Below are 72089 nucleotides of genomic sequence, written 5' to 3'. Positions count from 1 at the left end.
GAGTTGAGGATCAACCCAAAAGACAAAGTGTAGAGACAGAGAAAGTTTCAAAACACTAAAATTGGACTTAAATGGGAATGAGAGTGAAAAACCGAATGAATCACCCCTAAACCTAAATTTTTCAACAGGTTTACTTTTAAGCACAAAATCTTTTAATTTTAAGGGTTCAGGATTCAAAAGGTCTAACTCATAATGGACTGTTTTCGGGATGGGCAAACATGCAATTTCCAACTGTGGCTCTTTAAAAGTGTTATATTTTGAAGCAAAATAGTCCAAGAGGACTTGGGAAGCACACAGTTCCAATCCTAGATTAGGAATTTTCAGAAAAATTGGTTTTACAATATGAGTACAAACCAAATCTAGGTTGGGTGGAAGGCCATCAGATTGTGACTTAGGTAGAAGAATAGGCATATCATTATCAATCAAATCAAAATCTTCTAACTCATCTACACATGTCACATCATGCTCACAATCATCAATCAAATTGCCAAGATCACAATTAGAATTATCAACATCATCAACAGATTTATTCTCGTGTATCGGCACATCAGGGGAAACATCACATGGAATACTAGAAGAAATATCATGCATTGAGGTCGGGGCAGAGAAGCCTAATGTATTTGAACCCAAAGGTTCCATAACATTTTCAGTATAGACATGTTCTTCTAACATAACATCATAATCATCATCATCATCATGATAGGAATTTTGCAAACTAGGATAATTTTCAATCCTAAGGTCGGAGCTATTACAAGAATAAAACTCTAATTCATGAGGGTGACTCATATCATGTGGTGTTGTTCCTGTTTCCCTAACAGATTCCCATTGATGGGTTTTCTCTGCAATCTCGGCTAAAAAATTCCATGCATCATCCACAAATTTATCAATAAACTCACCATTACACATAGACTCAACCATGGTTCGAGATTTAAAGTCTAGTCCCTCATAGAGGATGACGACAAGTCTCCACTTCTCGATTCCATGGTGCGGACATTCACTCAACAAATCATTAAAACGTTCAAAATAGTGAAAAACAGTTTCCTCATCCAATTGGAAAAAACAATTGATACTTTGACGAATAGCGATGGTCCTATGGTGTGGAAATTTTTTTTGGAAAAATTGATTAGTGAGTTGTTCCCAAGTGGTGATTGATTGTGGTCTCAAACCGTAAAACCATGTTTTGGCCCTTTCCTTTAAAGAAAATGTAAACAAACGCAATTTCAGAGAGTCTTCGGACAAATGATCAGGTTTCATAGTCCGACAAATTTGTTCAAACTCCCTCACATGAGTATAGGGGTTCTCAGAATCGAACCCTCGAAATATAGGAAGTATTTGTATCATGCTTGCATTTATTTTAAAAGGGTTATTGGTTTGAGGTAATACAATACATGATAATGGAATTTGTATTGATGGATACATGTATTCATGGAGAGCATGAGGTTGGTCCATTTTGAAATGACACAAAGCCCACTATTTGGTTTTTAAAGGGTTTGGATTTTTGGGAAAATTTTGGTTTTGGTGGGAGAAAAATAAAATTTTGGTTTAAAATGGGAGCAAAGGATTTTTTTTTTTTTTTTTTTTTTTTTTTTTAAAAGAAAATAAAATTTGGTTTTTAAAATTGGGAGCAAGCCCACTGTTGGTCCTCTAATGGAATGGAAGGAAGGCTGCGGCCGACGAAACACTAAGTTTTAATTTTGAAAGTTTAATTTGGCCCAGTTGGTTAAGGCCCGACGTTTGTTTTAAAACTTTGGTTTCGAGGTCCACTTACAAGTCCACAATCATTTATAAGCTCAGCTGGGTTTAAACCCAGAATACAAAATACAAGTCCAATGGAAGAATTTAAACAAGCCCACACAAAATAAATACAAGCCCACAAATTAAACAACAAGCCCAAAAATAATTAATTACAAACCCAAAATAAAAAGGTAAAAAGCCCAAAAAATTGGGTTAATTATTACAAGCCCACAATTAAAGAAATTTGGAAGCCCACAGGTTGGGTTCTCTCAAATGGAATGGGTTTTAGGCTTACCTTTTTAGCACAGCCCAGCTGCTCTGATATTGTTGCAAAAACCCAGTTGGGTTTTGGTTCTTTTCCTTGGTGGCGTCCCAGCAGAGGAAAAACAGGTTCAGAATCAGCAGGTCCAACAGCAAATGAAATGAAGCAGATGCAGATGCAAATGCTATGCAGTGAAATGCAAAAATAGCTAAGAAAAACACAGATAAAACACAGCACCAATCCCCGGCAGCGGCGCCAAAAACTTGATAGTCCCCGGCAGCGGCGCCAAAAACTTGTTAGGCCTTGAAAGGGTGTAAAAATGAAGCGCAATGAAAACGGGGGCCTACAGTAATACCGCAAGTGCACGGTCGTCGGTTGTAGCTCGTGCAGGTACGGGTCGATCCACAGAGATCGGGTGTGTTTTGGAGTGTTTAGCTAATTGGGTTCCTAAATTGCTATTGGGCTATGAAGCCTTTTGGTTTAAATTGGGCTTGAGTACTAATGGGTTTGAATGCCCTTTGAATGAATTGAGCTTAGTGGGTTTGTTAACAATAAAATGAACTGAGCTTGGGCTCAGTTATCTTTGAAGTGTAAATGGGCTTTGGCCTTACAGGGAACTGAACTTGGGCTCAACAGTTCACTTGTTAATTGGGCTCAGTGTCTTTTGTTGTGAACTGGGCTTTGGATTCAGTCAAGGTTCTGGGCCTTTGGGATGAAATGTATTGGGCTTGGCTATTGAACTAGGCCTTTGGGCTTCACTGATTTGAACTTGGGCTCAGTTTTTTGAAGTGAGCTTTGGGATCACTTGGCTTTGGAAGGCTGCAGGAGAATAAGTGGCAGGGTAGCAGCAGCCTGGCAGAAACAACAGCAGCAGCAGCTTGGCAGCAGCCTTGGCAGCAACAACAGCAGCAGCAGCACAAGTGCAGCACAGCAGCAGCAGCAGCAACTTGGCAGAGGCAACACAGAGGGCAACAGCAACAGCAGCTGAAGAGCAAAAACAACAGCAACAGCAGCTGAAGAGCAAAAGCAACAGCAGCTGCAGAGAGAGGCAGCAACACAAGGCAAACAAGAGAAAGCAGCAGGGGAAGCAAATAGTATAAAGCAGCAGTGCAATAAGGCAACAAGAGAACAAGTAGCAAAAAGAGATAGCAGACTAAAAATTAAACATCAAAAGAAAGATGACAATACAAACCAAGGCCTAAGGCCAAGGGCAGGGATGTGGTGAAGCTAACAGAGCAAATGAAGGGAACTAGGATCACTAATTCCACCACTAACCTACACCATGTATTCAATGACTACAATCTTGTTCTTGTGATGACATGGGTTAAGATGTGGTCTGCCCAATGTCTAAGAAGTTTCTCCACTAGAGAAATCATCCCCAATAAGACATTGCTCCAAAGCACTAGTTATCTGACTAAGTATAACTAGTCTAAGGCTCAACATGGTCTGGTTTAGCATGATTGGTGGCTATATCCACAAAGAGATATTCTAACTACAGTGGATACATAGCATCCACTGTGAGAGAAATTTGCAGACTTGCCAAGGTGATTATCTCCTAAACATTTTTAACATTCAAGAATGCATATTCACATCACACAGGATAGCAAGTTAAGGCTTCCTTAAGACCCTAGCAATTGAAACTAACACATGATATTAACAGGACATAGTGATCATGAACATAAATGAAATTTGAGCTGAAATTGAAAATTAACAGGACATGAAAGTCCTGGATGCAGGCTAATCCAAACATACCCTCTCACACACACCCATTCTCTATTTATAGCTCACAAACACAATTCCCCTAAATTATACAATTAGGGTTTATAGAAAAATCCCCAAATTCCAACAGTAAAATTAACTCACCTAATCTTCAAATTGACGTCGACCCATCCTTTCTCTGACTCTCCTGTATCACCTCCATGTATCAATTGCTTCTCTAGGTTACCTAGTTCATCAATTTTTCACGCCTAGGGTTTCAGGCAGAGAAGCGTGAAAAAATGAGGAAATAGGAAACTAGAGGGCTAGGGGGAGATGGGTTTTGGTTGTTGGGGCATAGGGTGATGATGGTGGAGGTGTGGTGGTGGAAGTGTAGCTGAAGAAGGTGTTGGTACGGTTGGTGGTGGTCGTGGAGTTTCTGCAGAGGGTGGTGATGGAGGAGAGGGCGACTGAGTTTGGGGGAAGGGGGGTGTTTGGTTAGGTGGATGGGTTCGGTCGCTAGGGTGTGAGGCGGGCGTATCGAGTTTGATGTTCTGCGACGCTGAGTCACTGGATGCGAAGCTGGTAGGTAGATCGGACGGTGATGTGAAGTGAAGCTTGTAGAGACCGTCAGATTTTTTGATACAACGAAGTTAACGGCTCTAGATGGGGTTAGGTGTTGTAGTGTAAGGCAGAGATATCAAACGTTGATGAACAGCAAGGGAGTGACCGTTGGATTCAACCACCATCTAATCTGAAGGCTTGGAATTTCAGCGCTGTGGTGCTCGGCAGAGACTTCAGATTTTGATGCTCTATGAAGGAGCGACCGTCGGATGCTCCTGAGAACCGATCTGATGGCTGAGAAAGGAGGCGCTTTTGTGTGTAGAAAATGAGGTTGTGCGCACCATTCTTCGCGGCTTCCTTGCGTAATTTCTCCCGGCTTTTCACTACTTTTCTGCTCGTTTCGCTCCGCGACTCATCCGAACTTTATTTATTACCTAAAAATGCAAAATTAATTAATAAAAATATTTATTCTTGAAAACAATGAAAATACAGAATATGGGATAAAATGTAGAATTAATGCATAAAAGATGAGTTAAATGCCAACAAAAAGGGATAAATATATACAATATTTGGCACTCATCATATAAGTCTAAAGTTGACAAGGGGATAACACAACTTATCGAGGCTTCTGAAGATTATCGTGAGGAATTGAGACGACGGAATCAAAGAGATAATACCAATGGTCCTTTGAGGAGGAATATGAAGGAAAAGCCATGCATCATGCATCATCTGTATGCGTGACTATTGATGATTTGGGAAGAGAATGAGAGAATGGATTTGAGGATGTGTCCAAACCATATGCAATGGAAAGGACTTGCATACCAGAATGGAATCACCAGAGCATATTGATAACGAACACAAGAAAATAGTCCCAGGGTTGAGGAAGAATTTTCAGGAGGATGTAATTACATTTACTGCTCATCAGATGAAGATTCAACATAATAATCTTCATATAACAAAAATCAATATCACATACTATCAATCTATGAGGATCGTAAATAAATTCGTTACTTGAGGGAAAATTAAAACATAATTTTCTATAAAAATTTACTATTTTAAGTCTAAAACATATCGTGAGGAATTATTAAACTATTATTTAAGTTTAATCAAATTTATTATTATTTGGATTAAAATGTCTATGTCTACAAGTTTTCATGGGTTGAATTAGGCCTCATAGTGTGTGGTAATTATTAAGCCATTATAATTAAAAATTACTCCATCACATGACGTGCCGTACGACACAGGTTATTTCTAGTTACATATATACAAATTCTCAATCATTTTCTTTCATGAGAAAAGGTTAAGTTTCACATATTTTAATAATTTTTCGAATGGTGTAATTACTACACACTAATCATCAATTTATTTCCAAACTAGTTTTAGTATAATTTTTATTTTCTTACATTTCTAAATTTATTACCAATCATACTTTTCTCATTTACATTTTCATCAACATAATTATTTGGTCTTCACTCATTGCGTTTAATTTTATCCTTGAGTGTATTGTAAATTTACGTGATCCCTTCATTAGTTCTTTTAAAAGTGAAAACATGAAGATAATATCCTGGAATATCCAAGGATTTAAGTCTTGGCGGGCATGCCATAACTTCCCGGTGCGCCATGATGATGCTACGATCCGGGCCTTTAAACTAGGAAAATGCACGTCCATTTTGTAACACCCCGAGTTTTTAGCATGGCGCATGCTAAAAGATGCGCCATGGCCCGAGATGAAGCTTCATCCAAAGCTTCTGTTGCGTAGGAGAAGGAACATTGACCCTTGTCCAGTGCGTTGACAGTGAACAACCAACATGGCTGGACATCGGGTTGGCAATGAACAACCAACATGACTGGAGATCGGATTGCCAGCAGCCAACCAACATGGCTACACATCGGGTTGGCATAGGACAACCAACATGGCTGCACATCGGGTTGGCAGCGGACATCCGTCATGGCCGGGTATATGGCAACGACCATGAATAGTAAAAGTGGGAGTTGATGAATGATTTTCCGTCCCCCAATCAAAGTGGTAAAAATGTCAAGTTAATATATATAGAGAATGGTACTTGGTTGAAGGTGCATATACGGACCATGCACCAAGTGGGATAACCTGATGGTTGGATATTGGAGTGGCCTATGGGCCAAAGCCGGAAGTACAACCATCACGACCTTTCATGGGACCTGGCTCAGGAAATGTTCAACCGTCATGGACGGACATTGAAACTGGCATGTGAGCCAGAACTGAATATACAGCCATTACGGCCGTACATCTCAGTTGGCCAGAATGGTAAGGTGTAGCCATCATGGCCTGGGGAGTTGATGAATGATTTTTTCTCCCCCAATTTGAATTGTAAAAATGTCAAATTAACATATATAGGGAGGGGTAGTTGGTTGATGGTGCATACGCGGACTATGCAACAAGTAAGCTTCATAGCTTGGTCGGAAGAGTATAAATGATGTCTAAGGATCATTTATAGTTGCGTAGCCTCGCGAAGAGTGCATTTGATGCTTAGGTATCATTATTCCATATTGCGGACCAAACGTTCATCACTTGGATGCATTTTGACGGAACAACCTATACGTACTAGGCCATTACCTTTATTGCTTGGCCACGTCCTCGCAAACAAGTTGGTTTAAGTTTCTGTCCCTTCGAGGATGAACTACGGTCTGTGCTTGATCCCTTTAGATTAGGGAAGGGTACGTAGGCAGCCGCAATGAGTTGCAGCTGTCGGTCCAGCACTTTGTCGCTCATATCATCTATTTGGGAGATGATTGCGGCACATTGGACTCTCATATCATCTATGGATGCTCATACTTGATGCGATGCAAGAGATTATTGTGGCCAAACTTGATGAGAAAAGTTGCATTCCATTCACTGTATGCTCATACTTCCTATTAATGTGTTCGACATATGCTAAAAACCCGAGTGTCGTAATTTAGCTAAATAGACTCCTCTTGAGCTAAATTACGACACTCGGGTTTTTAGACCATGTCGAATACCTTGATAGGAAGTATGAGCCGTTTCCCATGTCTTGATCTTTGGGATGCTCAACATGTCTTGATCTTTGGGCCGTTTCCCATCAAAATGGACTCCTCTTGAGCTAAATTACGACACTCGTGTTTTTAGCCTATGTCGAACACCTTTATAGGAAGTATGAGCATCCAGTGAATGGAATGCAACTTCCTAATTAAATTTGGTCACAATCATCTCTTGCAACGCATCAAGTATGAGAAGCCATAGATGATATGAGAGTCCAATGTGCCGCAATCATCTCCCAAATAGATGATATGAGCGACAAAGTGCTGGACCGACAATGCTGCAACTCATTGCGGCTGCCTACGTACCCTTCCCTACTCTAAAGGGATCAAGCATAGACCGCAGTTCATCCTCGAAGGGACATAAACTTAAACCAACTTGTTTGCGAGGACGTGGCCAAGCAATAAAGGTAATGGCCTAGTCCGTATAGGCCGTTCCGTCAAAATGCATCCAAGTGATGCACGTTTGGTCCGCAATATGGCATAACGATGCCTAAGAATCAAATGCCCTCTTCGCGAGGCTACACAACTATTAATGAGCTTTAGGCATCATTTATACTCTTCCGGCTAAGCTGTGAAGATTACTTGGTGCATAGTCCGCATATGAACCATCAACCAACTACCCCTCCCTATATATGTTAATTTGACATTTTTACAACTCAAATTGGGGGATAAAAAATCATTCATCAACTCCGCAGACCATGATGGATGCATCTTACCATTCTGGCCAACTGCGATGTACGACCTTAATGGCTGTACATTCAGTTTTGGCTCACATGCCAGTTTCAATGTCCGGCCATGACGGCTGAACATTTCCTGAGCCGAGTCCCGTGATGGGCTTTGATGGATGTACTTCCGGCTTTGGCCCATAGGCCATTCCAATGTCCAGCCATTAGGTTATCTTACTTGGTGCATGGTCCGTATATGCACCTTCAACCAAGTACCCCTCCCTATATATGTTAACTTTACATTTTAAAAACTTTGATTAGGGGAGGAAAAATCATTCACCAAGTCCCACTTTTACTATTCATGGTCGTTGCCATATATTTTTCCAAATACCCGGCCATGATGGCTGTTCACTGCCAATGCAAACTCTGATGTTCATCCATGATGGTTGTTCGCTGCCAATCTGATGTCCAGCCATGATGGATGTCCGCTGCCAACCCGATGTCCATCCATGATGGCTGTCAACCTGATGTCCAGCAATGATGGTTGTCCGCTTCCAACCCGATGTGCAACCATGATGGATGTACATTGTCAACGCATTGGCCAAGGGCCAATGTTCCTTTTCTTACAAAACAGAAGCTTTGGATGAAGCTTCGTCTCGGGCCATGGAGCATATTTTAGCATGCGCCATGCTAAAAATACAGGGTGTTACACGTCAGCAACTAGAAATCATCTATGTAACCTAATCAGAACCCAAAATCCAGACATAATTTTTCCCTGTGAAACAAAAATAAGTCAAAATGAACCATCCTAAACCAATTTCAATACCCAAATTCCGCTTTCATTGAACCAGAGGGCCTCTCTGGAGGTCTTGTTATCCTTTGAAAAAATGGATTTACTTGTGATGTGGTAGGAAATAGTAACAACATGTTTAATCTGCTAGGTCAAAATGACTCTAGAAAGTCTGAATTCTTGCTCACTAGTGTGTATAGGTATTCCATCTACTCAATAAAAGAAAGAAAAGGATCAATGGGCCCATATTCCACAAATTAGTAGGGAGACCAACCCCCTTGAATTCTTTAAGGTGACTTAAACTTTCACCCCTTGGTGCTTCATCATCCACTGATGGTTGGGTTAATAGGGTAGTTTTAGACTGTGGTCCGGAGGATATTAGATTCATTAGTAAGGATTATATTTGGACTAGCAACAATATATGTATTGGGTCTAGAAATTCTTGAATACATATGGGCTTATAAAATGGATATTGGAATATGAACTTTCCTAAACCTAAGCTTATGCGTCTAACTGAGGTGGGAAGTGATCATTGTCCTATAATGCTTGTTACTGATGCCACTACACCCAACTGCGGGAAGTCTTTTAAATATTTTCTCACTTGGTTAAATGATAGTACTTGTGCTACTGTTATTGCTAATGCATGGAAATATAGTGTAAATGGATTTCAGTTTCTCAGAATGGTTCAATCTACAAGAAAATAATTATCAGTATGGAACAGGAAACACTTTAGCAATGTCAACCAAAAAGTTGATGACCTTCAGTAATAGTTGAACATGTTTCAACAAAAAATCCCTGACACCAATACAGAGAATCAGATCATCACAATCAAGAATGAGTGAATAAGTGGTACAAAGCTAAGAGTGACTTTTATCAACAAAAATCCAGGGATCACTTCATCAAGGATATGGATAGCAACAACAAATACTTTCATATCAAAACCAACAGGGAAGAGAACCAAGTTTAACATTGATTTCATTCAAGACTATCACAATAATTGGTAGCACACTAGAGATCAAATTTCCCAGCGTCTTACTTTTCATTTCAAAAATATAAGAAGTACTATCAATCCAGTTCTGGACGAAGGTCTGTATAATTTGCTTCTTGATATCATCACTGCAGTGGATATTATCATTCCCACAAGAATACCATCTCATCAAGAAATTCATGACACCCTCAATAGCATGGAAAACCGGACTGCACCAAGTCCAAAAAGCTTCCAAGCTGGATTCTATAAAAGTCAATGGAGCATTTTAAGATAAGATATATGCATGGTTACCAGATTTTTTTGAATCCAGGCACATCATCAGATTTTTTTGAATCCAGGCACATCATCAAGCAAAATGAAGTATCTTAATTTTATCAAAAAATCGCACAAGTAGTAGTTGGGGTTTAATGTAAGATACAAGAAGCTAATTGAATTGATTGTCATGCCTCCCATAATCTTCCAAAAAACATCCTCATATTCATGCATTTTTCATGACCACGGTTCCATTTGTGAATTTATGTTTTCATCAAAAGAATTTAACCCAAACTCTACACTAATCATTCAATCGTAAACTTATGGATACAAACTGATAGTCGTTCTTACTTTTTTCCAGTGTAGCATACTCAAAATATTTGATTAGGCGAAAGAAAAAAGAATAAAAGGGAAGACGCTTGTGCATGGTTGACTATTAATACCATGATGGTTAAGATGGTGGAGAAAACTGTTAGCTCTAATGTCCATGCAACTGCATAATGCATTTATATTTTGTGATAATTTTTTTTTATCACAAACATAAGGTGATTGTTAAAAGGTATGAGAGAGTTTAATACGTGGCAAGTATTTGTGGTATACAAATATGTTGTTAGTTTTAGGAAGTGACTAAATACAACTCACAATTAAGTTAAATACAACTCAAATTAAAAGTCTAAATGTTTATAAACCTTATTTACATGAGTGAAGGAAACTCACGTCTTCCTTCATCCTTGCTAATATTTTTTCTTTTAAATTGACATTAATGGATGAATTAAAACATCTTAAAATCACAAAATTTCGATCATCCAAAATAATTATTATCCCCTCGTAAGTGTTCTTTTAGACATACCTTATTATTTATGGATATGCCACCCCGTCATTCATGATTTCAATCCGAATGATCTTCATATCAAGATAATTTTCTAGGGTTTTTCTATAAATCAATTTAATTTCATTGAATAATCCTACGATAATGATAAAAATAATTATTTTTGTTTCATTCGAGCTTTACATGTTTTATGCCAACCAAACTTTAGATACACAAATATTAATGGAACCTTAAAAACCAACGGGATCGATAAAAGAAGAACGAGCGATTGGGGATATAAAAAACAATTGGGAAATATATGAAAAGGACAAAAACGGGATCCAAATATCAAATCAGGGTCACCCCTTATCTAAGTATTTTACCTAATCTTTCCCTCACCAATCAGGTTTAATGTTTAATTATAATTAGGAAAAATCTTAAGTATTTGTTAAATAATTAGTGTGTATATTTATTTGTATTTGAGTGGGTGAGGTGAGAGTAGAATGAGGAAAAAATTATTTTAAATGGAACTTTTTTTGGTGAAAATGGAGGATGATTGTGAAGAGAGAATTGCTGCTAAGAGGTTGAAAATTTGATTTTTTTTCTTCTTTGAATCCACCATTTTTGCAGCTGAAAAAGCTCGGTGCCGGCATGGATGTGGTATGATTACAATGCCGGAAGCAGACATACCGGCATGGTATTCATACCATGTCTAGGCCGGCACCTATCATTTACCCCATTTTGAAATTCAAGCCGGCATAGTACTCAACCAAAAAACAATGCCGATACGCTATGCAAGGGGTCTGGGGGGGGGGGGGGGGGGGTCCGTGGGGGCTGCTGTGTTTGAACTGACAGTTCAGGTCGCGGGGGTCTAGGGGGAGCGCCCTCTAGAAGAGTGCGAGACAACGTCTCGTAGAATTATTTTTTTGGTTTTGAAATTCAAAACCTATTCCGTTTTGATTTTTTTTCTGGTTTTAACCAGTCTTCCGACATAATTAATTAATTATCGAGCATGACGGTACTGCTACCGGCAAAGTATGTTGCTTAAATTTGTCTGCCGGCACATGATGTAAAGTATCTAGGAAACATAAAAAAAATTTCACTTGACTACCGGCATTGATGGATTTCTATCAAGCATGCCGGAATTTAGTTACGGCATTGAATGTTAGTTACCAAGCATGACGGCACCGTTTTCCGTCATGGCTTTTATCAATTCCGGCATGGTCTTCATCACTTCCGGTGATGTAAAAAAAATCCGACATGGTCTTCATCACTACCGGCATGGTCTTCATCACTTCCGGCATGTCTTCATCACTATTGGCATGGTCTTCATCACTTCCGGCATGGTCTTCATCACTTCTGAATGTAAAAAAAAGAAGAAATCGTTTTCAAAGTGAGGAGCCGGTAGAGAAGGAGAAGAGAATTTGAAAGGGAGTGGGGAAAATTTAGAATTTGAAAAGGAACGGGGAATATTTGGGTTTTAAAACCCTAACCTCAAAGAGATTAATAAGAAGTGAAGATGGAAATGAGGGATATGATTTTGTTTTTTGATTTTAAGTTTTTAGATTTTTATTTTGAGGAAAGAGTATTTTTGTATTTTTGTCCCCAGAAAACACTCCTTAGCAAACACTATTGATTGGGGGAAGTAATTTATATCCCCAGATTGTTTTCTATATACCCAATCGCGCGTTCTACAAGACTCCGAAGTATACATTGCCGGACAATTGTATTTTATTTTGTTTTTGATTTTTTTGATATCCATGTATGTGAAACACAAGGATTGATAAAACCCTAAATTTTAAGAAAGAAGAAAAACAAGGATGGTGATTAAGAGGAGTTTTACTTACCCACGTAAATTAGGTGAATAAACATTTAGGTTTTTTACTTTGGGTTGTATTTAATTAAAGTAGGGATTACATTTAGTCACTACCTAGTTTTAAGTAAGATTTTCCGTGTAGGTGTCTGATTTCGACGTAAAGAAGCTAATCAAAAGTTTAGCTGTCTACCGGCCATGTTTGATTTTGTGATGCCATTAACCTGGCATCACAATCAAATGGATAAAATCATTGGATCTTGATTCAAATCATAAACAGTAAATAGAAAGCAATGTATAAGCATATAAATAAAGGATTCACACAGAAATTAACGTGGTTCGGCTAAGCTTATATCCACGAGTAAATGAATGATGGGTTTTATTAATCATTGGTGTTACAAAGTTCACGAGCTTCATTGACAAGAAGGAAAGAAAATCAGTAAGGGAAATGAGTTAACGAAGGTATTGTCGGAGAGTAGATAGAGAACGAAGGCTCTTCAACCTTCAAACTCTTACTTCTCTTTTTGCGGCCCAAAAAGTCCTTCCCCCTCTCTCCACCTTATCCTTCTTTTTATAAGGAAAATATCTTCCGACATATCTTAGTTTTGAAGGATTCTTAGAGTTGATGTAGTGTGTCGCATTGATTTATTATTATCTTGCTTCAGCTTCTAATCACCGTCCACATGTCAAGATAATTTATGGTATATATAATTTGCCCCCTTTCTTGGGGGTTGTTGGTGAACAATCTGGAAGAAAAATCTTCCTCTGTGGTTTGTCTCGTTGCTTTGGCTTTACCTTGTTTCATTGTCCAAAAGCCTTTGCTTTCTTGTTGAAGAACTTCGGTGAAGAATATACTACGACAAAGTATTAATACTTGTCCCTATTCTTTACCGAAGTTCTGGGACATCCTGAAACAAAAAGATTCATGCGTACCTTGATTTGCTTTTCATCGGGATATGATTAATAGCATTTGGTTTTCTGATTGCCCCATGCAATCTTCGAGTTAAAAGCACTTTGTAGCGCTGTTTGAGCATCAGATTTGGGTATGCCTTTACAACAGTAGGTATACAATTGTCCAACGCAGTTGTCGTTTGGGTAGCAGTGGCAGGTGCACATCGGTGCCTCCTTCTCACAGCTTGGGTATTTGCAGCGGCAACAACAAGTTATATATCACAGCGCCAACGGCTTTTATGCAGCAGCGTCGTTTCTTCAACCGCTCAGTGGCATCGGTAGCGGGCATGCAGCACCTTGTTCGTAGGTATATGGGAGCAGCAGGAAACAGATCACAGCACTAGATAGAAACAATGTTCCATTTTTATTGTACCAATAGGCGACAACATCGGCTGGTGCGGAATAAATAGCAAGCAACAATCTGTATAACTGCAAGCATCGGCGTGACATCATGTCACTTGGAGGGAGGCATCATCAGCACTCTATAGCATTTAGTGAGTAGCAAGTAATGAATTTCCGTTGGCTTTGGTTCAAGTTGTGAGCATAAAAACGAAAGCAATTATCTGTTCGATTCATGGGTTAAAGTCTGATCACAAGGATCAAATTCCAGTGACGCTGCTGCAAATACTTTGAAGTTCAGTTCGATGATGCAATTAATCCGATGACCCGAAGCCAGACAAACGATGTGAATCCGATGAGATTGCGAGTAAACCGAAGACTGCTCTGATCCTTCATTCTGACGATGATTCCATATAGAAGTATAGAAAGGGAGGACCAATTATCGGAAGTATTGAGTTTGATGCATAAAGACCAAATTTTGGTGCGGTGAATAACATAAGTTTGATAATCAAAGTATACGAAGTATCCAAAGTTTGATATGCTGACCTGTTGGCATAATCACTTTAGCAGCCAGGTTCGCAACACTTCTTTCGTCCTTCGCAAAATAATAACATCTCTTCTACTATTGGTATGCATCAATGTAGAATGATACTATCCTCGATCCACGCATCGGACTTTGGCTTAGCTAGTTTGTCATTGAAAAAAATCACTTCCACCTTGTTTGTCATTGCATCTGTTGTTGTTTCCTTCAAATGCCCCTTGTGGAGAAGCTTTTGCGCTCTTCGTGGAGGAATTTGGTTTGATCTTCTTCGGTATCAAAGTAGGCGGAGGTTTTTGAGTGATCTTCATCACCCAAGTCGAAGGTACTTCATAGCGTCAGTTGAAGCAGCAACATTATTCACAAAATTGGTTAAAAAGACCGAAATCAACAATTACTGGGTGAAAAGGACATTTAGATTTTGATAATGTTTAAATGAACAAAAATGTAAAAATAGTCTGGATGTAAACAGTTTCATCCTACCCATTTTCAAATACTTTTTTTATGTTTAATTTACATCAGGATGCATCCAGTTTCATCCTTACTATTTTTTAAGTTTAAGTTAAGATAAATCCAGTTTCATCCTTGCTATTTTTTTAGTGTCAATTTCACCCATACTAATTTTAAAAATATTTGGACAAAACCCATTTTCCGTACAATATTTGGATTTTAACGGTGGCGTCATCGTCATTTGAGACTTCCCCAATATAATCATTATTTCATGGTCCATCGATCTGCCTGGCCTCGTTAAGGTTGTCGAGTGTATTCATGGCAGCACCTTCTCTTCTGCATGGCAACATCAGTGGCATACGCGCCAAAGCAAAAACATGTCAGCAGTGATAGAATCTGTCGATTTGCGTGATTTCGTCTTTGGTATATGAATTGTTCAGTTGTAAACCCTTTCGTCTTGTTTCAAGCTTTCCCCATGCTCTACTCCGGGTTGAAAGAACTCCATAGTATTCATTGGGCAGCAGCAACGTTCATCAGCAATGTGCGTAACAACGACAAGCGTCATCTTCGTGCTTCGGACCATCTTCGTGACATCAACTTGTATATAGCTTTGGGTAGGCAGCATCGTCACCATGAGATTTTCCGCAATACTTCAGCCTTGTTTTATGACCTGCAAGGGGTTCGTTGCTGCCCCAGCTTCACTGCTTATGTCGTCGTTGTAGCTTTGCTCCCCTGCACGCACACATGTGCAACATTCACTTGAATTGTTATCGTCATTACTTAACTGCAGTCTCTATGTAATTCTCATGGCCCGTGGAACCTGTATAAAAGTGGGAAAATAAAGGACTGGCTTAGCCTCTGTCGCAGGGATTAGCACCGTCGTCGGCTTTACACCTTCATATCTAGGCTTTGCATCTTTATGACGAGGCTTTGCATCATCGTCGGCCATGCTCCTTCGTCACAAACACTGCATCATCGTCATCTTGTTTGTACTTAGGACTTTGTACCGTTGGCATCAGAATTGTGTCATGTTGGTCCTTTGTACTTTGTAAGTATTGGTTGATAGTCCTACTTGAGCATCGCATCTGGATCGAAGCTTTATCTTCGTAGCTCCTTTGTTGTGATGTTGGTGCGGTCTCTAACCTTGAACTGGTCTGCATCTGCCTCCTCTGTTGTACTGTCGGTGCAATTCCAATGGGTAGGCAGCAAGACATAGCGCTAGGTAGCAGTAATACAGGTTGGTGATTCCAGCAGATTATCGTGACGTGGGCAGCATCGACAATTGACGACTCCAACATGCAGTAATAGCTATATCCATCGCTTGGAGGCAGCAACTCAACCGCAGTATCGACAGTGTGGTATAAAGTAAGAAGCATCAACACGACAACACCTCTTTCTTCGCGACACCGAGGCAACTTCATGCATCGTAGAAGCAACTAGAATGTCCCTGAAATAATAAAGCTTCCACGTACCTTGGGTTGATCTTCGTCGATATCAATTTTTAGTACCTCTCATCATTGCCATAAGGGATTGGAGCTACTACATGACTGCTGCAACAGTAAATGGCCGATGACAACCACCGTTGGAAACACCCATATAAAAGGCCTTCTTAACAGTCGGCCGATTATCGTCATCGTTAGGCTTGACATCATCGCCATAGGACTCGGTGTCGTCGTCTTCGCTTTGCACCATCGTTGGTCTTTTGTTGTGATGACATTGTCTCGCCGCAGGTACATAGCGGCAGCATGAGTGCTTTGCCGGTTCGTAGCATCAGCAGTACGGTAGCAGGTAAGCCTCAGCATCAATGAATCTCCGGGGATTTATTGAGGTTGCCCCAGTTGTTGAAGTGGAAATTCTTCCTTTTCTGTGTAATCTTAATTAGTATAAGAGTCATCAATGTATGAATTTACTGAAATTTTTAAATAAGCAGTAAGATGTATTCATATGTAAGTAAATCCATCAGTGCATAGGCAAGATGAGTGTTTGAACCTGTCATCCCGTTGGCTAATTCCGAGCTAAAAAATTACCGAATAGTGGGGGTCTGAAAATCTCCCAGAGACGTGGTGTAAAATCGAATGTTTTGCAAATACCCGTTCCGGTGAGCTGCCAAGGGCATGTCATGTTGGGAATCTCTTTCTCATAGAATTCTTCCCCATGGTCATACATTCATAGACATTTACAGGGGAGTCCAGAGAGATTGCGTGCAAGTGCTTTCCCCGATATGATGGTTTGAGACGGGTGATGCTTTCCCCGATTCTCCGTTGTATGCATTAGTATCCAAAATTGTATGCAATTTATGGGGATGTATGCGTTATTCAGAATGCATAAAATGTGTGCATCATTTAGAATGTATGAAATTTAGTGAATTTGCAAAATGTATGAAATGAAACTACGGAGTATTATGAAAAATTTACATATATGCATTATAAAAATTATATGCAAGTATTGTCTAAATGTAAGGAGTAACAGTATTTGCAAACTCTTTAGTTGTGTGTGGTATGTGTATGCCCCTTTTGGTTTCGGAAGCTGGTTTCCGAAGCACGAAAGTAACTTCCCCTGCATCTGTTGGCATGGCCACTGTCATTGCTTCTCGCTCCGTTCTACTGTTAACGCTTTAACCATCACTGAGCTGGAGTCAATGCTACCGTTGTAGCCACGACTGCTTCGATCGTTTTCGCTGGAAGTCTTCCAATCACAGGTTGGAAGCTAATCACGATATCCTTATCTTTATACTTGTTGTAGATGCATTGCATCTACGGTGCTGGGGAAGTTGATAAGCTACTTCATATGTCTGGCTCTTCGTAGCCCGGTGGTAACGAGGGGTAATGTTTGAATAGAGCTGACTATCATTTGCTTGTCTGGAATATGCGATGATTACTGCCTCTACATCTGTGGATTCTGAACCTTGGTCTGTCAATGAACGTTGGATGTCGGTTCTTCTTCAGGCTACTTTGTCTCTGCCTAATTGCAAGTCTTCATATGCTCGTCACTGCGTACATGGAAGAGCTGGAACATCCTCGTCTGAGTTGTAGAGCTTGGACATCCATACCTGGGATGGGATCTTGTATATCCTCACTTGAATTGCTACTGATGTGACCTTCGGTCTGGGCTGGTTCTGCTTATGTCAGGTTGAGCTGCTGAAACGTAGGTTGTATCCGGAGGTAAGCTCTCGTCATTGTTGTTTAGGGAAGGTATTAAGCGAGCGAAGATGGAGACCGAAGGCTCTTCAACCTTCAATCTGTTACTCCCCTTTAATACTTCGTTGTTGACTTTATTCGAATGTTGCGGATCACCGTTGCTGGACTTGACAGTCTGCACTATCATCATCCTGAGTCGTGCTACGCTGCGGTTACATATCGGCTGTACTGACGCGTTGGATTGGACCAGAGTTGTATCTTCAGAATTGAGCTGGGCAGCGGGTAGATCATGCTTCGTGTTGCTTTCGTCATCGTATTATAATCATTGGATCAAGCATCGTCATCATCAGAGTATGGGGAGCGAAGCTGCATCATCTGGGTCCATAAACCATCATGGTTCGTCCTTTGGGGTGCTGTTGGTGTTGCTTTATACTCAAACAGATGCTCCCTTCGTCTAGTTGAGTATTTATGGCCGCCGGAGGAGATGTGTTTGGTTATTCAGAACTTTTTGTAATCTGCACGTCCCTCTGAACTTTGTGAAGACTGTGCCATTATTAAGCAGCTGGCTCTACAGCAGCCTTGCATCATCGTCATTATCGGATTTGAGCTACGCGGGCGGACTGTGCTTCGGGTTGTTTTCTTCGGCATGGTGCTTTCCTGGTCATCAGTTCATCTTCATGAACTCACTTCCTCCGAAGCTTTAACTGCATACACACAACATTACTTCTTTCATCCTTATTGGGCGTGCATCTGGAATTGAGCTGGTCCGCATTTGATTATTCTTATATCTCAGCAACAACACTAGGCAGCGGCTTCATGTCGTTTTTATCTTGAATTGCAACATTAGCTTGGTGTCTTGTTGCTTTGGAAGGTACTCAATCCAGCCGTGTCATCTACTTGCCTAAGAATGGAGAAGTTGATTTTGATTTGGAATTGCGACTTCTCTTGAATGGTGCTTCACTATTATAGCTTGGTAATCTTCAGCTTTACAAGACTCTAGCTCTTCGTTATCAAAGATCATCGTCGTCGGACCATGGATCTTCCTCTGGTGTTGCATCGGTTTTGAACCTTGGTAACAAAACTTTGCACCACCGTCATTGGATTTGTTCTTCGGATTATTGTAAACGAGCAGGTCTTTTCGTATCAGAAGTATGTGAAATACTGGAGGGCGAAGTAACTGAAGAAGCACATTTCCCGTAAGAAGAAATAAGAAATGTCGGTCATTGGAGAAGGCTCTTCAACCTTCCATCTCTTAAGTATTCTTAATATGAGAAGTATGAAGCATAACCAGTAAGGAGTATGAAGTATATATACCCAATTAGCGGTATGAAGTATGACCAATAAGAAGTATGTATCTCACCATAATCAATTAGAAGTACGAAGCAATGAGAAATACCATTCTTCACCGTTTAATAAGTACTGACCATCATCCCTGGACTTTGCACCGTCGTCGACAGACTTGAGCTGGCTACGCTGCTGTTACATAGCGGATGCACCACCACTTTGGATTTGTCTCAAGCTATCCTCGAAGTTAAGCTGGTCTTCTTTTAGCAAAGCTTTGGCATCGGACTTTGCTCTTCGCTGCATGGATTTGTATTGTCGGCATCGAAATTTGAATCGTCATCTAGCCTGTATCGTCCTCCTCGAACTTTTATTGGCCAAGTCACTTGGAGGTAGGCAGCGCGTCAGTTAACTACACTTCCAGGTACTTTCAGCTTCGTCAGAGGGCTTGGCACCACCATCGTCCTCGGCTTTACACCGTCGGACTTTGAATCATCGGGCTGATTGCATTTTCGGCATCTGAGAGTATCATTGGCTAGAACGTTGGTCATATGAGAGTATCATGGACCACAACTGCATCATCGGGACTTTGGATTCTGCGCAGCATCGTCGGTTATCTTGATTTAATCCATCGTTACTGCTTTGTTATAGCGCTGGCAGGTAACCAGGTGTAATTAACCTGCATAAAAATGAAACGTAGAATGGAATTCTGTTGTTCCTTTAAGTTGACTATCTTCACTTGGCAAGTGTAACTTCTTTTCGCTTGGCCTCCCATTGTACTTTTATTCCGATGACTCTCTTCACGTCGGTAACTTTCACATAGGGTGGGGCGTCAAGCTATCATCGTTACTGCTTTGTTATAGCGCTGGCATCAGTTTCGTCGTGGAATTCCTCATTTCTTTCAGTTGGGTTTGTCGTCAGACACCTTGACTGCTAGATCGACAATATGACCTCATTGGTGGTGAAGTTGATTCCCACATACGATGCTGTGTTGGATATTCGGTGGTGGCATCGTCCCATTGGCGGATTTTTGCCCCATCAGCGCTGCAGGGCTTAGCATCGTCGGTATCAGGCTTTGTATCATTATCTTCGGTCTTTGGCATCGATCAGTACTTCAGGTATCTTTTCACGTTGAATAGTTTGTAAGAGTCAGAATATTTGATTTGGTGAATATCTTCCACATATAACTAGTGGAGATAGAGATCTTATTTATACTCAAAGTTGTAACGATATTCAAAACGATATAATAGCTAACTAAAGAGATCGGGTTACACGCCTTCATAACTGTGTTGTTAGCTAGTCTTATGGAGGACTGAGTTAGCTCCCTAGTCTTGTGGATGACTTGCGACTGTATGCTTAACACCTTCCCTCAAGTTGTAAGATGTGTGACACCAATGTTGTAAGATATGTGGCACCAACGTTGTCACACCACAGAGAGGGTGTAGGAGTCGCAACACCTAACTCAACGAGCAAAGAATGAATCCAAATGAGTTCAGAGGTAGCAATGGTAACACCACGATATTCAGCTTCAGTGGATGATTTGAAACTTTTTTTTGTTTTCGTGCATTCCAAGATACCAGATTGCCTCCAAAGTAGATACAATATCCACTGGTTGATCTTCTGTCATCCAGACTACCTTCCCAGTCAGCATCGGTGTATGCATTTAGTGTATAATCACCTCCAGGTGTAAAGAATAACCCATAGTCTATTGTGTGCTTCAGATATCGAATGATTCGTTTAACCAGCTTCCAATGTTCTATATATGGCTCGTGCATATACTGACAGGCTTTATTGACAACTACTGAGATGTCAGGTCGTGTAATGTGAAGATACTGCAGTGCACCAACAACACTGCGATAGAGTGTTGGATCAGTAAACTTTTCAGAACCAAGCTTCTGAATTTTAGCGTTTGCTGACAGTGGAGTGCTCACAGGTTTGATGCCATCTAGCTTTGTGCGTCGCAGCAGATCAGATACATACTTCTTCTGGGACAAGACTAAGGACTGCCCCTGGTGTAATACTTCAACACCCAGAAAATATGATAAATTTCCCATATCCTTTACTGCGAACTCAGAGCCCAAACCTGAAATCAAATTATCCACCATGTCTGAGTCTGAGCCTGTCACAATGATATCATCTACATAGATCAACACACAGGCAACATAAACTCCATATTTTTTTATAAACAGAGAGGAGTCTGCAATAGATGCAGTAAACCCCAGTTTGAGAAGATGATTGCTGAGACGTGAGAACCACGCACGTGGAGCCTGTTTAAGCCCATACAAGGACTTATGCAACTTACAAACGTGTTTAGGATAGTTTGGATCAACATATCCAGATGGCTGCTTCATATATACCTCTTCTTCTAGAATTCCATGAGAAACGCATTCTTTACATCTAACTGACGTAGTTGCCACTGGTTCATAACCGCAATAGAGAGGACTATCCTTATGGTGCATGGTTTTATGACAGGTGATAAGGTTTCCCCATAATCTAAACCTTCTTGCTGGTTGAAACCTTTAGCCACCAGACGAGCCTTATAACGTTGTACTGTGCCATCAGGATTACTTTTAATACGATACACCCACTTTGAGCCAACTATATTCATACCATCTTCATATGGTACCAGAGAGTATGTGCCATTCTTGATCAATGCATTAATCTAATTGTCCATGGCTACCCTCCATTCTGGAATTGTACAAGCCTTGGAGTAACACGTTGGTTCCATGAATTCCTCATCCTGCAGCGGGTGTTTTGTAGCAGTGAGACATAGTCCCTGGATTGGTTTAGTGATTCCAGCCTTGGCTCTAGTAACAATTATATGACCTTGCTGCAGCGTGTGATCTTGTGACTGCACTTCAGGTTATGCAATAGTCGGAGACGTTGGTTTATTAGCTGAAAGATCTGAAGGCAGTTGAGGCACAGTACTGTGATGATGATAAGATGGTGCTGGAGATGTAGACGATTGTAATAAAGGCTCCAATGTTTGTTGCTGCTGCAATGTAACTGCTGGGGATGACTGAAACACAGAAGAACTCAAAAATTTTGTGCTTGTAAATTGAGTTGGGGAACTTACCTCTGGAGATTGCTGTGGAGGAGGAGAGAATGGGAATGTCGATTCTTCAAACCTAACATGTCTGGAAATATACTCCCTATTTATAGGAATGTGAAGACAGGTATAACCTTTATGAGATGGGCTGTACCCCAAGAAAATACATGGTAAAGACCTAGGTTCTAGCTTATTTGAATTGTAAGGTCGAAGACACGGGTATGCTAAACAACCAAAGACTCGGAGGAAAGAATAATCTGGCTTTTTGTTGTAGAGAAGCTCAAGAGGAGTTTTTGCTTCTGCAGAGGACTTAGGTAATCGATTAATCAGATAAAAAGCAGTGGTGAAAGCATCAGACCAAAATTCTGTAGGAAGTTTAGCATGGAATAATAAGGCTAGACCACTTTCTGTAACATGTATAATTCTACGCTCAGCAAGACCATTTTGAGATGAAGTGTGAGGACAAGAAAAGCGATTCAAGAGCATTATCAGACTGGAAAACTTTGATTTTATGACCAGTTATACTTGTTTATGAAACTGAGGAAAAATATGGAATACATCTGATCTTTTTATCATTGGAAAAACCCAGGTATAATGAGAGAAAGCATCCATAATTAACAAATAATAACGATAACCAGTTCTTGAAATTTCTGGAGAGACCCATATGTCTGAAACAATAAGACTTAGTGGTGCATATTCTATAGGACTACGAGAAAAAGGTAAACGCTTACTCTTGCTAATGTGACAGGAGTGGCAGAAACCAAAATTCTTATTCATAACAGGAAGGGAAAATTTATTAACTATCTTAGAAACTGTGCTCATCATAGGATGGCCAAGCCGCTGATGCCAGATAGGTATGCTTGCATAGAAAAATGACTTTGGAGGAATATGTTTGTTTAAGTATCCCACTCCATCAAACACGTACATTCCATTCTCATTCCTCCCCTTTAGCAGCAAATCTCCCGTGGTTTTGTCCTTCACAACAAAGAAATCTGTGTGAAACTCAAAGCAAACATGATTATCCTTACAAAACTGATGAACAAATAGTAGATTCGGTTTGATCTTTGGCACATGGTATACATTATTTAGGCAGAATTTTCTATTGTTAGAAGTAAAGACAGCATTGCCAATATGAGCAATCTGCAAAGTATTACCATTACCAACTTTAACTGTATCAGTGCCATCGTATTCATGTGGAAGCATAAGTTCTTGACATCAACATTCAAGTGGTGAGTAGCACCAGAATCTGTGATCCATTGAGCACCAGAGGAATTACCAGGAAAAGCAAGGTATGCTGTTGGAGGCTTGTGCCGAGAAAACTTTTGTTGGTCATAACGAAACCAGCAACGATATGCTGTGTGGTTCCGCTTTTTACAGATCTGACAGTAGACTTCTCCATTAGCTGGACTTCTGTTGTGCGGCATTTGGCGACGATTGTTGTTTGGAGGAGGTGGTCCACGATTTTGGTTATTGAACCGTCGTGGTTCATTCTTAGTAGTTGCACTGGAACTAGAGACAACAAAGTTGGCAACAGGATCTTGTATTTGTGCAAGTTGTTGTTCAACTCTCATCTCAAAGGAGAGCAGGTGTGAAGTAAAGGTATGGATATCCATCCCTTCAACATTGCTTAGAGCAGTGACAATTGGATCATAAGTTTGATTCAATCCATTGCTGATGCACTGTTTCTTTTCTTCAGGTGTGACAATATGACCAGAAGCAGCTATCTGGTCAAACAAATGTTTAGCATCATTGAGATAAGATTTCAAGGATTTGTTACCTTTGTTCATGCAGTGGATTTGCTTCTTGAGGCAACTCTGGTGAACAAATGTTTTTGGTGCATACTCAACTTCCAGTTTATCCCAAATTTCCTTGGCAGTGGTTAGTTCTGAGACAGTGCTAAGAACTTCTGGTGTGAGGGTTGAATTCAGCTAACCAACGATCAATGAATCTTGAGATTCATAAGCTGTGAATGCTGGATTTACATCTTCAGATTCAGAAAGATTACGTGGAGGTTTTGGTTTTGTGCCATCAACAAAACCTGACAGATCATATCCTTTAAGGATGGGTCTAAACTGTTCCTTCCACAGATGGTGATTCGTCTGTGTGTGCTTCAAGGTTACAAGATGATGTATCTGAACATTTCTCAGAATTGTTGTTGTATCTGCCATTAGGAATTTTTGTTTGCAGATTTGCTCTGCTGTTGTTTTTTTTTTGTTTTTGCTTTGTGTTTTTGATAGGGGTCTGATATGTGCGGAAGCGACTGGGTCAAAGGCTGATACCAAGTCAGAATATTTGATTTGGTGAATATCTTCCACATATAACTAGTGGAGATAGAGATCTTATTTATACTCAAAGTTGTAACGATATTCAAAACGATATAATAGCTAACTAAAGAGAACGGGTTACACGCCTTCATAACTGTGTTGTTAGCTAGTCTTATGGAGGACTGAGTTAGCTCCCTAGTCTTGTGGATGACTTGCGACTGTATGCTTAACAGTAAGTCGGATAGCACTTCACAGTTCTTTTGATTGCCATTTCATCGGCAGCAGCATCGTGTTGTACGTTGGATTGCCGTGACAGTCGTCGAGGGGAGATTCCATCATCGTTCCAAGGCTTGCATTGGTGGTGATTGAGACTCCGAGAATATGATCAACTTTTCTTGATCTATGGTATGCTCTGGGGTCGGTGGGTCCGCTTTTACTGTAAGCTCCTATATCAAGACAATAGCATCGTCTTAACAACGCCGCAACATTGCTTCGTGTCGGCAGGAATGCAACACTTTGTCCGCAGGTTCATGACAGCAGCATGAGCGGTAGGCAGGAAATTGTACGTCGGGAAACTTGCTGTGTAATGAATCGTGCTTTGCGTCAGCAGGGTTTTTCCGGTAAGGAATTTGGTTATCACTTATCATCAAACATCAGACAATTATTAGATAATTAGTTTGGTTATATAACTATAACCCAAACTCGAATCTTGTTGATGAACGGGCAAGCAAAACAAAAATTAAAGGTTAAAAATCAAGTTGAAATTTTGTTGTTCAAATCACGAGAATTACAGGGGTTTGGATTAGACAAGTTGAAGTCTGTGTAACATTTTAGCCCCTCAAAATCATTCAACACACTGGAACGAAGCACTGCATTTAAGTCAACATCACCTAGAAGTTGTTTTTGGATAAAATGTATTGAGAAATTGAAAACTCCCTTCTGGGTTTTTTAGAACCTCAAGAAGAATGAGGGGTTTTATCAAAATGTAAAATCAATTTCCGAAAGCTTATAGAAATCTCTACGGATATAATCTTAAGTAGAATGGATTTTTCACACTGGAAACATATTCAAAAGAAGTGATTCACTTAATCATTTTTGATTGCAGTAAATTGAAAACAAATTTCAGAAACTTGAGAAAAAGTCCCAAAGGTAATAAATCTAGAACAGGCAGAATAAATTCTTTACCCATTCCCTATTTCTAGCGCCAAATTGTGATTCCATTAACCTAGCATCACAATCAAGTGGACAAGATCATTGGATCTTGATTCAAATCATAAAACAGTAAATAGAAAGTAAAGTATAAGCATGTAAATAAAGGATTCACACAGAAATTAACGTGGTTCGACTAAGCATACACCCACGGGTAAATGAAAGATGAGTTTTATTAATCATTGGTGTTACAAAGTTTACGAGCTTCATTGATGAGAAGGAAAGAAAATCAGTAAGGGAGATGAGTTAACGAAGGTACTGTTGGAGAATAGATAGAGAAGGCTCTTCAACCTTCAAACTCTTACTCCTTTTTTTGCAGCCCAAAAAGTCTGTCCCCCTCTCTCCACCTTATCCCTTCTCTTTATAGGGAAAATATCTTCTGATAAATCTTAACTTTGAAGGATTCTTAGAGTTGATGTAGTGTGTCGCATTGCTTTATTATTATCTTGCTTCCGCTTCTAATCACCCTCCACATGTCAAAATAATATATGGTGTATACAAATTTCTCAAAATAATCTTAATTTGATCCTCATATTTCTTTTTCTAATTTACTTCGATGAGTACTTCAATGATCGCGGTTATAAATGAATTAAAAAAAGAAAAAAAAAACAATAATTTTATTATTACCTCCGATTCGAAAAGAATGGTTTGTTTCTTAAATAAATTACACATGAAATAAACATATCTTTTTGAACCAGAAACAATAATCTGTCCTATAAAAAACAGGGCATATCCCAGAGTCCTGTGTATCCACCTGACTGAGCACCCACAAAACGTGTAAGTTAGAGCTTTTCCAATGGTATGTGTGTGGAGGTAAATGTCCAAATCCACCTAGGATGCACATCCATTTTCTCTAAAATCATCCTCCAACGAGGATGTCATAAATCAACGTATGCATGACTTTAGGTAGAAAATGAAGGGGAATGTCTAGTTTCCCACATTCTCCTAGACATTGTCTATCATCCTAATCAGCTTTTTTAATTAAAAATATACTCCCGCCGTCTCCCATATATAGGCGGAGAAGTAAAATTCTCTTATAATAAGATTTTTTTTTGTTTTTATAAATTTCTCTAATGTTTCCTGATTTACCCTCATCAATTCCAATATATTTGTCTAGGAAACATGGAAAATATCAATAAAATAAGAGTTTTTATCCCACTAAAATATTAAAATAGTATAATTCTTCTTGGGAATTACCAAAGACATTAACTAAGCTTGTTAATGTCATACTCTTTAATAAGGATAAATATAGAAGAAACCACATTGGAATTGGTTTTACGCCTATCTATTGAGACTAAAGAATTTTACTTCTCCGTTTTTATATTAGAGACGGATGAAGTTTTTTATTTCCTAAAATTAATATTAATATAATAAATAATCATTTTTTAGATCTAATAAAATATTAAAATTACTAAACATAAAATTTACATTTAATAAGAAAATGATCACAAACAACATCATTGGAGATGAATAACTTGTTTCACTTAAAATTAAGGAAAATTTGGAATAAAGATGTCTTGATTTGTGTTACCACGTAGAAAATACATACAACAACCATTGGAGAAGCTCTTAGTGTACACATGCCACGTTGGATGTAGTCGACAAATGCCTTACTCAACATGCTCATGACCCAAGTCCAACAGATATTGATTCAATTAAAAATTAACGCAATTGTTAACGGTTTCTAGAGTTATTGGAGACACCTAGGAAAATGTCTTTAACATGGTCACGGAACCATACAATTTCTCGTGCAAATCACCTCAAGTATGATTGCATTGATTTTCTTTTAAAAAGTATTTTTTTTTTTTTGATACTACTTTTTTTTATTTCATTAGGGGTAAACATTACAATTGTTTTTGTCTGCAGCTAAGTAGATATCAGGTGGTAGATTTCCTTCTAAAATGAAATTTGAGTCTTCTACCCAAGCGTTTTTTGCTAGAAAATGAGCTACTTGATTACTTTGTCTGTGTACAGACTTACAAAACCAAAATATCTTTGTTTTAAACTTATTTCTAACTTGTAAAAGAGTACCTTGATTAAACCAATGGACCTGCAGCTTTTCCTCATTTAATGACCTAGCTACAGATTAACGGCCCACTTCAAAGATTGCATAAGTAATGTTGAGTTCCTCCGGCCATTCCATTGCTATTTCTAGAGCTTTACATTCAAAATATTCAGCTCCATACTCCTCTGCAACTGCCTCTCCCAATTGTATTCCCCTTGCACCTAAGCATTGACCTTCACAATTTCGAATGATTAGTCTAATGCTTCTTTTTTTTTTTGTAACTGGCATATAAGATCCATTAATATTGATCTTAATATAGTCCTTATGAGGAGGTAACCATTCTTTAACCTGCAAAGTATTAGTATTGCTATTACAGTCTCAGGCTAAGATTCTACTACAGTACAAAGTTTTCACTGATCTCATAGATATTGATTTTACCACAAGTATTTCACCTTTCTAACTCGCGCACTACATGTACAAATCAAACATCCTCCTCCTGGTGGAGTTACTATTTTCATTAAGCAAATTACAACACATTTATCTCACAGAGTGCCACTTAATTCAGCGGCCATTTACCTACCCATATACATTTTCTTGAGAGGTTGGAGAAAATTGAGATATTAAGCATACAAACTTTTAAACCAAATTAATCCGAAAGGAAAAGTCTAGTTTACGATGTTATCAAGATTTTATGGGCGACTTCAACACATTTCTTGGCACACTACACAACAGTGAGAAGTTTAAAGGAAAAAACAATATACTTAATTTGCAGATAACGAAGTTAAAAAGACTAGAAGAATAAATACACTTTTCCAAAAGTTGCTATGTAGTTTTGTTTATTTTCTGGACTTAAACAGCTAGAGCGGAAAACTTATGAGAACTTGAAGCTGCATGACACTTATTTTAAATTAACCTTTGTAATCAAAGCTAGTGACAAAATCCCTAGGTGAACAAACTAGTGATACAAAAAAACCGGTCATATTATTTTTAACAAATAAAAACCGTTTCAAATAAAACGGGGACAAAAATCCCAGTTCAAATAAAAATTTTAAAATTCAGTTTTTATTTGATTTCTAAATTCCAAAACTGACCTTCCGTATATAAAAACACTTTCAAAGGAAAGTTTGGCGGAAGAAAACAGTAAAAACGATATTTGTTCTCTCTGGATCCAAACAAATCAGATTCAAAAAAATTACGATTCTTCTTTCCTAGTTTTCTTCGTTTTTTTCAGTTCCAGGTCTCGTTTCAATTCAAAGATTCGTCATCGTCTTCTCCCAATTTCAATTCAAATATTCAGAGAGAAATTTTAGGTTTGATTGAAGAACCGGAAAAGAAGCTACAAGTTTTGAGATCTGTTTATTCAAGATACGTAGAAGAATCAAATTCAGTTGTTTATTAGAAGAAGAGAAGATAAACGTAGTTGTTTTATTCGAGATCTGGTTGCAATTAAGTTTAGCTGAAATCATATTTCCGCTTTTCAAGTTGAAATTGAATCTCGAACTGAAGAATCCAGCTGAATAATCAATCAACTTCGTGTTGATCATCTTCGTCTTCATATTAATCTGTGTGTAGTATTCGGATTATTCATCAAGGAATCAATCAACTTTTGAGGTATTCAATTCTCTTTTTTTGTGTTGATTTTTGATTTGTTTTTGTGAATTTTCTAGTCACTCTTGTCGAATAAACTGAATTGATGTTAGCATATGATTTTTTATGTTTGTGTTGATGTTCTGATGAAGGATTCCATCTCTTTGGAACTGTTTTTCAATTTTTTGTTGTTGTTGATATTCACATCTGGTGAAACTGTTTTTGGTTGCATCATTTTGTTCTGTAGATTATGGATTATGTTCTTGCAGTTGTATGTCACAAAGAAGATTGTTTAAATTTTCGTATTGGCCTCCAAGAGTCTTTTGCTATTTTGAAGACTAATATATGCTCAAGTTGGTGTGAATTCTCTCCTCCTTCTATGGAAATTTTTCAAATGGTTGATGATCAGCAAAAGGTCATTCATTCTGATTTTGATCTTAAATCTTTGGCTCTATTTAGTCTGTATAATAAAGAAATAATTATGGAATTACACGTAAGTCACAAAGCTGAGTGTTCTGGTTTAATAAGTTCAGGAATTATAGCTTTTGATGACCATCCACGAAGTTTTGGAATTATACCTTTTGAGAAGCCACAAATTGATTATGATGTTCCATATAAAATTAAGGAACTGTTGAAATATGCTCACTGGTTACATCTTTTTCAAGGAATTGAACAGTTGTTTCCGGGAGGTGTTCAAAAAGTTCATTATGATTTACAGAAGTATCACGCAGCAGCCGGTTATGGTAGGTTGTGTTCAAATATTGCTGAGAGTTTCAATGGTTCGGTCGTTGAAGAGAGAGAGAAGCCTATACCCGTCATGGTTAATGAGATCAGGGTGAAGATAATTGACCAAATGTATAAACGTCGCGATGACTCTGCAAACTTAATGAATTGGCGTCAAACTCTATGTCCAGAATATGAAGCTCTGCTCCACGACAACAAGATGCATGGTTGTAACTACCCAGTCACCAAGTCATCGTAATATGTGTTTGAAGTTCATGCTTCATTAACACAGACGGTCGATTTGAAAAGAAGAACATGTTCTTGCAACCGTTGGCGTATTGTCGGTTTCCCGTGTGCCCATGCTGTCCGTTGTATCATGGTGAATGGAGAAGATCCTTACAAGTATGTTGAACACTACTTTAAAGTAAAGTTCTATCGAGAATCATATAAACATGCAATCAATCTTATTCCCACAGTTGAAAAGCCTGTGACAGTGTCGCCGAAATCGATGGTTTTTGGTCCGAATAATGGACCACAGCCAGGACGTCCATCGAATAAGGAGAGGATTCCTAATACAAGTTCAGTTCCCAATAATAAGATGAGAACCTGTGGTTCCTGCAAGGTTTTGACCACCCATAATAAACGGACATGCCCTTCTCGTCAGATTTCATGAGAACTTGTAATCATTTCGACTACAAGTCATCGAATTTCACTCTTAGTTTCGTTTTTATACTACAATATGTGTTTCATCTACTACTTCAGATTTTTGTTTTAGAAGTTAATGTGTTGCAGGTATTTCATTTTATAATTTGTCTAAGAATAAATAAGTTTGATTAAGTTTGTCAAATTTTTTGTTTGATTAAGTTTGTTAGGATTTTTGCAGGACTTTATAGTTTGGTGCAACCGAATTAGGTTTCATCATTTTCTGATGCAACCAAAATAGGTTTCATCATATTTTGGTGGAACCCTTTTTGGTTTCACCATTGTTTTACTGTCATTGTTTCTTCTACATTTTTTGACAACACAATATATGGTGTTTTGTCTACTGTTTATTGGTGCCGCAAATATATGATACATCATTGATGGATACTGTTTTATAAAAATGAGACATCATATTTCTGTAGACATAAGCTTTTAAGGGAACACAACTGAAATCGCACGAAATCGTTTTTTATATAAACTGTAATCATTTCACAAGTACTTTAAACTTCAACTAAAACTTGAATCTGCAAGAAGAACTGTTTCTCAAGGAGTATCATCATTACAATAACCATTTCAAAATTAATTTAAACTAAAACTAAAACTGAATGTTCAAGAGGAGGGGCACGACATGCGAGTATTATTCTATATTGTCAAGGAGTATCTTCAACGCCAACTTTGGTCTCATATTATGCACCTTTTCTCGTATATCATCTGTAGACATGTTTCCTTTAAAGAGGCTCTTCATGTAATAGCAAACATGCAGGCCACAATCGTTCCTGAAAAACCAAAGTCTCAATTGTTACAAAGTGACTAGCTGAGAGTGTTCTGATATTAGTACCTATATGTAAAGCATTCGGTTTCCAAATGTTTACAAGCGATGTAATGATTTCAAGCATATGCATATGTAAACTATAAACTTCCAAAAGGTATGTTGTTGGCTGAATTGTCTGCTGATCACAGTGCTGTGCAAATGCTGATACTATACGTTGTTTCATGCTTTCAGCACTTTTTCTGCATTCCTCTTCCGTGGATGCCAAGGAGTTGTAGTGATAAAATTATCCGGTTTCAAAATCAAAAGAAAGCAATGTCCAATGGTTTACATTTTCAAGTGATGTCAGCAACGGAACGAACAAAAACTGCACGTTATAATCCATGTTGTCGATGAAACCTTCTATTACATCACCACATTTCTTTCCTGATGAGTGACATGTCTGAAACAAAATACCATATAACAGCTCCTTAATGAGTTACAAACATGCAAGTTTGATGAAACCAAACTTGGTTCCATCAAAATTAACCATGTACACAACATCATTTTTTGTTTTGCACAACTATTTTTCTTCCAAAAAAATTACATTAAAGAATTTCAGAGTAAACTTACATTGGAAAATGTGCTTAGAAACACAACTCTCTGGTACTTTGGAGAACCATCTTGTTTCAACTCATTTTTTTTGATGTTGTTTTGCAGCTTCAAAATATAGAACTCAATGATGTCTCCTGCGACGTCACCCTTTCTCATCAAACTATCCATATTCTTCCCCTATATATGTAATTGAAGATTTAAATGCTCCCATGTCGTTGTCCTGTTAATTTTATTTTTAAAAAGCTACTCAATGATGTATCAAAAAAGGAGAAACAATGCATAACTTGAAACAAAATTTTGATGAAACCAGTCTTGGTTTCATCAGTTATTTCCCACTTACCTTTCATTGTTCTTTTTGAAAAAATTGGTCACGACGGGTTTCTCGTTTCTGTTGAGTACTTTCAAGATCTTCAAGTTATCAACTGGTTTCAACTTCACCCCTTGTACATCCTGCACCTCCTTTTTCTCCCTGCACTTACGAGCTGTAACCTTTTTTCTTTTTTTCACACTGGTGTTGTAATCCTGCATTCTGATAGGTGGTCCCAAATTCCTTCTGTCTTCCCTCATTCTTGTAACCATGTTACTCATCCTTTGTTCAGCAGTGAGTTCTGCCCATCCTTGCTCTTGACTGTCACGCTGCGACAGTCCTAAATCAAATCCAGGTTGTTCATTTTCTAACTCAAGTAAATCCTTTGCCATTTTTACGGCTGAGTAGTAGTATACGCTTCCAAAATTTGGCTTTGACGACGAACAACTTTTCTTATTGTATTCGGATTCCATTTTCCGAGTTTCATCTTCATCAATTACAAATTGAGTTTCATTATCTTCTTGCTCAATATTTATCTTCGACGAAGTAGCTTTCTTCATTTCAGATTCGACCCGCTCGGCCACCTTGATATCCTCGATCGTATCCGGATTCAACTCAGCACCATCTCCTTCTTGTTCTTCCTCGGTGACTGGCATCGACGAAGTAGCTTTCTGCATTTCATATTCCACCTGCTCTGCCACCTTGATATCCTCGGTAGTATTCGGAGTCAACTCAGTACCATCTCCTTCTTGTTCTTCCTCGATGACTGGATTCGATGAAGTAGATTTCTGCATTTCAGATTCCACCTGCTCTGCCACCTTGATATCCTCGATAGTATTCGGAGTCAACTCAGTACCATCTCCTTCTTATTCTTCCTCGGTGACTGGCTTCGACGAAGAAGATATGACCTGTTCTTTTGCAGATTCGTGTTGATGTCCCGCATCTTGTTGTGTTTCTCCATGGGTTGAATCCTTTTATAGTTCCATCAGAAAATCTTCAAGAGTTTGAGCATCATCTTCACGTATTTCAAAACTTTCTCCAGACAACGAAATTGTTTCTTATTCTATCACACAGTCCACTTTCGCTGCATCTATCATTTTAACATCCCTTGTTATCACCTGCAATATTAAGATATCTAAGTCATTTTATTTTTAATCTTCTTGTGTCAAAACCTAATGCTTTAAAAATCTAAAACTTCTGAAAGAAAAGAAAGAACTTGCCAATTCATCAAACAAGCATTAACTTGAAATGATGAAACCAAATCTGGTTGCATCAAAAAAAAAAATGATGAAATAAACATTAACTTGAACTTATGAAACCAAATCTGGCGACAACAAACCAAATCTAGCAGAAATGGTACATAATACCACACAAGTTTATGAAAGACTACCAAAAACTTAAATTTATGAAAAAACTTAGAAATTTAAACTTTCTCCTCAATTTAACTGATACAAGTTTCTTAAATTTAAGAGTCAACAATGTTATACATAGGCAATGAAACCATTTCTGGTTCCATCAAAAAAGAATTTTCATAGCAAACAACGCACAAAGCAACCTAATAAAAATAGATCTAACATATTACCTCAACATCTTCTTCACGGTTCAAAACCGCTTCAGGTACTATTGGAACATCCGCTTGTTTTCTTTTACGTCTCAAGCAAGTGTTTTGTACCGGTTGTTGTTCCCTGTCCTCGGCATCATATTTTTCCAGTAGTGATTCTTCTTCTTCGGAAAGAACATTTGTAGCATTGGTCATAAGATTTTCAATCAATGCTCTCACGAATTGGTATTTAGCTTTGTAGGAGTTAGCTTCTCTGCTAGAACCAACATTTTCTTCAACTGGCACTTCATTTTCTTCAACTGGCACTTCAACCGGTACTTCATTTTCATTATCACCAACCGGCACTTCAGGTTGAACATAATCTTCAACAACAATTTCCGCTTCATCTATGGGATCTGCCAAGCGCATTTCTGTTTCGTCATACTGAAGCAAGAATGATCCCTTCCGGAGACCAATATTCTCCTGCAGTACATAAGAAAAATTGGTTTCAGCTAAAAACTTTGAGGAATCCAAAACTGATTTCATCAAAAAAAAAGTAAATCCAAAACTGGTTTCATCAGTGGAAATTTTGTAGGTTGAGTGGTGGATGATTGAGTCATAATATATGTTGCCCTATATTGCAAACATCATAAACTATACTAACCAAATTAATCAGTGCATAGACAGTACAAGATGAGGAGTTTCTACACTTGTGGTGTGAATATTTGTTGGTGGAACATGGCATGATATACAATTGAGACATGGACGATATCTAAAACATAGAAGATTTCGAATATTTTCTAACAAACATAAAAGATTTCGAAGATTTAGAACATGGAATGATACACTAACCAAATTAATCAAATAAGAACCTCGAAGTTATCTAAGAAACAAAAATTCAGCTATAATTTTTGATGAAACCAAAATTGGTTTCATCAGAAAAGTAAATCTTCCAAGTAAATATTTACCTCAGACCAAAATTATTTTTTTCGTCAAGATCCTCGTAGTTAGACAATACTTGGTGACATATGTTGCTAAGGTTCCATCTAGCAAACCTCGGATACTTGTCGAGCCCATCCTTTCTTTGTGCGATCTTTGTCATCTCTGCCAACCAATACTGGAAAAAACAAACAAACCAGTATTCAAATTAATCATCAAAAACAAGTCTCTTATTAATCAACAACCAATATGGAAAAAAATACTTAACTTATGAAAAAAATCTTAACTTACCAGAGGGTATATGACGCAACCAACAACGTCTTCTACGTCTTTTTTGTTTGTCATTATCGAATCATGTAGATAGTCATGGAAGATTTCCAGCCAACACACCTTGTTCATATCGAACTCCATGTACAAGTACTTTGCTGCCAGAGTTTTCCCACATTTGTTAGGGACAAATACTGAAACCAAAAGAAAAATTACGAAAAACTTGACAAAGTCATCCGCTCTGGATTCATCCTTTGCGGCTTCCAGCATACAATTTTCAATATCGCTTTTTCTCGTCTTTTTGTTTCCATTAAAATACGTAGCCACGAAGACGTTCACCTTTTTGAGCAGATCTTCATCAATGTTGTCTGCTTATACATAATTCACCATTTGTAGACCAAAAGTCACAGCAAAATGTCCGGGAGTGGTCTGCATAGTCATTTCCCTTGATCTTGTTACTTTGAAACAATACGAGAGCTTATGATCATATCTGTTTTCAGTTCTACTTAAAACATCATTATTGCTTTTGTCTTTTTGATGATCTCTTCTTCGTTCATTACGCCATCATAGAACGGCTCAAAGAAACGCCAGAAGGGACATGATTTAAGCGCTTTCAAATTCAGTTGCTTGTTTTTTATCAACTCCTTAATTTCCACTGCTAGCTTGCACAAATGATGCAATGAACACTTGTATGGTTCTGTATCTCTTTTTTTACCTATTGTGAAACCAAAACTAAACCATAAGAGAGTAATAAATAATAATGATGAAACCATAAGATTGCACTTGAAAAATGATGAAACCTTAAGCACGAACAAAGTGATGAAACTGTGCATAATTGAAAAGTGATGAAACCATAAGATATACACTTGAAAAATGATGAAACCATAATCAATTATAGGTGATGAAACCATAAGCATAATTAGGTCCACAAACAATAACTCTAGAAGTAAACCAATAACTAAAAAAATGATGAAATCAAGAAACAGAAAATGAAATGTGGTTTCCTCAAACATCTGTTTACTCCAACAACAATAGAAAACTGTTTTTCACCATTAACTGAAGATGATGTAACTCGAATTTGGTTTCATAGAAAAGAAATAAGAAATAAACAAGGCCAACAGAACACACAAGAAATATACACACCCAAAATTGAAATTAGTTTTCAATTGAAACCTAAGCCTAACAAATGAAATCTAAAACTAATAGATGAAACCTAAAATCAAACTGAAAACCCTAAAAATGATGAAACCTAAAATCAAACTGAAAACCCAAAAAAACAAATGAAACCAAAACCCAAAAAATCTGGTTACATAAAAAAAGTGAAGAATAATGATAAGATTTCTTACCTTTTGTAGCTGGTTTCGCTGTTTTAGTTCGCTTATCATCTTTCTTTTTCTCCTGTTGATTTTTTTTCTTCGCCATTTTTGTTGTTTTTAGACAATTTAGGTCAGAAAAATGAATTGATTTAGGTCAAATTTTGCTTCAGTGGTTGAAATACGTAACCATCGAAGAAGATAAGAAGTTGAAATTGAGAATCAGTTCTGAATTTCGCTACGGAATGAAGGAGTTATAGCAGATCTGAGAAATTTCTGGGTTGGTTTTGAAGGAGATACGGAAGAGAGTGGAGGTTTTTGTGTTTTTTGTCCGTTATAAAACGTTATAAAGCAATAAATCAATGGAGTTGGTTTTGATGGTTCTTTTGAGTTGGGGTAGTTTACACAGTTTATGATATTTTGGGTTTTTGTGTCATTCTTGTTTGGACGGGTTTTTTGTGGATGGGTGGGGTTATAACCCACGCGCCGTTTTGTAATTTCAAAATAATTATAAGAAAATTCAAATAATATGTTGCTATATATTCGTAGATCGAATGGAAAAAGATAATGCCAACATAATCAATCTCCCAAGAACCGATACCAGTGGATAAGACTTATTAAATTTATTTTATTCTGTGATTTTTGATTAAAAGTTACTCCCTTTGTTTTTAAATAATAGATTGGTTTCACGCAAACTAGCCTATTATTTAGATGGGAGGGAGTATGTTATTATTCTGTACGGAATGGTGTTACAGAAAAGAAGACCGTTATTAGAATCTTAGTTCTCTTAGAGCAACTGCAGTGGGCCAGTATAACCAAATTTAAAGTAAAAAACCCAGACACAGTGGAACGGAGTATCGACTAAATCCAGACCATCGATTAAATTCCAGAGTATATTTGGTCCGGGACCAAGACCAAACCCAAATATAATCGAGCGTTGATATAATCTCCGTTTCTCAACGGGCGTTGATATAATCTCCGTTTCTCAACGGGCGCTTGTATAGAGTTCGTCCCACGACTAGGCGGCCATATAAACTACGCCCCAACGAAACGTTGATAAACTGTACGCCCGATGGAGCGTTTGCTGAGTTGTTCGCCTGGAAGCAGGTTGATATACCAACCTCCCCATTCAAACGGAGGTAAATTTTACGCTCAACAACATGCGTTGACATAGTATACGCCCCGCAACAGACGGAGATAAAGTGTACGCCTGGCGTCAAGCGGAGATATAGTAAACGCCCAAATAAGGCGTTTGGTTAAAGCTTCCGCTTAATCAAAACATTTTAGCATGACCATTGCATCAAAAATGGCATGCAAATATTAGGAAAGCCAACTAACAACCCTCACACACAAAATGTACCTTACACATAAATCACCAACAACTACTACCACACACACAAGAAAAGTAAGTTGCCTGGAAGTTGTCACTGAAAATCTCAAATCCATATAATTTGCCTCATAATTCAATCAAGTCAAGTCCAAGTCCTTTTGCATTGACTTTAGCCATAACAGTAAATCAATGAGCTCTAAGTCAATTAACCCAAGTTCAACCATCATTTAGGCGTTGATTATACATCCTCCCGGCTTCGGGCGGATTCTTTACGTGTGTTCCATGGGGCGTTGATTTTACATCCGCCTTCCTTCTTGCGGTGACTTTATGCACGCCCCATGGTGTGTTGATATATACCAACGCCCGTTTGTCGAGCGTAAACTTTAATTACGTCCCACATTGGGCGTAAACTTTACCAACGCCCCACACCGAGCGTTATCTTTATCAACGCCTGAATGGGGCACACTTTATACCACCGCTCCATAACGAAATGTTGATTATAACCCCGCCCGATTAAATATAGTCGTCGCCCACTACGTCACACCACGTACTAAACTAAAGTTTAGTCGCCAATTTTACTCTTTAGTCTTTGATTTTAGTCGCACCACTGTGGATGCTCTTACAGAAACTCAAAGGACCAATCTACGGGCAGGCTAGAAATTTAAGAGACAGCCCATCCCCGCTGTTTTAGCCTTCCCAGAACTTGATTCCTGCTTAGCCAAGCTCCAAACCTGTGCCGCAAAAGTCTATTGTCCCATATAATGCCTCCTATGACGTTGATACAAAACCGTATGATGCAAATATGGAAAAAAAAACGGAAGACTCGCAACTAACGTCATTCTAGCTCTATGACTCTCCACGTCCCTGCCCTATCTGTTCAAGCTCCTGACACGTCACTTCATGCACCATCATATCCATTTAAAAGATCAAACAAAACAAATCTTCTCATATATATTATCACAAAGATCAAAACAAGGATCTCGGCCATTTAGAGATGGATTCATCAAAAGACGAAGATCATAGAAAAAGAATTCAAATTCTAATGTTTCCATGGTTAGCTCATGGACATATATCTCCATTCTTAGAACTAGCTAAAAGACTTGCTTCAAAGAACTTCTACATTTATTTTTGTTCTACACCCATAAATTTATCATCCATAGAACACCAACTCATCGATCGTGACCGGAATCAAACTAGGTCGATCGAAGTAGTAGAACTTAATCTTCCTTCACTTCCTAATCTTCCACCTCATTACCATACAACAAAATCACTCCCACATCATCTGATGCCAACTTTGAAAAAAGCCTTAGATTTATCAGCACCTTCTTTCAATAACCTTCTTTCTACCATTCAACCGGACATACTTATATACGACTTCATACAACCATGGGCACCAACTCAAGCTTCTTGCTTAAACATCCCGGCAATTCAGTTGCTAACCACTGGTGCAGCTTTTACTTCTTTCTTTGCTCACCTCGTTAAGAAACACCCAGACACCAAGTTCCCATTTCCTTCGATTTATCTCTATGATCACGAAGAATGTAAATTTACCAAGAAAAGTTCTTTTTCCGACGACAGTGAAGATAGAGTACGCGTCTTTCAATGTATTGACAGATCAACTGACATAGTTTTGATCAATACTTTTAAAGAGATTGAAGAAAAATATTTGGATTATCTCTCGTCTACAATAGGAAAAGAGTTGGTACCGGTAGGACCTCTTCTTCAAAACCCTACTAATAGTACTGGTTGTGATCATGAACAAGAAAACAAGTATAGGGAATTGCTTGCTAATAAAGAGAAACTTCAGTAGTATTTGTTTCATTTGGTACGGAGTATTTCATGTCAAAAGCAGAGATACAAGAAGTTGCTTATGGGTTAGAGCTCAGTGAAGTGAACTTCATATGGGTTATCAGGTTTCCTGGTGATCATAAGGAAACGGATGGTATAGGTCAAGTCTTGCCAAAAGGGTTTATGGAGAGGATTGCTGAGAAAGGATTAGTTGTTGAAAATTGGGGACCTCAAGCAGAACTATTAGGGAGTGGTAAAATCGGTGGGTTTGTGAGTCATTGTGGATGGAATTCGGTGCTGGAGAGTATGAAATATGGTGTTCCAATAATAGCAATGCCAATGCATCTTGATCAACCTATAAATGCAAGATTGGTGGTGGAGATTGGCTTAGGAGTTGAGGTTAAGAGGGATGGAGATGGGAAGTTGGATAGAAGAGAGATAGGAGAAGTGATTAGAAAGGTTGTGATGGGAAAAGAAGGAACGGAAGTGCAAAGGAAAGCCAAAGAAATGTGTCACAAAATGAGATGCAAGGGAGAAGAAGATATTGATGTCTTGGTGGAGAAATTAGAAAGGCTTTGTAACAAAGGGAGAATACCAAAAGAACAGTGAACTACGAATTACAAATGTAAAAAAAAAATCGTGTACGTAATCAGTTAATTTGATATAAATGGTAAAGATGAGTGATGTACCTATGATTCAAATGGCAAAGCAAAAACTCGACAGGCTGCCTATACCTGGCTCCAACACCAACTTTGTTTCTAAAACATGGAAACGGTGCCAAGTTAGTGTTTGTTAGTTTTTAAGTCACGAAGTTGTTGTACAAATTGCCGACCAAATGATAAAATCCCATGGGATTTTTATGATACTCTTCTCATGAATTTCAATCTCTACGCTACATGTATATGACGTGGGTAACTCTATATAAATAAATAAATCCTTCCACATTGACACAAACAGCATCCCTTAACTGAGTTAGTTCGAGAGATTGTACAACGGGATGAGCATTCATCAGCTCGTTTAATTATCTAGGTACATGAGATGGTGGAGAAAATTGATAAACTTATGAATGTTCATCACATAATTTTGAGTTGGAAAAAACTAGAAGCAGCGTACCACTCATCCAGTTGTTATGATTTTGTCCAGGTGAAGCATAATTAGAAAAGGTTCTGTTTCTTTATTGTTTATTACCAATGACTGTAACAGTCAGTAAGAAAATGCAAACTATTGGGATTTTTAATTTTTTATGAAAAAATAACAAAAGAACCTGATTTGATTATTTGGAGAAATCGATCAAAAACAAGTCATTATCTCTGATTTTAAGAATCTCAGCCCAAGCCCATTAAAAATACTTTCTTCTTCTCGTCGAACCAAATACCAACGAGATCTTGTAGAGTGATGAATGATGATGACATAGGTATTTGTAAGAAGTAGGAATTACCTATAGGTACTATTATGGTGTTCTTAGTTAGTGGCAGGTCCACTCACTAAAGCCCAGTAATTTGAGGTCCATAATAGAAAGAAAACAATAAAACTGGACCCAAATTTTTAGTCCCTGGTCCATACACGTGCGAGACCTTTTATGTGCATTTTTAAAATCACCGAAATACCCCTTCTCTATGAGGTTTATAACCAGTTTCATATTTCTACTCGCTCATTTTTTCAGATCCATTTTTTTCTCTCTTTCCTCTCGATGCAGCTTCGAAATCTCGACATCGTTTTTGAAGATTGTTTGTTCCAGGTATGTTTTTCTAATCATCTTATTTGATTCTTTGTTAGTTTTCTTTTTTTTTTTGATTTGTTTTTTTTGACCGAATCATGAGGATCAAATCGATTTTCATGATGTTTTACATTTTTTTTCCTTTTTGGTAATCGTTATAGATGTATTCCCAACTGATTTTGATGATTTACAGTTTTTTTATTAATTTATTAGTGTTTTAGATCGGCTTTGGTTTTGTTTTACTCATGGATTCATCACTTAATTTGTATGATTCAGCAGTACATATATGTCGTACTGAAAACTGCTGAATCAATTTTGTTATTAGTTATATTTTCATCACTTTTTGGTAATCGTTATAGATGTATTCCCAACTGATTTTGATGATTTACAGTTTTTTATTAATTTATTAGGTTTTAGATCGTCTTTGATTTTGTTTTACTCATGGATTCATCACTTAAGTTAGATTTACTTATACCACTTCCATTTTGTTGGTTTTAGATGTGTTTCAGTTTGTTTTTGTATATGAAGCAACAGTACGTATATCCCGTCCTGACAGAAACTCAATTTATTAAGAAGAAGAAGAAGAAGAAGAAGAAGAAGAAGATGATGATGATGATGCATCGTTATGATTTACGACGAGAAGATTTGTTTGTGTTTCCGTTGTATGTTTTTTAATCATCTTTTTTGATTATTTTGTTCGTTTTTCTTCATTTGATTTTTTTTCCGATTGTATTATGAAGATCAAATCGATTTTCATAATGCTATTATGTTTTTAGGTTTGATACAATTTGCTTTTGTGTATGAATTGACAGTACGTATACGACGTACTGATACAAAATTCTTATGATTCGGTTATATTCAAATTTTTGCCCTTTTTTTTGGTTCGATCTATGAGTACGTATGTGTAGTACTGAAATATGTGCTTTGATTCGGTTATATTCAGAGTTTTTCCATTGTTTTTGGGTTCGATACATGAGTACGTATGTGTAATACTGAAGTATGTGCTTTGATTCGGTTATATTCAAAAGTTTTCCACTGTTTTTGAGTTCAATCCATGAGTAAGTATGTGTAATACTGAAATATGTGCTTTGATTCGTTTATATTTCTGATTTTTGCTATTTTTTTTGGGTTTAATCCATGATTACGTATGTGTAATACTGAAGTATGTGCTTTGGTTCAGTTATATGCATGGATTCATCACTTCTTCTTGACATGCAATTGATTTTTTAGTTCATGAATATGCAGTACATATATGACGTACTGTTACAAACTTCTCTCTTACATCAAATAATTTTGACAGAAGCCATTCTGGTTTTTCCTTTTCATGGTATTCCATTGCATGTATAATGAACTGGAATACTAAATAAGAAAAAGACTATTCTTGTCTCATATTAGTTATTTAGATATGAAATTGTTGTATTAGCTTGGATTCAAGATTATGTCCACATAGCCAATCCTTAAGTTAAGGATTTAGTTGCAACAAAGCTAATCATTTCTTATTTCAGTTTCAAAGTGATCATTTTGATGAGTTTTTCGCCCCTGAGTTGGACAAACATGGTTATCAAGATCTCTACAAGAAGAAGACAACAGAGGTTTGCTTGCGGACATTTTTGATTTAATGGTCATAAACTCCAAATATTCGGTTTGTGATAATGAATCTGTTCACTGTAGGTTTACACCGGGACTTATGCTATCGATGGTTGTGCAACATTTTTCCGAAGGGACAGATTTTCCCATGTGAAGAAATACGAGGTTTGGAGATGACAGACTTTCTTTTGAATTATTGTTACTCTGTTGGTTCACATGTTAAACAGTTTAGTTTTGTATGTAGGTCGAATTCAACAAGGCTGCTCAGTCACTGACAGATGTTGTGGTCCCAATCACTCAGAAGAAAGCTGCTTTGTCTCGACTTCTTAAGGTGATTTTTCTTCTTTCGGAGTCTCTTATGCAGTTAATTGGTGCTTAGATTCTTTCCCAGAATCTTACTCCCTGTATTATTCTATTTGTCCATTCAATTTTGTATAGGATAATGTTGCGCTAATAGCGGTTCTGGAAGCAAAATTTAGCAACCACGGAGCCGATACTCCTGGAAACCGGCAGCTTCTTTGTGTGGTAAGAAAATTGAAATGTTGTCTGTTACATTTTCATTTGTGCAAAGCATCCTAATATGTTACTCTAGTTTTCTATGTATCACTCGATCCTTGATAATCACTTTCAGGGTTTGCTGTAGATATTCAGTAGCTTCTTATGGACAATAATTTTGTTGGTTAGTTTTTTAGTGGTTATGTCACCCTGTTCAATCATGCAAAACTGTACCTCTTTTGTATTAAAGAAATACTAGAGATTAATGGTATGATCGTACAATATATGTGATGTAAAACGTTTTCTAATTTATTTATCATTGATTCTAACAAACATGTACTTTTACTGTAAGCAGTTCAACAAATACATACTCGAATTCGTAAGCAGCAGATATATACTCGAATTTGTAAGCAGTTTAGCGGATACGTGTTCTATTTGTAACCAGCACGACAGATATGTAATCAGATTTGTAAGTAGTGTAGCAGATATGTACTCGAATTTATAAGCAGTGTAGCAGATATATACTCGAATTTATAATCAGTGTAACAGATATGTACTCAATATAATGAATGTGTAAACACACACGTTTGGTAACAATGGGTATTATGGTCATTTCCATGTTTTAATTAATTTTGGACCTCTAAATAAAAAAAATCCGGTTGGACCCTACTATAACTAACTTTGTGGACTTAGGACCAAACAACAAAGTTTCCGGTTGGAGCACCCCTAAACAACCCCCACTTCGGTCATTGTTAACAAGAGGTGCATTTTCTTGTGAAGCCTTTTATGAACGCCATATTATGTCCTGCATTAGTCTTATCCTTTTTTCTTTAATTTTTTCCCCACCATTTTATGTTTTTGCATCATAAGCCCCTTGTTAATTCAAGTTTCTTGACTCTTTTTTCGATCGTATAATAGACAATTTTCTTGGTGGGCTTGGGTTCACGTGGGACCCAACATTCACTTTGAAAAGATTCTTCATTTTTTCTTTGGGATTAGTTTTTTTTGATGATGTCCAAATATTATTTTGATCGATAAAATACTTTGTGTATAAGTTTCAAATGTGGATCATCGGTATCATCTATAAACTTCACCATCATAGAGACAAGAAAATCACAAGGAAAGTATTTAACAAACGCTACCATAAATTTCAACTCATAAGAATCTTATGACACTGATATAAAACCATAGTATAGTGAACACTTGCAAACAACGTCATGCTAGGTTTAGAAAATAGAAAGACAGATCTCGCGAGAACACTTGCAAACAACGTCATGCTAGGTTTAGAAAATAGAAAGACAGATCTCGCGACTTAAACGAGAAGGGAAAATGGGACATCTAGTAAGAAAAGTAAAGAGAGATTGTGGAGAGAATGTCACATGCTAGGAGACATTAGACTTTGGTTTCATATGGTTTCCTCTCTAGATTTGTGTTTATTGTGGTGTTTTGTATTGCTGGTTTGCTTTTGGATTGGAAGATTTTCCCTCCTTTCTGATCTTGCATTTTCAAGTTCTAAATTGGAGATTGGATTTACATCATCCTCCTTATTAAGGAGGCAGAAAGTTCAGCTGGCAAGGACAAAATGTTGCAGTGCATGATAACATAAGACAGTGAAGGATTAACATGTTTTCATACATGCGTTTTTCATGTGTGACCAATTCTATAAATACATTTTCTTTTTTTGAAGGAAACAGTTGAAATCAAAACTCAAGATAATTGAGGTAGTGTCTGATACAACTTGGAGGATCATTATAATCCCACCATTTGTTTATTACATCATTATTTGCATTAGAATTGATGTCTCTAGGTACAGACTCAAAGTTAACTTCACTCAAGTCTTTGACGTGATTTCGAATCTATAGAACTGTTGTCCAGATACACCATGGTATTTCATTTGTGCTGCCTGAAATAGCTTTAGGAATGTTTGTAGCATCGCCCACTATTACTATTCTGGTAAATTATAATATTTGTTGGGTGCAATAATCAAAAATAAGGAAAAATCAAATAAACAAAATTCATTGATACTTAGATCATTTGTAACATAATATCGATTTGGAAAAAGGGATGAGCTCCCCACATTTACCAATTAAGTTGCATCTAACTAATACACATCATGTAATCAGATTGTGCATATGGTACTCTATACCAACATTAATTATGAGTTGACATGTGTTCATTATTCATTCTCAATTCACTGACAATTTTCCCTTTTATCTACTATTGCCTTGTTCTATCTAACACTCAAAGCATCACAAGAGCATATTTCCTAGTCTAACATTTCATAGTAACTTAGGTAGATAACATTAGGCACGAGTTTTAAATCTCAATGCACATAATTAGAATATATGATAATTTGATTAACGTCCATGCTTGAAAATCCTTGCACACCATTTACCTATTTCTTCAACTTATTTGATAGTTAAGTTGTTCATGAAAATATTTTTGATCTTTTCAATTCTTGATAGAAGACAAAACATGCATTTTATGAATCACACGTTCCAGCACTTCCAGTATTTATCAACAAATTCTTTTTATTACTTCCACTGAAAAGTAAGTTGCTTAACACAGTAAGAATGTCAATTGTTTCATTCAAAGATGAACATACAGTTCTCTATTCCGAGGATATTAGTACACGACTAAACACAAAAGTTATCACAAATTAACACTTAATATATCATTCATTTTGATATGATAAAACCACTGACCAACTAGGATTCAAAGTTGATTGGTACTCTAGTTTGACATGGATAATATTAAATTATCAAAAGATTATAAGTGCTCGTATTATCAAAATGTTTATTACTCATATATATATATATATATATATATATATATATATATATATATAATTACTTAAGCCTCTCTTCACGATAGATAACAAAACTTGGTAATAAAACACCCAAACAATTTTTGTGTGCATACATATCAATTCAAGAACAATTGATCTCTTAACCCTTTGATAGACGCATTTATGTGTCTAATTTTTCCCAATTGTATATATTGTTAGTGCTCGATTTTGTACTTATTTGGTTATTTTATGTCTTTCTAGGTTTTTTGGAGAAATAAGCTTTTGCGGCGAAATTGGCTCAAAATGTGGCATTTGAACCTCCGTAGATAACGTACCAGAAGCACCCCAGAAGTATGCCAGAGACACCCCATAAATACCCCGGAGGAACCCCGAAAAAGTGTTTAAAACATCCCAGAAAAATTATTAAAGGCACCCAAGGGACAAGTGTTATGCGGACCCCATCACCCTGGATAAGGGGTAACCTAATTACTAGGGGAGGTCACCTTCACCTTTTGAATTTTGAAATTGGCGGGAAAAGAGAAACATCTCTGGAAGATTTGTTGTGCGTGATTTGGAGGAGTTTGAGGTCGACTAAACCTCTGAGTTTCATAGGATAGACTCCTTATGGGTTTAGGAATCTAATATGGGTGTTGGAAACGATTAACTTGGGCTCAATCGACGGGTTTTTACCTCAACAACAAAATATGGAAAGTCACGTGTGTGACTTGTTTTAGGAAATTCTAGAGAGACTAAAGAGTTATAAACCTTCCCAAAGATTCATATATATCTAAGGAAGATTTTAGAATCAAAAGGAAATCTCAGAAACGCGTAGAAACTCTGAAACACAAAATTGCCGCAACTTTGCCGTGAAGAGAAAGGAAGAGATTTTGCAAGATTCTGGAGAGATTTAATCGGTCTTTTTGATATAAATAGATTGGTTGGGTCATATAGAAGAGGTGTAGAAAGTTTGGGAACCTTAGGAGAGCCATAGAAGAAGAAATCAGAGTTTGATCAAAATATTTTTCTGCTGATGCTGCTGAAGAACACAAAGAACAGACCATCATTGATAGTCGTTCTTCAACAGTGACAACGACCAGCGGGGGACGGTCTTAAAACAACAGCGTAGCAGCACTTTAAATTTATCGTTCTTCTGTGACCCTTTCTGGCAGTCTTAAACTCACTGCTTTAGCACTATTTCATCTTTTAATCAACTTTTGGGCTATAAACATGTATTTTGAGCAAGAGATTAATATGAGGAGCTAAACCCCATTGCTGGGATGACGGAGGAATCCCTATTTCACGCATGTGGTAATTCTAATAATTTTTTTATGACTATTTGCATTGATTTTTAATCGATTTATGATTTTTATTGAATGGGTGTGATTTCGTTTGATGGTGTATGCTTGGTCTATGTATTTTTGATACATCATGCTTTTGATTTACAATCATTGCTTTTCAAAAATCTACTTTTTGGCAAAGAATAAGAGTCCATATTTTTAATATTTGATCTATAATTGATTGGAATTATTATTTGAATCACATGAATGGAATTTGGTGGAATCCTGAGTCTCAGTCTCTCTCGACATCGTGACAAACCTTTTGTATATATATTTTCTATTTTTATTTTAAGTCTAGAACCCAATCTTATCGAGTCCGAGTTGAACGAACTTTACTACCACTTTCAAAACTACATCAATTTTTGGCGCCGCCGACGCGGATTTATATTAGGTTTTAGGTTTTAAATTTATTTTGTTTCTTTTAGAATTTTTGTTCTCTTTTACGCCTTTGATATTTTTTGATTCTTTTCAGATTTCGAGTAGCTACAAGGAAAGAAAAAGTGCTATAAAAGGAAAGCATCACCAAAGAAGGAAAGAAAAGAGGAATCTGAAAGGAGTGAAGAAGAAGATTTTGTATATAGTTATTTTGGTTTATTTTTAGAAACTGTAAATAGGGTTTTATTTTTTGTAATTTTTCTTTTTATTTTTGGACACTTTTTGGACTTTATTTTTGGACTGGGACATTATTATTTTTAAACCCTAAGGAAGGGTTGGTTTAAATAAAAAAAACGTGTGCAGAGAAGGACGGTGATTACAATATCGCCTCGGCCCCTCGGGTTCGTACATGACATAGGAGTCGTGGCCCGAGTCGACTTCAGCGGTTCTTCGCCCGTCTGGTACGGGAGGTAAGTTTTTCGAAACACCCGCGAATCCCCTGTCAGCGGGTTTACTGTATTCCTTCGTTTGCATATATGCTGAGGACTTGAAAACGGCTGCTTTAATTTCCTAGTAAAGGGCAAGGACTGGCCATACAAGATAAGGGTTCGGATTTCATCACCGTTCTCTTCTTGCACGCCTTAGGAAAACGAAACCAAACGCGGACCTAAGCCAAAATTTTTGACTAGAACGAGACCGATAGGGTAACGAGCTTAATAGGAAAGTCGTTCGAAAAATATTGGTTACTCTTTTGAGCATACTTCGAAGTTCATGATGGTTTCTGTGATTTGAATGCGTGACTGCGCCGCCTTGTAACCGGTGAGGCCTTGGGTATCAAAGCTCCACTGAGCTTCCCTCGCCTCGATTCAACTCACTTTGACTCGGATTGATTCCAGAGGGGTTTGCTCAGATTGTAACGAGTTCCTTCTCGAAAGAATAGAAGCTGGTCTAGAAACAATCTAAGTGGAACCATCATGCTTTTTTTTTTGCTAGAAAATTAGGTTTGATTTGGTTGAGTCATCCTTGTTTTGTGATTTCATAGAATCCCAAATATCCCGATAGTGCCAGCAATGGCAACTTTGAAAGCTTTGTTGAACCCAACTAGGACTACTTTTCCTTCTTTTATCAGGTTAGCCGAAACTGAAGCAAATTATGAACTTAGGCCTGGGACTCTACAGATGCTCCGAATATTTTTAGGGAAAGAAAATGAAAACCCATACTTCCATGTTAGGGATTTTGAGGAAATTTTTAGTACCCTAAAGATTAGAGACCTTGATGATGATTCTTTGAAACTTAGGTTATTTCCTTTTTCCCTGAAAGATAAAGCCAAATCATGGCTATATAGTTTGGCTTCCGGTTCAATAGAAACATATGAACAACTTACATATGCCTTTTTGAAAAAGTTTTTCCCTAGGCACAAAACATCGTCTATTAGGACGCAAATCTGCACATTTTCTCAACAGGAGGGAGAATCGTTATATAGGTATTTGGAAAGGTTCAATGACTTATTAGCCCAATGTCCTCATCATGGTTTAAAAAAGTTTAGGCTAGTTCAAATCCTTTATGAGGGTTTAGATTATTCGACAACAACCATGGTTGAGTCTCTATGCACTGGTGGTTTTGAAAACCAAACTGTTGATGCAGCGATGGAATTTTTGAATGAAATCGCCGAAAAGACTCAGCAATGGGAATATTGTAGAGAACCCAAGAGAACAATTCTTCTAGGTAGAGGAAACGTTAATAGGGTAGAAGGAGTCTATGCGTCAGATGCCAAAATTGCTGCTATAGCAAAAAGGTTAGAAGCTTTAGAATTGGGTCACACTAGTGGTAGAGTAGAGCCTTTTTGGGAATGCCAGAATAATAAAGAGCAAACCAATGCTCTCTATAATAACACTAGGTTTGATAATTGTCAGAAATTTGACCCATATTCGAAAACCTATAATCCTGGTTGGAGAAACCATCTGAACCTTTCATGGTCTAAGGACCAAGGTCAATTTAGTAATTCTAATGTTCCCCCAGTTTTTGGCATACTAAGAATACTTCAGGATCAACTCAGTTTCAGAATCAGTCTGATAAGAAAATCTTAAGTCTAGAGGAAACTCTCACCTCGTTTATTCAAAATACTGAAAATATGCGTCAATTGCTTTCACAAAGCATAGAAGCTAGTAATAGGATAGGACAAGAACATAGTCAGGCCATTTCTGAATTGAAAGACCAGGTTAGTCTGATCAATGAGTCACTAAGATAAAAAGGTAAGTTCCCTAGTCAACCGATACCCAACCCTAGAGGAGTTAATGAAGTAGGTGCAAAACCATTTAATCAAGTGAATTCTGTCACAACCCTTAGGAGTGGTAAAACGGTAGACAATAAGGTAGCCATGCCTAATAGTGGACATACTGTAGATCCACCTTCTAGTTCCCAAGATGAGCCCCAGAAGGATCCACTAATTGAAGAAACCGATAAAATTTCTAGTGATGCCAATGTGGTTCCCGACAGGTCTCATTTTGTAACCAAAGCCCCATATCCACAGTTGTTAGCTCCAACAAAGAGAGAGTCGACTTTCAACGAAATACTAGAGATATTTAAGCAGGTAAACATTATCGTCCCTTTATTAGAAGCAATTATGAAAATGCATGCTTATGCCAAGTTCCTTAAGGACCTTTGTACACGAAAGCGTAAGCTTAACGTCCATAAGAAATCCTTTTTAGGTGGTCAGGTAAGTTCAATCCTTCTGAACCAAACAACCCCTAAGTATAAAGACCATGGATGCCCCACCATATCTAGTGTGGTCGGTAATTATTCAGTAGATAAGGCATTGCTTGACTTAGGAGCTAGTGTGAACTTACTCCCTTATCATGTATACAACCATCTAGGTCTTGGAAAGTTGAAACTGACTAAAATGACATTGCAATTAGCTGATAGGTCTATCAAAGTACCTCGTGGTGTCATAGAGGATGTTCTGATTGAGGTTGATAAATTTATTTGTCCAGTGGATTTCGTTGTTCTAGATACTCAGCCTGTTCAGGATCCTAGTGCTCAAATACCGGTGATTTTAGGTCGCCCATTTTTAGCCACAGCTAACGCTGTCATCAACTGTAGGACCGGACTTGTGAACATATCCTTTGGTAATATGACCACTGAACTAAATGTCTTTAATGTTAATAGACAACCTTCCGATGATTTAGAAGAAGTGAATATGCTTAGCACTTTAGTTCAGGATCTAACTCAGGGTAATTGCGACTACACTTTATTTGGTGATTCCTTAGATGAACTTGATGAGGAAATTCTCTTAAGTCAGTTAGGTGACCAAACTTTTGAAATAGAAGAAGCTCTTGAGTACTTTAAAAACTCTACGGACCCTGAGATTCAATCCATAGTGCTAGGCCTTACGGAGAGTAGTGTTGACCCTAAGTTTGGGGTTAATGAACTAGAAGAAGCTCTTGAGTACTTTAAAGACTCTAAGAATCCAGAAATTCAAGCAATAATTAGAGTTTTGACCGAGAATACTGACTACCCTAAGTTTGGGGGTAATAATGGTCAATTATCTCCATTAGAAGTCCCTAACTTGGGATTCGAGCCTAGTGTACATGAGGTATACTTGAGTCACTTCCGACTCCGCAACCGGATCCTCCTGATATTGTCCAGGAGGAAATTCTAAAGACTTGTTGTTCGAATGAGTCAATTTGTCAAGACACTCATATGAAGCCCAAATGGGCACAACAGAAAAACCCAGTTGTCTTGCAGGAAACCTTGGATGAGGATGTGCTATGTCTGTTCATTTTTCTGATTTGGTGCATTTGTCTGATAATTGTGGCAATTTTATTTGCTTTTGTTGACCCACAGTTGTTTCGACTATTGATATATGATTTGAAAGGTAATTAGTCATTTTGTGGTATTTGACGTCTGTCTTAAGACTTTAAATTTAGCACTTTTTGGGAGGTAACCCAATCTCATGCAACAAGGTAATATCTTTCCTTATCTTTTTTGCTTCAAATGGTAACAGTTTCTCCTTGTTCATGCTTTTAATTTTATCTTCAGAACATTGAGGACAATGTTAGATTTAAGTTTGGGGGTATGGGAGAAACTTTTTAGTTGCAGTATGAATAAATAAACTCCAGAGCTTAGAAATTTATGCCTATTAAGGATTGCACTAACCAATCTAAGTGGATGGAAGCATTTTGGTTGTAGGAGTTGAGGAACCAATCTGATTAGATGGCAACATCTAAAGAGTCTATTCATAAAAGCACAGAGCTCAGGTGTTAGAAATAACATGATAGTTTCACCATATCTCGTTGAGTCCTTTTCACTTCTATTTTTGTTTTGTTTTTAAACTATGTTTCTCTAAGTGATTAGGTGGGGCTCACGATTCAAGTTGTTACCAATGCTAGGATGAATTAGAGTGATTGAGATACAAAAAAAAAAAAAGTTGAAAAAAGAAAAAAAAAAAAGTTGAAGAAAAAAAAATTGAGACCAGACCACCAGACCAACCGGAATAAATTCAATAAACTCGACCACTAGTACCCTTGTATATGCCAGTTGAGTTGACATAGAGTTAGGATTATCGACCACTAGTTCCCTTGTATATGCCAGTGTGTTAATATTAGTCAGACTAGTATCTCATTCCATTAGGATAGGTTCATTTTAGCAGTGGCCTTCAGACAGATATGTGAAACATCGATCATTTGGTCAACATCAACACCATCTATGTTTTTCTATATCCATCTCTTAATCTTATGATGTCCATAGTGCAACTATCTGAGTAGAGCTCTGTCACTTGTATATGAATTTTAGTATGCTTGAGTGCAAACTCGTGTAAAACAATTGGAATTTCGCATCAGGGTACTTCCTCCTGTAGTCAATAAGTATGCCAACCAAGGAAATTCTTTAGTGCCTTCCAAGGTTCGTTGTAGATAGTTAGGGTCTGGAGTATTAAGATTTTGTGGGTATACCTCTTGTAAGCCCTCCCGAGACTATAACTCGGCCACTAGGGCCACCTAGGGGTTTAAAGGCTTATTGCATACGCTAAATGCAATCGACGATGCATGCGACAGTGAGTTAGGATTTTATTTTGTAGTTTTGATTTTCTCGGGACTAGAAAATAATAAGTTTGGGGATATTTGATAGACGCATATATGTGTCTAATTTGTCCCAATTGTATATATTGTTAGTGCTCGATTTTGTACTTATTTAGTTATTTTATGTCTTTGTAGGTGTTTTTGGAGAAATAAGCTTTTGCGGCGAAATTGGCTCAAAATGTGGCATTTGAACCTCCGTAGATAACGTACCAGAAGCACCCCAGAAGTATGCCAGAGACACCCCAGAAATACCCCGGAGGAACCCCGAAAAAGTGTTGAAAATATCCCAGAAAAATTAATAAAGGCACCCACGGGACAAGTATTATGCGGACCCCAGTACCTTGGATAAGGGGTAACCTAATTACTAGGGGGAGGTCACCTTCGCCTTTTGAATTTTGAAATTGGCGGGACAAGAGAAACATCTCTGGCAGATTTTTTGTGCGTGATTTGGAGGAGTTTGGGGTCGACTAACCTATGATTTTCATAGGATAGACTCCTTCTGGGTTTAGGAATCTAATATGGGTGTTGGAAACGATTAACTTGGGCTCAATCGACGGGTTTTTACCTCAACAGCAAAATATGGAAAGTCACGTGTGTGACTTGTTTTAGGAAATTCTAGAGAGACTAAAGAGCTATAAACTTTCCCAAAGATTCATATATAACTAAGGAAGAGTTTAGAATTAAAAGGAAAGCTCAGAAACGCGTAGAAACTCTAAAACACGAAATTGTCGCAACTTTTCCGTGAAGAGAAAGGAAGAGATTTTGGAAGATTCTGGAGAGATTTAATCGGTCTTTTTGATATAAATAGATTGGCTGGGTCATATAGAAGAGGTGTCGAAAGTTTGGGAACCTTAGGAGAGCCATAGAAGAAGAAATCAGAGTTTGATCAAAATATTTTTCTGCTGCTGCTGCTGAAGAACACGAAGAACAGACCCTCATTGACAGTCGTTCTTCAACAGTGACAACGACCAGTACGGGACGGTATTAAAACAACAGCGTAGCAGCACTTTTAATTTATCGTTCTTCTGTGATCCTTTCTGGCAGTCTTAAACTCACTGCTTTAGCACTATTTCATTTTTTAATCAACTTTTGGGCTATAAACATGTATTTTAAGCAAGTGATTAATATGAGGAGCTAAACCCCATTGCTGGGATGACGTAGGAAGCCCTGTTTCACGCATGTGGTAATTCTAATAATTTTTTTATGACTCTTTGCATTGATTTTTAATCGATTTATGATTTTTATTGAATGGGTGTGATTTCGTTTGATGGTGTATGCTTGGTCTATGTATTTTTGATGCATCATGCTTTTGATTTACAATCATTGCTTTTCAAAATCTACTTTTTGGCAAAGAATAAGAGCCCATATTTTTAATATTTGATCTATAATTGATTGCAATTATTATTTGAATCACATGAATGGAATTTGGTGGAATCCTGAGTCTCAGTCTCTCTCGACATTGTGACAAACCTTTTGTATATATATTTTCTATTTTTATTTTAAGTCTAGAACCCAATCTTATCGAGTCCGAGTTGAACGAACTTAAGAAAAAAATAAAAAAAAGATTGTTCTTTTTAGACTTTCTAAATATATACAGAAACCTTTTTTCCATGGATTAAATAAAGTATGAGAAAATCTTGTTTATATAATCAAATAATATAACTTTATAAGTGGAACTCTCCGATGTGGGACTAAAAGATTTATATAGGGTTTGTTTGGGAGCTTGGAAATGGGATAACATAATCTAGGATAGTGTTTTGATGAGTTTCGATATTGTTTGTCTAAAATTTTATCCCGTCATGAATTAATTCAACTTGTGTTTGTTTGACACTCAATCCAACAGTAGACTAATCTTGAGATTTATCAATTTTAATACAACCTGTGCAAGTATATCAGACATCGCAAATATGAGAAAATAAAAAAATAATTAAATAATTAATTAATAAGTGGAGTTTGTGGTTCTATCCTAGGTTGGGAAATATGAAGAGCAGGTTTTTAGGAGAATACCATAAATCTAACTCTTTAACCTCTGAAAATCAAGGATGGATTAGCTATCGTTATCCCAGTTTGGAATAAAATGAAAACAAACACTTTTTAACCGTTTTTTTAGTGATGACCTAACCTGAGTTAGGATATCCCAGTTCCCAAACACGACCATAATCTCTTAAAATTGCGTAACATGTGGGAACTCCCTAGCGTGGGAGTGATAAGTTTTTCATTCACAAACCACCGTAATAAGTTATTTACTTTCTTAAAATCTTTAAAATTCATTTTAGTTGTGGTATTCCAACATCTTCTATCTAGTTGCAAATCAAAATTGTAACCCTTAGCTTCTGCTACAGTTGAAGAGAAGGTATCAAAGAAGATAGCCCCACTTCCCAGGTGGATGCCATAGGAATACATTGTTATTGCTTCCACAACAATTCTTACATCATGAAAATCCGCGTCGACATTTATCTTTATAAAGAAAGGAGGTTGCCATTCCCAAAGAGCATCTCTGTTTTGGCTGAGCATTTGGTTCTGTTATCTCTTTCTTATCAAATTTTTCTATCTGTAAAAAAACATTTGTTCTTGATTTATACAAAAGTTTTCAAATGGCCATGCATCAGGGAAAAATTTAATGTGGTAACTTCCCTTTATCGTTAAAATAAAAAGGTAATGCTAGAAGGATCCTGAGTTCCAATTTCCATAAACACATATTTTCATGACATTTGGTCACTATGTTCTCATATTTTCTTTTTCAAAAGTCCAATGTTCTCAAAAAGTTTGATTAGAAATACGCTCTAATAAACAATGGGGTAATTATACTTTCGTCTCAAATTCAAATTACGCCTTAACCAATATCTCAAAAAGTTGTACCGTGCCAAATTAATTTTCAGGGCACAATTGCCTATCAAAAGATAACAATCCCATGCAATGGAGTTTTTTTTTTATGATGGGTAAAGCCATGCGATGGTTATGATATCTGCATACACTTTTCATGAGTTCCAAATAAAAAAGTTGTGAGTCTAACTCCGCCGGGTATGTATTACTCCCTCCGTACCTATTATATAAGCGGATTTTCATTTTTTCTTTTACCACTATATAGGCGGAGTCCAAATTTCAAAACGATATTTTATTTATATTACCCGTATTTATTTGCTTGGGAATCATCAATTGAGTATATGTTTCTAACATTGGAAATATAATTAAGGATAAAACTGGAAAAAAACATAAAAATGTATAAAATTAAAAAAGTTTCTTAATCTAAAAGAATTGGTCTCTCCGCCTATATATGTGGTAAGGAGTGAGTAATAAATATTAACACAAACCATGCCCATCAAGTGACTCAGCTTTAGAAATTGTAGACCAGTGAACATTCATTACTTGCATTTTTTATTATATCAGTGTATTAGAAGTTGGAGAAAACAAAAATTCTTTATGTCATTATGGCCAGCTCAAGTGGGTTGAAAATTCTAGCTAACATTAATTTTTCAACTTATGATGCAGTTTGACTATTAGCAAAGTTTTAAAGGGTTGTTGTCATCTATAATTGCATGTCCGAATCAAAGAAGAAAGAATGGTCTAAGTTGCTAAATAATAAGAGAGGCCTAGTCTTGTTAGTTATTATATGCGTAACATTGATTGGTCTTGTATGTTATTATTCATTATCAAGGCTTCATACATCTTAATCCTTTTTTGAGATCAAAGTTGGGTACCATGTTTTCAGTTATTTTTTCCAATTTATTTTGATATTTTATTGTGTTATTTTATGATTTCCACACCCAATAAATTAGCTCATGGCTGATTTTTCTATCTGAATGGCATTGTTTCTGCCAAATTTTGTGGTTTTATCTGCTTTATTAGTTTGTTACGGTGTCATTTAAATGGACAGAATGATCAGTAGAATAATTATACATATGCCCTCAGCTAACAATAAATCTTGTGGGCTTCATTGATATATGGCATCAATTTTTTTTTACTGAAATGAATTCCCTCTAGCATCAAATCAAATGCTTTTCTTTTCTTTGTGCAGGTTCAGGCATCAAATCAATTCCTTTAGAGTAAAAAAATTTAACAAGTTTATCACCGTATATGCACCGGCGGATCCAGGATTAAAATGTTATAGGAGTCAATAGAAATCAGCTCATAAAAATATATTTGAAGCAAAAAAAATCAAACTAAAAACAAAGAATATGATTGTCTAGGATTGCTGAAAAAACAGAATAAAATAAATAAATATTATTATCAAACTTAAGAAGGAGAAAATGGCATCCCCTTGGGTATTTGATCTGGGTAATTCACATATAACAAAATAAAACTCGCTGCTTTCTTAAGTCTCGGAAATCATCCATAATCGAATCCAAACTAAATGTTTCCGCTATTTTTTTTTTCCAATGTACACAAGTAAAGAGCCATTTAGAAAATCGACATTCGTTTTGTTGCGAAGCCCGGTCTTAACGATACGCATAACATAAAATGATCTTTCTGTTGTCGCAATAGATAATGGAAGTGTAAGCACAAGTACGAATACTTTATAAGTAAGTGGATACGTTTCCAACTGCCTAGTCTTTACCAACCAATGACATAAATCTTTGAACGTAGGATGCTTAAGAGCACTTCGCCCACAGTGTTGAAGTTCTAATCTCAAATTTAGTCTATCATAGTTTTTAAAATCTTCAGGTAAAATTTTCAACCAACTGACAAATGTTATCAATTTTGAGAGATTCACGCGCCTCACGGGGACCCAAAGATGAACTAAGTAGCTTCATTGAATTCTCAGTAAATCGACTGTCTATTTCCATCATCTAAGAATCTATTGTAGCATTAAAGATATCAGCTCAATAATATTATTCCGATGTTATATCATTCTGCTGGTTTCGAGCTCTCCCTCTTCTTGCAACATAAGAAGCTTGTAATCCGTTCCACTCACCTCGCATTTTACTGGCACCATTGGAGCCTTGACCACGAATATTTTGAACATCTATATTTTGACTACACAGCATATTGTATATTGTGTTTTTTAATTTCAATGTTGTAGTGTCAGGTACATGAAAAACACCGAAAAATCGTTCTTTCACAAGGCCATCTTTGTCGATGAATCTTAAAACGATAAACATCTACTCCCTTTTTGACTCATCAGGGGATTCATCTACATTTACACAGAACTTTGCATCTCATATTTCTTCACGGATACCCTTCTTCACTTTAGTAGATAAAACATGCAATATTTCTTTTTGAATTTGTGGCGACATATAAGTGGCGTTCCTTGGAGCATTTGCTAGTACTTGTGCAATCTTTTCATTATTATTTCTCGAGAATTCTACCATTTCTGGGAAATTTCCACGATTATTTGAACTTTTTTTTTCATCGTGGCCTCTAAATGTACAACCTTACAAAGCAAGCCAACGAACAGATTGAACTAAATTTTAAAGTCGTAAGCGGTTGTCTATAGTTTTTTGAGAAGTGTACTTATTGAGAGTATGTTCGATATGTTAAGATTGCTTCATTAAGTTGGAACATGATTCTCAGCATTTCGGTGGGATGAGTTAGGACTTGTCCCAATATGCTTCATAAAGGAAAATTCACTTGCAACTTTAACTTCCTTCCAACTTCGAAAAAAAGCATTATGGCCAAAATGATTAGATGGCTTCTGAAAGAGAAAACATGGGAGATAATAATCTACACCTTTGGCAAGAGAATACTCTAACCATCTAGGAAACGATTCGAACATCAAGTATTAAAACCCACGTTTATGAAATCCCTCACCAGACTTTGGATATTCTGTTTTCTTAGGTTGGTATGGACCAGCAGTAATATATGCGTGATCGTTGTCGTATGCATCAAAAATAAGTTACACTTTCTTACTACTCAAAATACATGATATAGCAAGGGCAAGAAAGGATCGTTCCCACAGAGAGGTATTGAGTTGTCGTTTGTTTCGGTTTCCTATAAGTAACAAGGGGATTTTCTGATTTTTATATATTAAAATAAAAGCAAATAAATAAAGATATTGGGTAAGGATTTCGTTTTCAATTGTAAACAAGTATTTGAATGTATGAATAATATTCATATTTAATCTCGCTATCATCAAAAGCCCTAGAATACCTTATTGCAAGAATACTCCGTAAATTTCCTAAGTCATCATCACACACATTAGAGTTGCGTATGTGAATTCTACCTAAAGAATAAACTAACGCCTTGCGCTAATTAAGTTCAATTCCTAGGAGCATTAAGTTTCAGAAATAGGCTAATCAATGCAATTGTCATACATTGTGCATGACAATTCGTACAAAGGTCATACTCTACATATGATTACAAGAGTGTATCACTACAAACCATAATCATATCATGCTACTTGTATTCAAGGTTATCGCTTGATGATGAACCCTAAATTAGCTATAGATATGGATGTGAGTTCAATCAATTCTAGACTTAACTAAACAAACATTAAATCATATTGCAATGCATCAATCATGCAATTATTATACGCATTAGAAGTCAAACGATAATATTGAGATAAAACTAATTCATAAAATCAATAACTTGGTTGCAAAATCCAACGACATCTTTAACCAATAATAAAACTTAGTTACTTGTGTTTATGGAAATCATCATAGAAAGCAAAGAAGGCTATCATGTGAAACCCTAGAAAAAAAGTAGAACAGAAGATAAGATATATGATGATCCATTAGTTGTTTTGTGAATGCTTATATAGCGTCTCTTTTCAGCCGCAAGAATAGACCAACACGGCTTGTGACTTGGCCCAATACGACCACTTCCTTGAGCCCATTAGAATACCAGGTCCATGTAGACCCTGGCTTGTTAGTTCCGTAGAACTGACAACTTACTTGATTTATTACTGTGAGCCAGACTCCCTTCATCAGAATTCATCCTTCCCTGCACTTCCTCACATTTACAAATTCATGCATAATAGACACATAGAGCCACGACACAATTCAGCTCCTCCTTTTTCTGTTTCGGGCATGGTTTTCCAACATGAACCACAACAAATATGTCAATTCAGCAGCAACAGGCAAGTCAGTGAGCTTGGGCACTTCTTGCGCATTTCTATCAGCTTGTAACTTGATTCAGTACCACTAAACTGCAGCACAACTACACCATCATCTATTCATTTCAGCACTTCATCGGCCTCCTCATTCATTTGTCATAGCAAACTGAAAAAGCGGGGGTCTAACAACACCATCCAATATTTCTCTTAGCAATCTGTATGGACAAACTCGAATATACTTTTAAGAGAACCAACAAGACTCGATCAATTAAAAGTACATCCACGAGATTATCTCTCTCTCTCTCTTGATTTGATTTCCTCAAACAGAAACTGCGAGTACCAATCTAATACAAGGAATAAGTTGGATGGTACCAAAGACCAATATACAAGGATCAATCAATGACAATCAACAACCAAAGGTTGGATTACTCTAATTGATGATCTAACGCACAACCTGTATTATTTCAATTATAAAGATTAAACAATATAATGCGGAAACTGAAATAACACAGACACCAGAAATTTTGTTAACGAGGAAACCACAAATGCAGAAAAACCCGGGGACCTAGTCTAGATTGAACACACACTGTATTAAGTCGTTACAAACACTAGCCCACTTCAGGCTAACTTCGGACTGGACTACAGTTGAACCCCAATAAGTCTCCCACTGATCCAAGGTACAGTTGTACTCCCTACGCCTCTGATCCCAGCAGGATACTGCGCACTTGATTCTCTTAGATGATCTCACTCACAACTAAGAGTTACTACGACCCAAAATCTCAGGCTTTGACAATAAACAAATTTGTCTCACACAGACAAGTCTATCAAAGGATCAATCTGTCTCCCACAGAAAAACCCTAAATTTTCTGTTCCGTATTTTGATAATAATCAAGGTGAACATGAACCAATTGATAATCCGGTCTTATATTCCCAAAGAACAGCCTATATAAATCAATCAACTCACAACAATCTTAATCATATGGTAAAGAAACTAGATGTTGGGGAATCACAAACAATGAGACGAATATGTTTGTGACTACTTTTTATATCTTGCCTATCGGAGATATTAATCTCAAGCCAATCAATATAAATGTACTCGTACGATAGAAGATGCAAGATCAGATCACACAACTACGATAAAAGTAGTATCGGTCTGGCTTCACAATCCCAATGAAGTCTTTAAGTCGTTAACCTGGTTTAGAAGAAGAAAACCAAAGGTTAAAGGAGAAACGACTCTAGCACGCAAACTAGTATCACACGTGAGGTGTGGGGATTAGTTTTGCAAAGTTGCTTGATGTCCCCTTATATAGTCTTCAAATCAGTGTTTCGACTTGGTCACAATGCAAACAATATCCACCATTAGATGAAAACCTGATTTAGATTCAAGCTAATATTTCTCAACCGTTAGATCGAAAACTTAGATTGTTATATGGAAATGAAATGCACACTTCTAGGTTTGTTAACCGTACCAAAACGTGTACATTGTTGGTTCAACAATATTTAACCAAAAGGTTAGCCATACGAGCATTTCATACCAACCATATTCTTCTTCACTATAACTAGTTCAAATGACTCAATTGAACTAGTTAGAGAGTTGTTCAATTGCAAGGAAATCTTATGTACTACACAAGACACAATTGAAGCAAAGATGATTTGATTCACTCGAATCGGTTCATGAACTTTATAGCCATGTTTTGAAAATTGCATTCCTTAGTATTTAAAAGTTTAAGTTCAGAAATCATCTTCAGATATATAACCTTCTTAAGTTCGCACACTAGGTTCGCGGACTTAAGCAACCGGTCAGAGTTTACAAACTACAGTAGAAAATCTCGGCAAAGACTTTCCGTCGGTTCGTGGACTGGTACTCACGCAACAAGTTTGTCAACTCCAGCAGAATTTCTCGGGATGAGAAGTTCGGCAGTTCGCGGACTTCGAAACATGCCATTCTTCTGGTTTCTCTTGATCAACAAAGTTCGCAAACTTTGGTTCAAGGGATAGGACTTATGCACATATGTTTTTACACAACAATAGTTATGTTCATCATTGATTATGTAATCTAAACTCTCAATCCAACCATTGAAACATTCTTAGAGGAAGTTATACAGTTGTTACATCATTTCTCGTCAAAGCAATTTTCAAAGTGATTGAAATATATCATGACTTTCGTCACTAGGTAAAGATAAACATGGTCGAAGTGAAACGCTTACCAAAACATATTTCGAGATATAGATAGGCGAGGTATACTCGCTCAAAATACCAAATGTGTGTGATCTAAGTCTATATATAGCATACGACTTTTTGTCTCAAGAAGTAGGAGATAGAATAGATATACTTTTGAGTGACAGATAAGTTCAAGTTTTCACATACCTTTTTGTCGAGAAGTTCCACCGGTTCCTTGAGTAGTTCTTCTTCTTGTATGATGAATCGCCATGAAGTCCTTGAGCTCAACTACACTTTCTATCCTAGTCCGAGACTTATCTATAGTGGACTAGAAATCAAGACTTATAGTTTTGATCACTAACATTGACAAACATGCTTGAGATAGAAACGCATGCGAGTTCGACCGAGCAATGCTCTAACAATCACCACCTTTGTCAATTTTAGTGAAAAACTATCAATACATATGGAATACAAAAAAGATAAAGAAACTTTAGTAGCTCCTATTCCACTTGTCTAATCTTCAACATTCCTCGAAATCTTCGTCACTTCCAAGTACTCCAATGATCCCAAAGGTTGTAAGTTTAGCATCACCGTTGTTGAAGATCCGTAGCTATAAAAATGAGAAAGTATCGGTCTCGATCATTGTTGTACAATGTCATAGTATTATTTCACAGTGTCAAAGTCCAATTCTATCACAACTTCAACAATGATACTATTATGATTTGTATCACTCCCCCTTAGTCAATCCTCCGTCTCACTTGGAAACCACTCCACCTTACACAATGATCCGAAAACTATATGTATCTGTAGTGTGAACTACATATTAATTCTCTCCCTTTTTGTCAATAAAATTGGCAAAGGTACAAGAACGGGATCATAATGAAATTTCCGTAAGAGACATTTCATGACTAAAATAAAATAAATACCATCTAATTTAGATGCAATCATATAGCCTAAGCTAATAGCATTCATCAAGGAGTTTAAAGATAAAAGATAACCCCTTTAAAATTCCACATCCGCACACCCCTCAAGATATGACCATTAAGCACAAGTTCAAAAGAACACTCCCCCATTAGATTTCATTCCCAAGGGAACAACAAGAGCGACCTTAATTTCAAAAGAAAAGAAGGATTTTGATTGGACACCAAAAACCATGAGAATGATTTTCTATATCCAAAAACTCAATCAAATTAATCACAAGTAAACCCATGATTAATTTAATCGGAATACACAATCAAATTAAACACAAAAGTGATCAACTTAATTGATTATGCTCGACATAATAGAACTTACGGAGCATACGACTATCATAACCATTAGAAATTGAATAGGATAGTCGTTCATATACTCAACATAAGAGGAATCTTACGGAGTATGAAAATAATCAACTAGATTAATTAAAAGATAATCTAATTGGAATACACAACCAAACTAATTACAAAAGTAATCAATTTAATTGTCATTTGTTTTGCTCGACATAAAAAGACTTATGGATCAATAACTAAATAACCAAACAAGATGATTAATTTAGTTTAAGAATGCTCAACATAAAGTACCTTACGGAAAAACTAACAAAGCTAATCAAAAATTAATCAACTTGGTTGTACCGTGCTCAACATAAGACACATTACGGAGCCTCACAGTATTACATAGAATATGGATCAATGAAGTTCAATACTGTGGAGTACACAAGGATTCATTCTATCTTCCATCACTATTTGCATAACAATTTTTAATAGACATAATCCTTGAACACAAAAGATCTTAACCTATATTCCATCAAAGAATTGACAATATAGGCTTAACTTTTGTATATGTCAAAAGTCTATTCATCCTTAAATCAATACATGAATACCGATCATGAACGACTTTACTTTTGACAAAATATGGGACAACATAGTTTACGGACGTAAACACCAATATCCCATAACAAATTGCAATATAACAAATCATAAGTATTAAATACTGCAAGCCATCATCCTCTAAATATTTTTAGAATTTAAACCAAATAAACCTAAAAAAGAACAAGAATATGAAAAATAATAGCTATGTGTAGTCACAATCATTTCTATTCAAAGCACTAGTTATTCTTCCAACTAAATCAAAAAGATGACATACTAGGCAACTAAAACAAGAAACATGATTAAAACACTCTAAGCTCTGTCATCAACTAGAGATTCAACATGGACGAGCTCATCAGTTGCCTTCTTCAGTTTATTTTTCAGAAAATCAAGATTCCTTGTTGCAATTACGAGTTGTTCACGTACTTCTTCAAAGTCTCGAAGAAGATTTCCTACCAGTTGTGATGACATCTGAACTGGTAGTTTGTTTTCATGATCAACAGCATGAAAGCATGTTATAGAAACAGGATTCAACTCAAGAATATGGTCCTTCTCAACTTCATCAACCTTGTTGCTTCCATCCATTATGTACAAAAAGAGTCCAGTATAATCTTTTGACCTTATGGAACACAGTATTTATAAGGTGTTCCAAGAAACCCTAGGAACAATGACGTTCGTGTGGGTTCGGTATGTGTACTTGGTCAATCACACATGTGAGACCCGGGGAAAGGAGAAGCACAATTATTCAAAGAATTGCCGAGAGACAGACACTCGGAGAAGGGATGAAGGAACACGAGGGCCAATTTTTTTTTTTTAACAATGAATTTAATACAACCCCGACAACTTTTCCAAGATGAGTCATCTTGAGAACAAGGAGAATCCACCTTTTACACAAAAGAGGGATGCAGCTTCAAGCAGTCATGGTGTATTAAGATGCGCATCTTGCTCATCAATATTCACTTCTTATTTTCTTTTATCAAGGGTATTTAGAGAGACATTACTCGTCATAGTTGAAGAAGTTTTATCAAGAAAAGGGTTAGGAGTACCTGAGTCAACTGTTTTCCATGTTTTCTTGATGCTCCGTTTGAGTCTGTTTATACTAGATCTGAGACTTGATTGTTGATATGTAAGAAATCTGGAGCGGAAGTCTTGGATTTGAAGATTTCTTCAGGGAGAGATGAGGAACTCAACTTTTCTTTCTTTCTCCTATGCCTTTTTCTCTTTACAGGGTCAGTCACCCTTTCGCCATTCTTTCTTATTCCATTGTAGGCATTTTTTTTTAACACACAACTAAGAAAGGACTTATCACAGTACATTCCTTGAGTGTTTAAAGTGCCTTTTCCAACAATGTGTGAAACCGGTTTAATGACTTCTTTAGAAATCCAAGTAAGAATGTTATGAAGCTTTTCATTCCTCAACCGATAACGACATCTTTGCTCAGAATGTCCTTTATTCCCGTAGTAATAGCAGTTAAAGGAATTATTTTTAACTGTTCTCTTGTGAGCAGAATTAGAAGGAGCAGAATCCTTGTTTTTGGGACCATTGCAAGCTTCTAAATATTTTTCACATGGAGAATTATCACTAGCTTTAATAAAGTTGATCTTACTAGTTTTTGGAGCGTCTATTCCTTTATAGCCCAGACCACATGTATCACGGAGTTTTTTACATGCTTCAAGCATAGAAGATAATTTTGTAGAGCTAGAATTGAATCTACTCAGAATCTCTTCCAGTCATTTTACTTTATTAAGAGCAGCTGCAAGCTTAGTCTCCATGGATTTTTGTTTGGCGAGAAGACTGCGCTCTTTGTCGCAAAAACGTTTTTGTTGGGAGTCATATCTTGCTTCAGTTTCTGCAAATATTTCTTTCAACATGAAGATATTTCGAAAAGATTATCATATTCAAATTTTTGTGTGCGTACATCTTCTTCACGATCTTTAACGATAGATTGTAAGAGTTTATATCCACCATCGTATCCTTTGAAGAGTTTTCTCAACTTTCTGTTTTATTGACAAAGAGGACCCATGTATTTACTCAAGCAGGTCATTGACTTCTTTTCTTTCAAGGCACGATCAAACAACTTGATATATTGAGAGACTTCCTCATCAATACTTTTTCCTTCTTATGAGTTACTATCATCTAAAAGATCATCCAACTGTTCCTCAAGAGATTTTTCCCAGTCGAAAGTAGATTCAGTCAATGGACAAGTTCTTGAGTTTTTTCAGAAGTTTCAATTCTTTGAGACTCACGCAAGTGGCTCTGAACTGGTGTTGCGTTATCAGAGATGTACTTATCATCCATAGAGTCAAATCACTACAAACACACGCTTGTAAGGTCTTAAACGTGTTTGCCTGCTCTGATACCAATTGAAAAAGCAGGGGTCTAACAACACCACCCAATATTTCGATTAACAATCTGTATGGACAAACTCGAATATACTTTTAAGATAATCAACAAGACTCAATCAATTAAAAGTACATCAACGAGTTTATCTCTCTCTCTCTTGATTTGATTTCCTCAAACAGAAACTGCGGGTACTAATCAAATACAAGGAATAACTTGGATAGTACCAAAGACCAATATCCAAGGATCAATCAATGACAATCAACAACCAAAGGTTGGATTACTCTAATTGATGATATAATGCACAACCTGTTTTATTTCAATTATAAAGATAAAACAATATAATGCGGAAACTGAAATAACATAGACACCAGAAATTTTGTTAACGAGAAAACCGCAAATGCAGAAAAACCCGGGACCTAGTACAGATTCAACACACACTGTATTAAGACACTACAGACACTAGGCTACTCCAAGATAACTTCGGACTGGACTGTAGTTGAACCCAAATCAGTCTCCCACTGATCCAAGGAACAATTGTACTCCCTACGCCTCTGATCCCAGCAGGATACTTTGCACTTGATTTCCTTAGCTGATCTCACCCACAACTAAGAGTTCCTACGACCCAAAATCGCAGGCTTTGACAATAAACAAATCTGTCTCACACAGACAAGTCTATCAAAGGATAAATCTGTCTCCCATAGAAAATCCAAAAGTTTTTGTTCCGTATTTTGATAATAATCAAGGTGAACAGGAACCAATTGATAATCCGGTCTTATATTCCCGAAGAACATACTAGATAAATCAATCACCTCACAACAATCTTAATCGTATGATAGCGAAACAAGATGTTGCGAAATCACAAACAATGAGACGAAGATGTTTGTGACTACTTTTTATATCTTACTTATCGGAGATATTAATCTCAAGCCAATCAATCTGATTGTACTCGTGCGATAGAAGATGCAACATCAGATCACACAACTACGATAAAAGTAGTATCGGTTGGGCTTCACAATTCCAATGAAGTCTTTAAGTCGTTAACCTGGTTTTAAAAGAAGAAAACCAAAGGTTAAAGGAGAAACGACTCTAGCACGCAAATAGTATAACACGTGAGGTGTGGGGATTTGTTTTGCAGAGTTACTAGATGTCCCCTTATATAGTCTTTTAAATCAGGGTTTCTCCTTGGTCACAAAGCAAACAATATAAACCGTTAGATGAAAACCTTATTTAGATTCAAGCTAATATTTCTCAACCGTTAGATCGAAAACTTAGCTTGTTATAAACAAATGAAATTCATGCTTCTAGGTTTGTTAACCGTACCCAAACGTGTACATTGTTGGTTCAACAATAGTTAACCAAAAGGTTAGCCAAATGAGCATTTCATACCAACCATATTCTTCTTCACCATAACTAGTTCAAATGACTCAATTGAACTAGTTAAAGAGTTTTTCAATTGCAAGGACTTATGTACTACACAAGACACAATTGAAGCAAAGATGATTTGATTCACTCGAATCGGTTCATGAAATTTATATCCAAGGTTTGCAAATTGCATTGCTTAGTCTTTATAAGTTTAAGTCTAGAAATCATCTTCAGATATATAACCTTCTTAAGTTCGCACACTAGGTTCGTTGACTTAAGCAACCGGTCAGAGTTTACAATCTCCAGTAGAAAATCTCGGCAAAGACTTTCCGTCGATTCGCGGACTGGGTTCGCGAACTGGTACTCACGCAAAAAATTTGTCAACTCCAGCATAATTTATCGGGATGAGAAGTTCGGCAGTTCGCGGACTGAGTTCGCGGACTTGGAAACAAGCCATTCTTCCGGTTTCTCTTGATCAACAAAGTTCGCAAACTTTGGTTCAAGAGATAGGACTTATGCACATATGTGTTTCCACAACAATACTTATGTCCATCATCGGTAATGTAATCTAAAATCTCATTCCAACCATTGAAATATTCTTAGAGGACGTTATACAGTTGTTACACCATTTCTCGTCATAGCAATTTCAAAGTAATTGAAACATATCATAACTTTCGTCACTAGGTAAAGATAAACATGGTGGAAGCGAAACTCTTACCAACACATATTTTGATATATAGATAGGCAAGGTATACTCAGCTTGAAATACCAAATGTGTATAATCCAAGTCTATATATAGCATACGACTTTTTGTCTGAAGAAGTAGGAGATAGAGTAGATAGACTTTTGAGTAACAGATAAGTACTGAATGTGTATAATCCAAGTCGAGAAGTTCCACCGGTTCTTTGAGTAGTTATTCTTCTTGTATGATGAATCTCCATGAAGTCCTTGAGCTCAATTACACTTTCGATCCTAGTCCGAGACTTAGCTATAGTAGACTAGAAATCAAGACTTATAGTTTTGATCACTAACATTGAAAAACATGCTTGAGATAGAAACACATGCGAGTTCGACCGAGCAATGCTCTAACACAAACAATCACCTGCTAGTTCATCGCAGATCAACTCCCATTACCTAATCTTCATCGTTGTCCACTGCACCTGCGACTGCTCATACATTCAGCTTCTTGTCTCAGCATCCTATAAACCATGTAACTCTCACTGCTACCACCTGCAATCTCTTTGTCAAACCATACAAGACCACCTCTCTGCAACTGGATTTCTCAAACTCCAACTCTTTTCTATGCTCAATTGTCAAGAAGTACCAGCAGCAAACACCAGCATAAGCAACAACAACACATGTTTCCCTTCAGTCAAGCCCATGACCACCACACAAAACTATAGCTTCATTGTGCAGTACATGCACTTCATCCGCCACTGCAACTCAACTGGCACGACAGCTAAACCCATTGTAACAACCAGCTCGCATCTTCACCTGTAACTCCATTCTGTGCTGCAATCTCGCACAATCCATCACCTGCAATTCACCATCAGAGGCCATTATCCATCTGCAGGCTCATCATAAATCGCCCACCAGATTCCATCCTAAAACATACTTCAACACCAACTCCAGTAGCAGACCAAGTGCAACATCTTATCAGCCTCAAGTCAACCACCAGTTCCTTCTCTTCCTTCAATTCGACAGCAACATCACTCAAACCCATCATTGCAAACTCAAATCCGAGTTGAACCCTTTATTCATCACCACCTAACTCTTCACACATCGAAACCCTAATTCATATGCTACCGAATTCAAATTCACATCAATCAAACCCTAATTCATCTCAGAAGCAAATCAACAGACTCCATCAAATTGCCACCAAGATCGAGTTCATCTCAAACCCTAACTTTATTTCTTTTCTTAGTTCTTCACAAACCCTTATCTCGACCATTTCTAGCAAACCATATCAATTCTGCCATCAATTCTTTTCTCAGATTCAATCATTCGATCTCCTTCTCGTCTTCTCTATTTAACAACAACAACTCCAATTTCTTCTCTTAATTCTTATCTGAGACTATAACAACATCAAATCTTTGAACTTCAACCATGGAAACAACATATTTCTCTGATTCTCGGTCAAATTCCATATAATCCCTATCTGTTCTTCTCTTACCAGCAGCCGTCTCTCATCTTTGAATGAGATGAATTTCATAGGAACAATAATGAGAAGAGAATCATTTCTCTTGTTTTCAGGTCTAGGTAATGATAAGAAATTCTATAGGAACCCATCAAATCAATATGGACCACCAAACTCATATATGACTTATCAGTTTCGAATAACCGACAGCCTAATTCCTTTCTCAACTGAACTGTCAGTTTTGAGGAACTGACGGTCCATTCTTCACCTCCTTCTCGAGCACCTTAGTTGGCTTCAAATATCACTCGTTCCTGAATTGGTCTTTTTGTTCTTTTGCTTCAAATGAATAAATTTTCCCTCTTTTCCTCATAATGACTCCATTGCACCTAATCAACTCAAATTCACACATAAGATACACAATTCACAAGAAAAATTGCAAGAAAACATAATAAATAGATAAATATGAAGGTGTTTTAGACACCTATCAAATTCCCCCACACTTAGACTTTGCTAGTCCTCGAGCAAATCAAACAAAACTATTCTAAAACATACATACAACTCTGTATCGTCGAGGCTGCGGTCACACTTAGCACGTATAACAAGCCTTTAAACCTCTAGGTGTCCCTATTGGACGAGTTATAGTCTCGTGAAGGTTTGCAAGAGGTGTACCTACAAAACCTATACTTCCAAACTCCAGCCACCTGTGAAAATTTAAGAATGTCACTAAATATTTTTATTAATTGTCATACTATCAATGATTACAATAGGAAGTACCCACTTTCAAATCCAATTCATGAATTAGTGATATAGCTTCATTCGGAAAGTTGAACACAATCAAAATACTCGGAATCTAATCAACCACTATCACATGAAAATATTAAGAAGATGGATGTAGAAAGTAGATGGTGGCGGACTATTGACTAAGGTGGACGATGTTTCCCAAATCTGTCTAAAGGTCACTGCCAAAACAAACCTAAAAATCCTATTGGATTGAGCTACTGGTCTGGATACTAATATCAACACGACTCGCATATACAAGGAACCAGCGGCCGACAAACTTAATTCTTGATCAATTCACTGATATATACAAGGGAACCAGTGATCGATTTTATTCAACACAATAATAATAATAATATTTTCTTTTTCAAATCAACAACATGACTGGTTCTTTTGGATCCAAGCGTATGATTCTCTTGTCAGCAGATTACATGGTAATTCCCATGGATCTTGCGTTCCACACTTGCTTAGGCGACGAAGACAGGGACAACACACACATATTGTTATCGAAGTGTCAATCTTTTTTTTCTTTTTTTTATTTATATATAAATATGTACACCGTTTGGTCAAACTGGTCTGGTCTCTTTTTTTTATAGTAACCCAATCACTCTATGTCATCCTAGCAGTGATAACAATTCGATGCTGGCGCCCCACCAAATCACTTAGAGAAACAATAGATAAATATAGAAAAATAAAAATAGAACGTGATATGGTGACAACTAACATGTTATTTATTTTTGTATTTTGTTCGTTTTCATATGAGTAGACTCTACTAATGGGTTCCTCAACTCCTACAACCACGAAGTTTACATTAGTGTAAAGCACAAATTTCTAGACTTAGGAGTTTATCATCTTTTTTTTTCTTTTTTAGTTTTTCTATTTTTTTCCTTATAAACACAAGGGAAAACTAATAAGGCTAAAAACTCTATATGAGAACACTCCCCCACACTTAAACTTTACATTGTCCTCAATGTAAAACTTAGTCATTCAAAGTAAAGTTCAAGACGGGAAATTCATAACAGGATATATATACACAATAAGAAAATAAAATTCATAATAAAAACTCATACTCCAACTCATAGCTATTTCTGAACAATAGAGGATAAACACTAAACAAGCTATTTAGTTGGCATCTAATCCCAACTCAGCCAATATATACCTCATTGTCAAGAAAAAATTCCATATACTTAGAAAGGCTAGTGTTTATTTCAAAAATCTCTAAAAGTTGGAGTTTTGATATGAAAATATCCAAAATAAGAAAATAAAGATAAAAGACTTGAGAAATAAAAAGATAAAGATAGATACACAAAACCAGTGGGTTTCCTCCCATTTAGCGCTTGGTTTAAAGTCGTCGGCCCGACTTGCAAGACGAATTCTCCATACACCAATAATCGGAAAAGTTGGGGATCCACCCA

The 72089-nt window shown here is 37.1% G+C and overlaps 2 protein-coding genes and 1 long non-coding RNA gene across 3 annotated transcripts; all 3 read left to right on the top strand.

Annotated features, from left to right (window-relative positions):
* Nucleotides 1–38895: 38895 nt before the first annotated feature.
* Nucleotides 38896–39711, top strand: LOC113323990 (beta-D-glucosyl crocetin beta-1,6-glucosyltransferase-like). The gene has a single exon (XM_026572336.1). The coding sequence runs from the start codon at nt 38896–38898 to the stop codon at nt 39709–39711; it is 816 nt and encodes a 271-aa protein (XP_026428121.1).
* Nucleotides 39712–39740: 29 nt separating this feature from the next.
* On the top strand, nt 39741–40298 carry LOC113323989 (beta-D-glucosyl crocetin beta-1,6-glucosyltransferase-like). Its single transcript, XM_026572335.1, has one exon. It carries the CDS (start codon nt 39741–39743, stop codon nt 40296–40298), a length of 558 nt encoding a protein of 185 aa, XP_026428120.1.
* A 2637-nt stretch (nt 40299–42935) lies between these two features.
* LOC113321524 lies at nt 42936–43499 on the top strand. Its single transcript, XR_003346726.1, has 4 exons — nt 42936–42998; nt 43078–43158; nt 43238–43324; nt 43432–43499. It is a non-coding gene; the product is annotated as an uncharacterized LOC113321524 (long non-coding RNA).
* The last annotated feature ends 28590 nt before the right edge of the window (nt 43500–72089 follow it).

This window comes from Papaver somniferum, chromosome 11 (genome assembly GCF_003573695.1).
Source record: "Papaver somniferum cultivar HN1 chromosome 11, ASM357369v1, whole genome shotgun sequence".
NCBI classification, from domain to species: domain Eukaryota; kingdom Viridiplantae; phylum Streptophyta; class Magnoliopsida; order Ranunculales; family Papaveraceae; genus Papaver; species Papaver somniferum.
The sequence above is the reverse complement of the archived record's forward strand: the minus strand, read 5'-3'. Positions and strand labels throughout refer to the sequence as shown.

Bases quoted from the DNA above. Each gene is read 5' to 3' on its own strand.
- LOC113323990 (XM_026572336.1), top strand. From the start codon at position 38,896: ATGGATTCATCAAAAGACGAAGATCATAGAAAAAGAATTCAAATTCTA.
- LOC113323989 (XM_026572335.1), top strand. From the start codon at position 39,741: ATGTCAAAAGCAGAGATACAAGAAGTTGCTTATGGGTTAGAGCTCAGT.